The sequence below is a fragment of the Pleurodeles waltl genome, chromosome 6 (genome assembly GCF_031143425.1).
Source record: "Pleurodeles waltl isolate 20211129_DDA chromosome 6, aPleWal1.hap1.20221129, whole genome shotgun sequence".
NCBI classification, from domain to species: domain Eukaryota; kingdom Metazoa; phylum Chordata; class Amphibia; order Caudata; family Salamandridae; genus Pleurodeles; species Pleurodeles waltl.
The window spans coordinates 300,644,320-300,716,408 of record NC_090445.1 but is presented as its reverse complement, the minus strand read 5'-3'; the positions used below and the strand labels follow the sequence as shown (position 1 = coordinate 300,716,408).

Below are 72,089 nucleotides of genomic sequence, written 5' to 3'. Positions count from 1 at the left end.
ATGGCCATCAACATCGTCTGCCCTATGGTAAAGCTCACGTAGCTGCAGGTTCAGAACATTGGTGGTCAAGATGCACTTATCAGTGTTATCCAATGAAAGGACTACATTTCCCATGTTTTTAGAGGCAGTGGCCATCTTGGGGTGTGGCAGGCCTGTAAAGCCCAGCCACACCCAAGCACGTTGCTGACTATTTTGAAGACTTTGATGCAGCCAGACCTCGTGGAGGTTTTGCTGGAAAAGTCCAGAGTTTCTGAATGGCAGAGTACTGTCTAACCAAAGTCCATGGTGCATCCAAAAACAAGTAGGTCGTACTCATAGTGGTAAGGCTTTGCTGAATCCAAGTTTGGAGGAAGTTAATTCTTTTGCTCAGTGATTCAAAGCGTTTCACTTCACAGAGATAACATGCTTAGTGCACATGTAATTCATGGTGTGTCAGTTCGCAGATATAAAGCGCTCTTTTGGCTGTGTGATTCAAAGCGTTTCAGTTCACAGAGATAACGCGCTTAGTGCACATGTAATTCATGGTGTTTCAGTTCACAGATGTAAAGCGCTCTTTTGGCTCGGTGACTCAAAGTGTTTCAGTTCACAGAGATAACACGCTCAGTGCACATGTAATTCATGGTGTTTCCGTTCACAGATATAAAGCGCTCTTTTGGCTCAGTGATTCAAAGCATTTCAGTTCACAGAGATAACGCGCTTAGTGCACATGTAATTCATGGTGTTTCCGTTCACAGATGTAAAGCGCTCTTTTGGCTCAGTGATTCAAAGCATTTCAGTTCACAGAGAGAACGTGCTTAGAGCACATGTAATTCATGGTGTTTCCGTTCACAGACTTAAAGCGCTCTTTTGGCTCAAGTGATTCAAAGCGTTTCAGTTCCCAGAGATAACACACTTAGTGCACGTGTAATTCATCAAGCAAGGAAAAAATGGGGAAAAACTAATTGGCGAAAGGAAAGATCCAGATACTTTCAATTGTCTTCAGATTCTATGATAGAACCGATGGATATCAGAACTGTTCGCCCACCACTAAAAAAGAGGAGAAAGACTTGCGACAAAAAAATGGTCAGTGTTTGTATTGTGGAAAAAAGGGTCATTTTATAAGAGAGTGCCAAAAGAAACCCAAAGGCAAGATTGATCCAACAGTTGTGACAAAGAAAAAGATAGCAGTTGCTTTAGAAAATTCACAGGAAAACTAAAGTGCCCAAGAAATAATTAAGGGGACCTCTTGGGCAAATTGACTATCCCTTCAGTGTGCTCTTGCACAAATCGTTATGTCAAATATTTCTGAATCCTAGTACAAATGACCGTACGGGGAAAAAGACATAGGCCCTCATTACAACCCTGGTGGTCGGTGTTAAAGCAGCGGTAATACCGCCAACAGGCTGGCGAAAAAAAAAATGGAATCACGACCATGGCGGAAACCGCCAACATAGATAGCCACTTTAACACTCCGACCGCCACGGCGGTACAAACAAACAGCGTGGCGGTCACTGCCAACAGACAGGCAGAAGACAAATACCGCCCAACCTATCACAACCCGGCAATCCGCCACCTTCTCCGGGGCGGAACCAACGCGAACAAAAACACGGCGGAAACAGGACTTGGAAGGGAAAACACTCACCTCTCCACATCCCACGAGGAACCAGGAAGCCATGAAGCCAGAACTCCAGATACTCTCTGCAATGGTCTTCCTGCTCCTCTATCAGGAGCACCAAAGACGGTGGCGATGACCAGTGAGTACTGCACCTACAACACAGGGGAGGGGGGAGGGAAAAGAGAGTGACAGACACACAAAACACGCAACACCCCCACCCTCACCCACAACACTATCAATAAAAATCAGATAGTGAAATTTCAAAATTCAGTAAATACAAATATGTACACCAACTACACAAGTCCGGATATTACTCAAACATCGTCTGTGGATCAGAGTCCCAAAAGGCATGGGCGAGGCCCACACATGACACCAGACTTCAAACGGAGAGAACACTGCAGGGGCATCAGATCGAAATGAAACAGGCACCTCAGTGGGATGGGGGGCACCTCAGCCTGATGTATGCACAACGCCACTGCTCCACTAGGAGGCTCCATGGCCACTGCTGTATCCTGGGGAGTGCAAAGCCACAGTCTCTCAAGTGTCTCCAGTGGGTGATTTGCCCACTGCTTTATCCTGGGGAGTGCAAAGCCACAGTCTCTCAAGTCTCTCCAATGGGTGGTTTGCCCACTGCTGCATCCTGGGGAGTGCAAAGCCACAGTCTCTCAAGTGGATAACAGACTCCACTGGTTCTGGAGGGGGCATGGGGCCCAGAGAGCTTCATCCTGCCAAGGACTGAGGTAGTGGATGCCTTTCTCCACTGGTTCTGGAGGGGGCTTTGTGCCCAGAGTGCTTCATCCTGCCAAGGACTGAGGTAGTGGATGCCTTTCTCCACTGGTTCTGGAGGGGGCTTTGTGCCCAGAGTGCTTCATCCTGCCAAGGACTGAGGTAGGGGATGCCTTTCTCCACTGGTTCTGGAGGGGGCTTTGTGCCCAGAGTTCCTCATCCTGCCAAGGACTGAGGTAGTGGATGGCTGTCTCCACTGAAAGTCGTGCATCATGGAAGCTGTCCAGGCTCCTGGAACTGACCAACAGCCTCAAACGACTGACCACTGGGGATGGCAGCCATGTCTGCGGTGGTGCCACAGGCTCAGGATGTCGCGGGCCGCTGGCGGTGCTTGCGGAGGGATCAGTCGCGGCAGTGCTGGGGGCGGCCTCTGTGGCATCAGTGCTGGCAGCGGGCTCTGTGGCGGCGGTGCTGGCGGCGGCCTCTGTGGCATCGGTGCTGGTGGCGAGCTCTGTGGCAGCGGTCCTAGCGGCCGCCTCTGTGGCATCGGTTCTGGCGGCGGGCTCTGTGGCGGCGGTGCTGGTGGCGGGCTCAGTGACTGCGGTGATGGTGGGGGGCTCAATGACAGCGGTGCTGGTGGCGGGCTCAATGACAGCGGTGCTGGTAGCGGTGTAGGTGGTGGTCTTCTCCGTGGACTGAAGGTGTGAAACTGGTCCAATTGTCGGTGCCACCATGCCCTCTACTGACCTGCCCTTTATTTTCTGGTCTTTCCCCACTTTGGATGGTGGCGCTGCTGTCTTGCCACCATCAACTTTCGTTTTCCCTGAACCCTTGGTGGCAGGTGTTTTCTGCTTCTCCCTCTGGGATGTGGGCAACTTTTTAACTTTTGCAGGTGGTGTAATGTCCTTGCCCTCGCTCCGTGGCACACTGGCAGCCCTGTTGGTTGTCACACTCCAATAGCCCGCAGTTGCTGGCACCACTGTGCCTGGTGACGTGGTGGCTGAGGTGCTGGGTTGGGACCTGGAGAGCCTGGCCCTAGGGTAAGGACGGGGGGGGAGGTGTAGGGAAGAGGTCAATATTAGCCAGGAAAAGTTTTTTAGACACACTGGGATGAGTAGATGGAGGGGGTTTGGGAGTGGAGGAAGAGGTAGTGGTTGTAGGAGGTGTACGGTTGCTGAATTTAGGTGAAGGTGCATGGGCTGTAGGCTGTTGTGAGGTGGATGGTTGTTGGGTGGATGTGTGCCTGAGTTTGTGTACTTTAGGAGGAGGGCTCACAGACACACTGGGAGAGGACACAGGGGATGTGTGAATGGTAGTAGAGGTGGTGAGTGCGCGTGATTGCTGTGTGGTGATGGGCGTGCTCGTGATGGAGGTAGTGGCTAAAGATGTAGTGCATGCAGATGTGAGAGATGAGACAGGGAGGGAGGAGGAGGACGTGGAGGAGGGAGACACAGTGGAGGCAGTGGATGTTGGTATATCTGCATGGGTATGATGCTTGTGTGAGTGCCTGTGGGATGTGTGGTGCTTATGTTTGCCTGACCCACCCTTGTGTGTTGAGGTGTGTGCATCCTGGTCTGATGGTGTGCCTGAGATAAGCTGAGGTACAGGGGATTGGGTCTGGGTGGAGGAGGTTGGAGGGGGGAGGCTGGGCACAGGGACAATGGCTGCCATCAGTGCTGAGGCCAGAGCATGAAATGCTCTCTGCTGGACTGCCACGCCAGAATTAATGTCTTCCAGGTATGCATTTGTTTGTTGCATATGCTTCTCGACACCCTGGATGGCATTCAGAATGGTTGATTGCCCAACAGTGAGGGACCTCAGGAGGTCAATAGCCTCCTCACTGAGGGCAGCAGGGCTGTCTGGGGCAGGGCCTGAGGTGCCTGGGGTGAAGGAGATGCCCACCCTTCTGGGTGAGCAGCCATGGGACACACGCTGAGGGGCTGCTGGGAGGGTGGTGCTGGTAGGGGGGTGGCAGCTGTACCTGTTGATATGGGGGGAACAGAGGGGCCTGCCACCGCAAGGGAGCTCCCACCAGAGGAGGAGTCCCTGTCGCTGCTGTCACCTCCTGTCCCCGCCGTGGAGCTCCCCTCGCCCTCCGTCCCACCGGTGGCTTCAGACTTTGTTGTCTCGCCGTCCAGGGCCAAGTGGGATGCAGCTCCCTCTTGCTCTGGTGCCACTACTCCTCCGCCTGATGATGCTATTTCATACAAGAACAGGGAGATCACAAAAAGGGGGGGAGACAGAAGAAAGGCATGTTCAGTGCATGCAATACCACTACCGTTGGCAGACACTACAGACACAGCAGCCCTCTGCACTACGCTATGCACTTATTGTTCCTAGATTATTCACATGCCCATAGGGTACATGGCCTGTGCCTGATTGCTGCACACATGGAAGTCACAGGAGCCTGACTAGGTGTAGGTGGCTCTTACCACTGGTGGGGTTGGGGTGCCATATAGCCTGCCTCACAAAGCGACTTTGCCTACAAAGCTTGCCCTGGCCTAGGGGAACCCACTGCCCCCCTCCCCCACCCAGACACCTCGTAATGCGTGCAGAGTCAGATGGATGTGATAGTACTCACCCCCTTGTGGCTGCTGTGATGCCCTCAAGCGCCCATCCAACTCTGGATACGCCACCGCCAGGATCCGGAACATCAGGGGGGTCATGGTGCGACAGGCACACCTCCGACGTTAGGAGGCCATCCCCAGCTGGGCCTCCGCCGTCTTCTTGCTCCAGCGGCAAATGTCCTCCCATCTTTTCCGGCAGTGGGTGCTCAGTCTGTGGTGGACCCCCAGGGTCCGGACGTCCTTGCGATGGCAGACGAAATATCCTTCTTCTGGTGGGCACTGACCTAGAGGAATAGTACAGGGGAAAAGGAAAAACTTTAACCGTCCGGACCGTCACAGTCATTGGCCCACGTTCCCACCCTTGCACTGACACACATACGCTCACCATCCGCTCATGCAGGGCTCAGTCCCCCCCATGTATCTTCCATCCACACCTCTCTAAACAGGCATTGCCCATGCAGCATGCTCACAGTGTATTCACCTGTTTGTCTGGAGGACCATAGAGTAGCGTGTTATGGGGGAGGACCCCATCCACTAACTTTTCCAACTCCTCCGAAGTGAAGGCAGGGGCCCTTTCCCCAGACATATGAGCCATCGTCGCTTACAGACTGAGGTCACAGCAGCACTTGCAGTGTAGGTCCTCTCCTGTCAAAGGTCAGGTATCAAGTAGTGAACAGACAGAAAATGGCAGTGACGTCTGCGCCGGTGCGTGCCATCACTGCCGGCGTACATCGTCATTGGCTCCTCAGACCCATAGGGTCCAATGTTATCCAATGCAGGATTGCCCCGCAGTCTTTGACCGTCTACCGCGACGGTGTAGAATGCCAGCGCAATTACATCATATCCCCTTGTCCCACCTTACAGGTCAGGTAGCCGCTATTTCAGGGGGCCACATGACATTAATAATAACTGCGTCACACCTATCTAGGCCTTGCATACACACAGTAACAGGCACATTGCGGATTGACAAATGTGTGCTACTGACTTTTTGTAATACCTCAGTGATGGCAGACTCGCTGCTCGCTGTTCTCGTCCATAGGGCACATCCGCTGGGGCAGGTGATGAGATGGCGGCATCCTCAGGTGTACAGACCGTTGGTGGACCTGTCGACAATGGAAGAGAGACACGTAATAGTCACCTACAGACTTGATCGTGCAAAAATCCTGGAACTGTGTGCCCAGTTGGAGCCAGACCTGATGTCAGCAATCCGCCATCCCACAGGGATTCCCCCTCTAGTGCAGGTCCTATCAGTACTCCATTTCCTGGCAAGTGGGTCTTTTCAAACTACAGTGGCCATTGCATCAGGGATGTCCCAGCCTATGTTCTCAAACGTGTTGTCCACAGTGTTGTCTGCCCTGCTGAAACACATGCGCAGCTACATCGTGTTGCCTCAGGTGGAGGATTTACCTACAGTGAAGGGTGACTGCTATGCCCTGGGACATATCCCCAACATCATTGGTGCCATTGATGGGACATATGTGGCCTTGGTACCCCCCACAGGAGTGAAGAGGTGTACAGAAACCGGAAGAGCTACCATTCTATGAATGTGCAGATGGTGTGTTTGGCCGATCAGTACATCTCCCATGTGAATGCCAAGTTTCCTGGATCAGTGCATGAGGCTTACATTCTGAGAAATAGCAGCATCCCTTATATCATGGGGAAACTCCAGAGGCACTGTGTGTGGCTAATAGGTGAGGACAAGGGCCCTATACCCTGTGAATAGTTGTCTGGGTCTGGGGTTGTCCCTAAGGGTTAGTGTGTTTCTAACAGTTGTCCCTCGACATTTGCAGGTGACTCTGGGTACCCCAACCTGTCATGGCTACTGACCCCAGTGAGAAATCCCAGGACAAGGGTAGAGTAACACTACAATGAGGCACATGGGCGAACTACGAGAGTGATTGAAAGGACCTTCGGCCTCCTGAAGGCCAGGTTCAGGTGCCTCCATATGACAGGTGGTTCTCTCTACTACTCAACAAAGAAGGTGTGCCAGATCATCGTGGCCTGCTGTATGCTGCACAACCTGGATTGTGACGACAGGTGTCTTTTCTACAGGAGGATGGTCCAGCTGGAGGTCTGTGGCAGCTGTGGAGCCTGTGGACAGTGAAGAAGAGGAGGCAGAAGAAGAGGATTTCGACAACAGAAACAACGTTATCCAGCAGTACTTCCAGTGAGACACAGGTAAGAAGATGTCACTGCCTCACACATCTCATACGATTGTTTGAGCTAGCATAAGTCTGTCACTTTCACCCACTGTATGGACCCTGACTTGTCACTTTTCCTTTCCATTTCACAGATGTGGGTCCCACTGTGTGACCTCTGCTATATTACATCATGGACTAGAGCTGTGTCACAACGGTATATTGACAATACAATTGACATTGCTATATTCCATAGTTATTGCAAATACACATTTGTAAAAGCACAGACTGACTCTGAAAGGGTGTTTATTTTTGTACAAATAAGTGGAGGGACTTGTAAAATGGGCTGGGGTGATGGTGGAGTAATGTCCATGGCAGAGCCCAGTCTATTTGTTTCACAGGTGCATTGTCCAAATGGGCACAGGAAGTGGAGCAATGGCAGTTTAAGGATGGACAGGGTGACAAAGTGGGACAGAAGGATGACATTCAGGGAAGTCTCATTTCCTGGCGGGGGTCTTGGCATTGCTCTCTGTCTCTGTCCTGGATCTCAGGGACCGTTTGCGGGGTGGTTCTCCATCTGGAGGGGGTGGGGTGCTGGTGTTGTGATCCTGTGGCAGTGCCTCCTGTCCACTAGCGCCGGCGGAGGTGGTGGACTGTTCATCATCCAGGCTATTGTCAGGGGCCCTTTGTTGTGCCACAGTATCCCTCCTGGTGTTCACAAAGTCGTTCAGCACCCCTACAATGGTGACCAGGGTGGTGTTGATGGACTTAAGTTCCTCCCTGATCCCCAGATACTGTTCCTCCTGCAGCTGCTGGGTCTCCTGAAAGTTGGGCAGTACCGTTGCCATCGTCTCCTGGGAATGATGGTACGATCCCATGATGTCGGAGAGGGCCTCGTGGAGAGTGGGTTTCCTGGGCCTGCCCTCCCCCTGTCGCACAGCAGTCCTCCAAGTGGCCCACTGCCACTACCCCCAGTTCCCTGATTTCCTTGGGGTGGTGGGTTTGCCTGGGTTCCCTGTAGTGGTGGACACACTGCTGGTTGACATGTCCTGGGGACAGAGCGATGGGCCCAATGGGTGGGTGCTGTGCTGGTGTTTCCTGAGGGGGGAGGCTCTGTGGTGGCATGTGCCAGTGTCAGGGGAACCGACTGTCCCAAGGTATCAGATGTGCCGGGCTGGTCATCTTATCCAGTTGTCAGAGCTGCTGTCATCACTGTTGGCCTCTTCTGTGGGGGGAGTGGACATGTCTGGAACCTCCTGTCCGGTGACGTTGGGTAGGGGTCCTGCAGGAGTGTACAGGCATGATTATTGCATCTGTGTGTGCCATCGTGTACAATGGGTGGGTGACCCTGTACTCCAGTGCTTGCATTCTTGTTCAGGACCTTGTGTAATAATTGGTTTGGGGTCTGTGTGGGTATCTGTAGTGGGTATGCTTTGGTGATGGGTGTCCATGCTTTAGTGTTGCATGCAGGGCTTGGTGGTGGGATGGGTGGGTTGTGATAGTGTAACATTTGTGAGGTGTTGGAGTGATGGGGTGAGGGTGAGGGTGGGGTATGTGATAGCATGCAGGTAGGGTGGGGAATGTAATAGTTACAATCTGACTTACCAGAGTCCATTCCTCCTGCTACTCCTGCGAGGCCCTCATGATGCAGTATAGCCAAGACTTGCTCCTCCCATGTTGTTAGTTGTGGGGGAGGAGGTGGGGGCCCGCCGCCAGTCCTCTGTACTGCAATCTGGTGTCTTGAGACCACGGAACGCACCTTCCCCCATAGGTCGTTTCACCTCTTCCTGATGTCCTCCTGTGTTCTTGGATGCTGTCCCACTGCGTTGACCTTGTGTACGATTCAGCGCCATAGCTCCATCTTCCTAGCAATGGAGGTGTGCTGCACCTGTGATCCGAATAGCTGTGGCTCTACCCGGACGATTTCCTCCACCATGACCCTGAGCTCCTCCTCAGAGAACCTGGGGTGTCGTTGAGGTGCCATGATGTGGTTTGGGTAATGTGTGAGGTGGTGTCTGTTGTGATGTGTGAGGGGATGTGTTTGTGTGTGTTGTCTGAGGTGCGTGGATGCTGTGTGTGTGATGGTGTTGTGTGCCTGTGGATGCTAGTGTTGTTTCTGGTGGTGTCTCTCTCTGTGCTTCTTTCTCAATTTTGGTTGTAAGGGTTTGTGGGTGATGTGGGTGTGTGTTTCATATTGGATTGTGTGTGTGGGAGTGGTGTGTGTATGTGTATCAGGTGTGTGCATTTCGATTTGTCCAATATGGTTGTGTTTTGTAAATGTGTGTGTATTTTGAGCGCTGCGGTGTGTACCGCCAATGGAATACCGCGGTTGAAAGACCGCCACATGGATTCGTGGGTCATGATAGTATGGGCGTATTCCTGTTGGCATGATGGTTGAGGTTTTGTTATCGCCAGTTTATCACTGACCTTTGGTGTGGCAGACTTGTGGGTGTCTGGATTTTGGTGGATTCCGGGCTGTGGGTCGTAATAGCTGTAGCGGAATTCCGCTGCCGCAGCGGTGTGTTGGCGGTCTTCTGCATGGCGGTAAGCTGGATTTACCGCCAATGTTGTTATGAGGGCCATAATGTTCAAGTCCTAATTGATTCAGGGGCAACAGGAAATTTTGTGGACCAACAGACTGCATTAGACCTGCATATACCCAGTGTCAAGAAAAAGGTTCCAGAAGTCATGTATGCAGTTGACGGAAGTGAGTTGTCAGGAGGCCCCGTTACTAACAAAACCTCACGAATACAAATGATTTGCAAAGATGAGAAAATTCAGAGTCACAATGAGATCATTTGTTTTGATATAATCCAAGCACCTCAATATGGTTTCATCCCAGGAATGCTGTGGTTAATGTTACATAATCCATGCATAGACTGGCGCAACCAGGGTTTGAGTTTTTCCTCTTCTTGTACCAAGAAATGTTTTCAATCAAAACGAAACAAAGAAGGAAATCTTCAACACTCCATAGCTACTGCAGTTGAGAAGGTAATCGAGATACCATCACAGTATGCTGAACATACCGATGTTTTCAGTGAAAAGAAAGCAAGCTCATTACCACCTCACAGGCCTTACGATTGTCAGATCAATCTTGTACCTAATGCCAATATACCAAATTGTAGGATCTATGCACTATCAGAGAAAGAAAATCAAGTCCTACGAGAATACCTGGATCAATGTTTAGTCAATAATCCGGCCAACACGATCTCCAGCCGCTTTTCCACTATTTTTTGTACCTAAAGCAAATGGAGATTTGAGACCTTGTATTGACTTTAGAGCAATTAATAAGATCACAGTAAAGAATAAATATCCACTACCTCTCATACCAGTCTTGTTAGACCAGGTAAAATCTGCCATCATCTATAGTAAACTGGATTTACGAGGTGCTTATCACCTAGTTCTCATTTGAGAGGGAGATGAGTGGAAAATGGCTTTTAAGACTCGATATGGCCTTTTTGAGTACTTAGTAATGCTGTTTGGTCAGTGTGTAATGCCCCAGCAGCCTTTCAATATTTCTTAAATGATGTTCTAAGAGAATATCTAAACATCTTTGTCATCATTTACATTGATGATATCCTGATTTATTCAAACTCAGAAGATATATATGAAGAACATGTTAAAAATGTGTTAAAAACTCTGCAAAAACATAATTTGTTTTGTAAACTAAGTAAATGTGAATTCCATACCAAAGAAGTTGAATTTCTAGGAGTCATTCTAACACCTGACAGCATGCAAATGACTGAAAGAAAAATTCAAGCTGTATCCGAATGGCCCACACCAAAATCAGCGCGTGATATTCAATGTTTTTTGGGTTTTGTGAATTTTTATCGACGTTTCATCCATCGCTTCTCTCAAAAAGTGGCCCCAATGACCAAGTTGTTAAGAAAAAAGGCTGTCTTCAACTGGTCCCAAGAGACAAAAAAAGCATTTCAAGATTTTAAAAAGGCCTTTACTAATGCTCCCATTCTAGCTCACCCTAATGTGGAAGAACCATTCATCGTGGAAGCCAATGCATTATCTAGACAAGAATCTTCATTCACACCTACTGAACAAAAACCCATGACTGTTTTTCAAAAGTGTTGTGTTTGGTAGCTGCCGAGAAATTTTTCTATCTCATTCGTAATCATTTTCACATCACAAAGTGGCAACAGTGGTTACAACAAGACACCAGGAGGTCTATTCAACAAGGCTTACCTCTACATGAATCTGGAGTATTTCGGCCTACTGAAGAGTTAAGAGAGTCAGCTTTTCATTGGTTACACAAGCATCCTCTGGCAGGTCACTGAGGTCCTCAAAAAACAATAGAACTCATGAAAAGGTGTTTTTGGTAGCTTACCTTCGTTCAAGACCTTAAGCAAATGCTATAATCATGTGAAGTATGTGCAAGATGCAGAAGCGAACATAGGAAGCCCAAAGGTCTATTGATACCTCTATCCGTTCCCAATCATCCTTAGGAACATTTCTCTATGGATGTTATCACTGATCTTCTGCAGATAAAACAATTTACAACTAGTCTAGTGGTAATAGACAGTCTTACCAAATATGCACATTTCATTGCCTGTAAAGGACTCCCAACTTCTGACGCCTTAGCGACTATCATCTTAAAAAATATAGTTAGGCTTCACGGACTTCCAAGAATTATCCTCTCTGATAGAGAAACACAATTTTCGGCACATTTTTGGCAACAATGGTGCAAGGCTCTACAAATTGATTCAACTTTATTTACTAGTTATCATCCACAAACGGATGGTCAAACAGAGAGACTAAACCAAACTCTGAAACAATATTTACGATGTTATGCAGCAAAGTCTCTGACAACCTGGCTGGATCTTTTATGGCTTTCAGAATTGGCTTACAATAATTCTCACCACTCTTCAATAAACTCAACTCCTTTCTTTGGTTTATATGGACGTCATCCGCATTATTTTGCCAGTTACGTTACCTACATTTACTCAAACCACTCCAGCAGTCAAGGACATGCTAACACACATGCAAAAGATACACCCACAATTACAAGAAAATCTTTGTCAAGCAAAGAAAAAATATAAAATGCAATGTGACAAAAAACACCAGCCCCGTCCTCAGTATACAACCAAAGATAGAGTTTGGTTGTCCAGAAAAAACTTTGTATTCAAAAACAAAAACGTGTTTCATCCAAAATTCTTAGGGCCCTATGAAGTAATATGACAAGTGAACCCAGTAACCTATAAGCTAAAATTACTGTCATCTTTGAAAATTCATCCAGTGTTTCACACTTCACTTCTTAAACCAGCGTCGCCCTCAAGCGTCACACAACCTGCTCCACTATTAGTTCAGGGTCATTGGGAGTATGAGGTGCGAGCTATTCTAGACTCTAAATTTGGGGGTTCTTCCCTTTGGTACTTGGTGTCCTGGAAAGGATACGGACTGGAACATGACTCTTGGGAACCTGCAATACATGTCCATGCACCACATTTGGTGCGACGATTTCACCTCCTCCATCCTAATAAACCGGGCCCTGGACCACGCTTGGGAGAGGGGTGTAATATCAGGATTAAGGCCAGGCACGGTCCAGGTCTCACCCAAAATTCCGCTGCACAACTCTGCAGCACTTTATGCGCACCACTGGTCATCCCTGCTTGTTCCAAGAATGGCCATCAGCATCATCTGCCCTGTGGTAAAGCTTACGTAGCTGCAGGTTCAGGGCATTGGTGGTCAGGATGCACCCATCAGTGTTATCCTCTAAAAGGGATACATTTTCCATGTTTTTAGAGGCAGCGGCCATCTTGGGGTGTGGCAGGCCTGTAAAGCCCAGCCACACCCAAGCACGTTGCTCACTATTTTGAAGACTTCGATGCAGCCAGACCTCGTGGAGGTTTCGCTGGAAAAGTCCAGAGTTTCTGAATGGCAGAGTACCGTTTAACCAAAGTCCATGGTGCATCCAAAAAGAAGTAGATCGTACTCTTAGTGGTAGGGCCTTGCTGAATCCAAGTTTGGAGGAAGTTAATACTTCCAAGAGGTAAAGCGCTTTGTGCGCACGTGATTCATGGTGTTTCCGTTTATAGATGTAAAGCGCTCTTTTGGCTCAGTGATTCAAAGCGTTTCAGTTCACAGAGATAACGTGCTTAGTGCACATGTAATTCATGGTGTTTCCGTTCACAGATGTAAGGCGCTCTTTTGGCTCAGTGATTCAAAGCATTTCAGTGCACAGAGATAACGCACTTAGTGCACATATAATTCATGGTGTTTCCGTTCACAGATATAAAGTGCTCTTTTGGCTCAGTGATTCAAAGCGTTTCAGTTCACAGAGATAACGCGCTTAGTGCACATGTAATTCATGGTGTTTCCGTTCACAGATGTAAAGCGCTCTTTTGGCTCAGTGATTCAAAGCGTTTCAGTGCACAGAGATAACGCGCTTAGTGCACGTGTAATTCATGGTGTTTCCGTTCACAGATGTAAAGCGCTCTTTTGGCTCAGTGATTCAAAGCGTTTCAGTGCACAGAGATAACGCGCTTAGTGCACGTGTAATTCATGGTGTTTCCGTTCACAGATGTAAAGCGCTCTTTTGGCTCAGTGATTCAAAGCGTTTCAGTGCACAGAGATAACGCGCTTAGTGCACGTGTAATTCATGGTGTTTCCGTTCACAGATGTAAAGCGCTCTTTTGGCTCAGTGATTCAAAGCGTTTCAGTGCACAGAGATAACGCGCTTAGTGCACGTGTAATTCATGGTGTTTCCGTTCACAGATGTAAAGCGCTCTTTTGGCTCAGTGATTCAAAGCGTTTCAGTGCACAGAGATAACGCGCTTAGTGCACGTGTAATTCATGGTGTTTCCGTTCACAGATGTAAAGCGCTCTTTTGGCTCAAGTGATTCAAAGTGTTTCAGTTCCCAGAGATAACGCGCTTATTGCACATGTAATTCATGGTGTTTCCGTTCACAGGTGTAAAGCGCTCTTTTGGCTCAGTGATTCAAAGCGTTTCAGTTCACAGAGATAACGTGCTTTCTGCACATGTCATTCATAGTGTTTTCCGTTCACAGATGTAAAACGCTCTTTTGGCTTCGTAATTCAAAGCGTTTCAGTTCACAGAGATAACGCGTTATGTGCACATGTAATTCAAGGTGTTTCAGTTCCCAAATATAAAGCGCTTCAATTCACAGAAGGAAAAGGTTCTTGGCACAATGATCTAAGTGATTTAGATTACTTAAGTAAAAGCACTTCCTGGTGTTATTAAGTAAGGCACTTTAGGTTTTAATTAGTAAAACCTTTTTGACATTTATTATTATGAATGTGAAAGTACTTTGGAGATAAAACTAATCAAAGTTTTCATTGTTCTTTGAATAACTTAAGATATGAAAAAACATTTAAGTCATGATCAAAGGTTTATGATGTGAATACATAAATGTTACAAGATTTTATGTTCTGTGTAAAATCATAGTTCAACGTTCTTGCCATCTCTTGAATCTGAGGTCGTGTTTTTACAAGGGGCTTTGCCCGCATTTCAGAAGAAGTCTCCACCTGATATGTCGGAGACACATTTAGTCAAGAGTCTACATGTATAAACGATTTACGTTTCTATGAATGAGTAAATGCATATTGTTCTAACCTTTCATTTTCAGATCTCTCTCCCTGCTGTTCCCTTCCCTAAATTCCCTTCCCCCGACTGGCTTCACAATAACTCTGTGCTATAATAGCTTTCTGAGTTGGTGATTCCGGGAGGTGGACCTTTTTTTCAGCAACGTGTAGATCCCAAGGAAAGGACCCTGTGACAGTAGGGAACTATTGCAACAGCATATAATATGGTGACGTTAAATGCACAAAGTATGGACATACCTACCAAGCAACACATACTTGAAACTCAGACATGTGTATATAGCGTACATCCAGGAAATATACATGAACAATTCAGAGTTGCAAAAGCTTTTCAAGAGGTAAAGGTTTCAAGTGATGGATACTATATACTCTACGTATGCCAGGGGGTAACCTTTTGTGGATATCTCCAAGCATGCCATTTCTGAGTCACTCCATGTGGGGGGGAACCGATGGGAAAGATATATTGTGATTGATGGCTTGCTATAGAGGGAGCAGCTGGTCCTGGTCACAATTTATGCTTGTAAGACTGTAACCACACTGATTTTCTGGACTCCCTAACCCTACCCCTGAATGATATCTTATACATCCATTGACTCTAGGATGGGGACTTTCCCTGTGTTGGGGATCTAGATGTGGTAAGGTCATCTCCTGTCTGAAACTCAAACACACAGGTATTATTACACTTTCAGTGATGGGTGTAATATTTGCAGATATTAGGGAGATCAGGCAACTCCATGTTAAACTTGTAACATGGAGTTCTGGCCAAATTCTGCCAATTCACGAGTGGTGGCACTTTTTTCCAGTGATGCTCTTGAAATTTGAGCTGGTGAGCATGAGTGAGATTTGGCATCCCTTTGTGTGGTTTCCCATCACAGGTGGTCCTGAAGGGTCAGAGGACTGCTTCTTGAGTAGATTTGCTTCCACTTGAGTAGATTTTCTCCTAGAGCTGCACCAAAATCAAATTGAATGGCTTTGTGCTCTTGAGCACCGCATGGTGCCATTCAGGCTGATTTTTCAGGGCTGCAGCATGATGTGCATATTTTCGCCACGTTGGTGGAACTTAGCTGAATCTTGCGATGTTTTTATGTAACTTATCATAATTCTGCACAGTTAAACTCTGCAAGTTTGTCTCACCCTAGTGTTGTGGCCTCTGTGTAGTCTGGAAAAATGCATACTTTCATAGTAGGCAACATTCCTATTGCTTGACAACAAATAAACTCCACAAGTGCCTGGATTTCTTCTTATACTGCTGATTGATATGTGATAGTATGTTGGACACTGAATATCTTAGCTACACATGATCAGACCACAATCCCTTCTAACTGGTGTTAGTGATAGACAGACCTTGACCTCTTGGACTTGTGCACCGCCCTCCTGTTGCCTCTGCCGCCTAGCTCCTCCTTACAGTGCGGCTATTCCACAGCCCCCAAAACTGCTGGGATAGTCCTGCTGCCAGTTGACCACCAGGTATTTTGGGCTAGAACTCACCTTAATTGGACTTATTGGATCTAGTTGGCTCATTGGGTCTATTGTAGTATTTTGGGCTTAGTTTGGGTTTACGTTTGGGGTTGTGTTTTTACTTTTGACCTCTTGGTTGTTTGGCACCTTGTTTTCCTCAGTAATTTCTGCTTCCTGATCTACTTGTAATCCCACCCACTCCTACCATTCCCCCGCTCCATGCCCTCCTGTCTCCCTGCCTAACCCTCTCACCTCCCAGGAATACTTAAGGAGGCTGCTGCTTCTTCCACTATAAGATCTCGCCAATTGAATGCCAACCCTCTGAAACCAACAGCATCAACCTGCTCACACTCATGAACACAAACCCTGAACACCTGCTGACCCACTGAGAACTCCTTACCATCACTCTGTTTACTCGGGGGCAACCATGGATCCCAGCCCCCACCATGTTTTCAATCTCGGAAGCAAGACAATAGTTGATTAGCTCAGGAAGGTCCTGAAAATCTCCATTACCACAGCTTCCTTCTCTGAGGACTGGAAACATGCAGAAGTGAGTCCCCTCCTGAAAAAAAAACATCTGCCGACCCAGCCATACCAAAGAACTACCAGCCCATCTATCTGCTGCTCTATTCAGCTAAGGTCAACCAGCAACTCACTCAACACCGAGAAGGCTACACAATCCTGGACCTCTCCAAATCCAGATTTCGAGCTAACCACAGCACAGAGACTACCCTAATCACAGCCACCGATGTCATCAGAGCCCTCCAGGACCATGGAGAAATGGCAGCGTTCATCCTCCTGGACCTGTGGGCCACATTTAACACTGTCACCCATCACATCCTGATCAACAGACTCCACCATATTGGGATCCTAGGAAATGACTTCAAATAGACTGATTCATACCTCACTGGTGAAAACTAAAGGATTGTGTTCCACCATTCGCCTCTGAGCACAAGAAGATCATCTTCAGAGTCCCCCAAGGATTGCCCCTGCTCCTCACCCTCTTTAACACCTCTTTAACACCTATATGACCTCTCTGGCTGACACGAGTTAGCTCACACGGTCTCAACATCTATGCCAATGTTACCCAGCTCACCCTCTCACTATCCAAAGACTCCTAAACCACCAAAGCCAACTTACACAGATGCATGGTTAATGTTGCAGATTAAATGAAGGATAAATGTCTCAAATTCAACACAGGAAGTCCTCATCTTGAGGAACAACACCGTGCTATGGAATGGCGCATGGTGGCCCACAGAATTGGGCCCACCTTCTGCCCCAATAGACCATGCCTGCAACCTCAGCATCATCCTGGATAGAAAGCTATACATGAAGAAGCAAGTCAATGCAGTCTCATCTTCCCGCTTGCACACCCTTTGCATGCTCCACAAGATTTTAAGGTGGTTCCTAATCAACATCAAAAGGACTGTCAAGTGGGTCCTCGTCACCAGCAAACTGCACTATGGAAAAACATACTATATAGGAATCACAGCATGCCTCCTGACGAGACTCAGTGGCAAGACTCCCCAGAAGGACCCACATCACACCCCATCTCAAGAAACAACCCAGGCTCCTGATTCAGAAGAGATGCCAATTCAAATTACCTCACGCTTAGAAGGCCCTACACAACGAATTGCCAAGCATACATCAACAAATGCCTGGCCTTCCACCAACTGACCAGACACCTTTGATCTACTTCTCTCTCCCTTGCAGATACCCCATGGATCTGTCGAACCAACAGCGGAGAACGCTCCTTCTGACTCCTGGCAGCTAAGGCATGTAACAACCTCCCCCTGCATCTCAGGACCTCACCGTTGCTCCAGCAATTCAGGAAAAAACTAAAGACATGGTTGTTTGAATGATCACATCACCATGCAGCAGCCAGCATCTCCAACACCTGAAGACCCTCGTGGGTGATTTGCCACCTTTTATTAATGATTGATTGATTGACAGACCCAGATTGTTGATTCCTACATGGAGATTATGGGGGTCATTCCAACCCTGGCGGTCGGTGTTAAAGCGGCGGCCAAACCGCAAACAGTCTGGCGGGGAAAAAAATGGAATTCCGACCCTGGCGGAAACCGCCAACAGCGACCGCCACATCAACACACCGCCCGCCACGGCGGTACAAACAAACAGCGCGGCGGTCACCGCCAACAGACAGGCGGGAGACAATGTACCGCCCACTGTATCACAACCTACCAATCTGCCACCTTTTCCGGGGCGGTAGCCCCGCCGATAAAAACACGGCGGAAACAGCCATTTCGAAGGTAAAACGCTCACCTCCATACAGCCCACGAGGAATCAGGACAGCATGGAACCCGAACTCCACATACTCCCAGCGATAGTGTTCCTGCTCCTCTACCAGGAGCACGAACGCCGGCGCAGAAGACAACGGTGAGTACTGCACCTACGACACAGGGGAGGGGAAAATCTTACGGGTACACACATACGCGACACACCCACCCTCACCCTCATCCACTACAACACACACATCAATGCATAGCAACACATCAGAGTGACACCTCCCAAACCCCCGGAAGAATGCAAATACAAAAGGAAATGATTCTAAACATTGTAATATATTGTATTACTGCCCAAAAAATATATATACCCATCAAAAACTCTTATATACATAAATGTACAAGTCCGAGTATTGTAGCAGGCATTGTTCGTGGACCACTGGGCCCAAATCACATGGGTAAAGCCCACACAGGATACCTGACTCCAACGGAGAGAACACTGCAGGAGCATCAGATAGCAAAACTACAGGCACCTCAGGGGGAAGGGAGGGCACCTCAGCCAGATGAGTGCACGACGCCAGATCCACGAGGGGCCTCCATGGCCACTGTTCAATCCTGGGGAGTGCAAAGCCACAGTCTCACAAGTCCAGACAGTGGGTGGGCTGCCCACTGTTACATCCTGGGGAGTGCAAAGCCACAGTCTCACAAGTCCAGACAGTGGGTGGGCTGCCCACTGTTACATCCTGGGGAGTGCAAAGCCACAGTCTCACAAGTGGATAACAGTCTCCACTGGTTCTGGAGGGGGCATGGTGCCAGAGTGCCTCGTGCAGCCCTGCCCGACACAGATGCGGGCCAGCCCCTGCCGCTCATGGGCCAGCGGTACTTGAGATGAAGGGCTCAGTGCAGCGGTGCATGAGATGAAGGGCCCAGTTCAGCGGTACTTGAGATGAAGGGCCCAGTGCAGCGGTGCTTGAGACGGCGGTGCCCAGTGCAGCGGTGCTTGAGACGGCGGTGCCCAGTTCAGCGGTACTTGAGATGAAGGGCCCAGTGCAGCGGTACTTGAGACGGCGGTGCCCAGTAGAGCGGTACTTGAGATGAAGGGCCCAGTTCAGCGGTACTTGAGATGAAGGGCCCAGTGCAGCGGTACTTGAGATGAAGGGCCCAGTTCAGCGGTGCTTGAGACGGCGGTGCCCAGTACAGTGGTGCTTGAGATGAAGGGCCCAGTTCAGCTGATCCGGCCATGGCGGGGAGGTCATTTGCCACCTGTCCTGTGGCTGGCGGGGCCCTCCTGCCCATCTATCCTGTGGCTGGTGGGGCCCTCCTGCCCATCTGTCCTGTGGCTGGCGGGGCTCTCCTCGGCAGCTGTGCCGGGCCTGTTGGTGGCCTCCTGCCCACCTGGGATGGGGCTGGCGGGGCCCTCCTGGCCAGCTGGGCTGATGTCGGTGTTGTCGGGTGTGCTGCCCTTCCCAGCCTTCCCTGATCGCCTGTGGCCCTTCCCCACCTTGGGCGGTGTGCCAGCTGTCTCCACACTTCCTGCCGGAGCCATGGTAGGCGTTTTAGTCCCTGGTGTTTTCACCCTCTCGCGCCGGCCACTGCCTATCTTGGGATGTTTCTCTGGGGGTGGGCTGCCCGTGCCTTGGCTTCGTACCGAACTGGCTGCCCTGGAGGGTGGGGCACTCCACAGTCCATCGCAGACTGTGATGACAGGGGCCGGTTTTGTCATGGCCGAGGTGCTGACTGTAGTCCTATGACATGGACGGGGTGGGGGAGTTGGTGGAAAGAGGTTGAGTTTGGACAGGAAAAGCTTTTTACGAGCAGTGGGACGGGTAGGTGTAGTGGGTATGGGAGTGGAGGAAGAGGTTGTGGTTGTAGGAGTTGTAAGTCTGGTGTCTTTGGGTGCAGGTGCTTGGGCTGGAGGCTGTCGTGAGGTGGATGGCTGTTGGGTGGGTGGCTGCCTGCGTTTGTGTATCTTGGAAGAGGGGGTCACAGACACACTGGGAGAGGACACAGGGGACCTGTAAATGGCAGTGGGGGTGGTGACTGCACATGTGCAGAGGGTTCTGGTGTGTGTGCTGCTGAGGGAAGTAGTGGCTGAAGATGTTGTGCATGCAGGTGTGAGTGGAGACGTGACAGGGAGGGAGGAGGGAGACGAGGAGGAGGGGGACACAGTGGAGGCAGTGGGTGTTGGTATGTCTGTATGTGGATGTTGCTTGTGTGAATGCCTGTGTGATGTGTGGTGCCTATGTCTGGCTGAGCTTCCCTTGGGTGTTGAGGTGTGTGCAGGCTGGTCTGATGGTGTGTCTGGGATAGGCAGAGGTACAGGTGATAGGGTATAGGCGGAGGACGTTGGAGGGGGGAGGCTAGAGACAGGGACAATGGCTGCCATCAGTGCTGAGGCCAGAGTCTGGAACGATCGCTGAAGGGCAGCCTGACCAGAATGAATGCCCTCCAGGTATGCATTACTCTGGTGCACCTCCCTTTCTACACCCTGGATGGCATTCAAAATGGTAGACTGCCCAACAGTGAGCGTCCTCAGGAGGTCAATGACCTCCTCACTGAGGGCAGCAGGGGTGACTGGGGCAGGGCCTGAGGTGCCTGGGGAGAAGGAGATGCCCACCTTCCTGGGTGAGCGGGCACGGGCCAAACGCTGAGGGGCTGCTGGGAGGGTGGTGCTGGTGCGGTGGGTGGCGGCTGTACCTGTTGTTGCCGGGGGCACAGATGTTGCCGCCACCACAAGGGAACTCCCTTCAGAGGACGAGTCGGTGTCACTGATGTCTGCCCGAGTCCCCGCTGTGGAGCTCCCCTCGCCCTCTGTCCCACTGGTGAATTCGGAGTCCGTTGCATGGCCCTCCATGGCCATGTGGGATGCAGCTCCCCCGTGCTCCGATGCCACTTCTCCTCTGCCTGATGATGCTAATGCACACATGAACAGGAAGACCACAAAAAAGGTGGGGGGGGGGAATAAAGACATGTTGAGTGCATGCATTGGCGACACTGTTGGCGGACAGGACAGACACAGAAGCCCCCTGCACTACGTCGTGCACTTGGGGTCGACTACTCAATCCGTGGGACATGGCCTACAGGCCTATGGACGACATCTGCACACATAGATGACACAGGGCCATGAATAGCTGTACTTGGCACCCTACAGAGGTGAGGGGGCGGGGGCACAGGGCCATGCCTTACGGAGGGGCCTAGCCTACAGAAATCGCCCTGGCCTAGGGATACCCACAGCCCTCCTCCCCACCCAGACACCTCCACTGCGCGCAAAGTCAGCAGAATGAGAGTGTACTCACCCCCTTGTGTCTGCTGTGATGTCCTCACGCGCCCATCCAAATCGGGGTAGGCCACCGCCAGGATCCGGGACATCAGGGGGGTCAAAGTCCGACTGGCACCCCTCCCACGTTGGGAGGCCATCCCCAGCTGAGCCTCCGCCGTCTTGCTACTCCAGCGGCGGATATCCTCCCATCTCTTCCGGCAGTGGGTGCCCCTACTGTGGTGGACCCCCAGGGTCCGAACGTCCTTGGAGATGGCACGACAAATATCGATCTTCTGGTGGGCGCTGACCTATGTGAAATGTACAGGGGGAGAAGAATAATCATCACCTTCTGCATGCTCAGTGTGAGTGGCCCCCCATCCCTACCCTTGCCATGTGGCACATGCTCTCACCGTCGTTTGATGCATGCCTCAATCGCTCCCCTCCCCACCATCTTTCATCCACCCCACTCAACACAGGCATAGCCCATAAAGCATGCTCCCAGTGTATTTACCTGTTTGTCTGGAGGACCGTAGAGTAGCGCGTACTGGGGGAGGACCCCATCCACAAGTTTCTCCAACTCCTGAGCAGTAAAGGCAGGGGCCCTTTCCCCAGTCGCATGAGCCATTGTCTCTTCCAGACCGAGGTCACAGCAGCACTTGCAGTGTAGGTCCTCTCCTGTCGAAGATCAGGTATCGAGTGATTAAGCAGATAGAAAATGGCGGTCACGCCTGCGGCGGTGCGTACCGCGGCGGTGCATACCGTGACCGCCGGCACACATCGTCCTTGGCTCCTGAGACCCATAGGGTTCAATGTTAACCAATGCTGCTTTGCGCCGCGGTCTTCGACCGCCTACTGCCACGGTGTGCAACGCCAGCGCATTTACCTCACATCCCATTGTCGCACTTCACAGGTCAGGCAGCCGCCATTTCAGGGGCCCACATGGCTTACTTTTTACTGCGTCACACATACCTAGGCCTTGCATCAACACTCATACAAACCATTCAATGGATTGTGAATCGTGTTATGTGCAAACTGTGGTTACGTACCTGTGGGTTGATTGACTCTGTGCTCGCTGTTGTCCTTCATAGGCACCGTCCGCTGTCGACATGCGAGGAGATGGAGGAATCCTCCGGTGCACAGATCGCTGGTGGACCTGTCGACAATGGAGGAAAGACATTTCATACTGACATACAGGCTTGATCGAGCCACTATTCATTAACTGTGTGCCCAGCTGGAGCCAGACCTGATGTCACCAATCCGCCAACCCACAGGGATCCCCCCTCTAGTGCAGGTGCTGTCAGTGCTCCATTTCCTTGCAAGTGGGTCATTTCAAACAACAGCGGCCATATCATCAGGGATGTCCCAGCCTATGTTTTCCAAGGTTTTGTCCAGAGTGTTGTCTGCCCTGCTGAAACACATGCGGAGCTACATCGTTTTCCCTGAGGTGGGGGATTTGCCTACAGTGAAGGGTGATTTCTATGCCCTTGGACATATCCCCAACATCATAGGTGCCATTGATGGGACCCATGTGGCTTTGGTTCCCCCCCCACAGGAGTGAACAGATGTACAGAAACAGGAAGAGTTATAATTCGATGAATGTGCAGATGGTGTGTTTGGCAGACCAGTACATCTCCCATGTTAATGCCAAGTTCCCTGGCTCTGTGCATGACGCGTACATCATGCGGAATAGCAGCATCCCTTACGTGATGGGTCAACTCCAGAGGCAACGTGTGTGGCTAATTGGTGACTCTGGTTACCCCAACCTGTCATGGCTACTGACCCCAGTGAGGTATCCCAGGACAAGGGTAGAGGAACGCTACAATGAGGCCCATGGGAGAACTAGGAGGGTGATCCAGCGGACCTTCGGCCTCCTGAAGGCCAGGTTCTGCTGCCTCCATATGACAGGTGGATCCCTATTCTACTCACCAAAGAAGGTGTGCCAGATCATTGTGGCCTGCTGTATGCTTCACAACCTGGCTTTGTGACAACAGGTGCCTTTTCTGCAGGAGGATGGTCCAGATGGTGGTGTTGTAGCAGCTGTGGAGCCTGTGGAGAGTGAAGACGAGGAAGCCGAAGAGGACGACATAGACAACAGGAACACAGTAATACAGCAGTATTTCCAAAGACACACAGGTAAGAATACACACCGACATATTACATATACTTAAACACTACTACCTCTCTACTGTCTGCCCTTTTCCCCCAGTGTATGGTAACTGAGTTGTGACTTTCCCTTCCGATTTCAGAGATGTGGGCCCCACTGCGTGACATCTGCTTTGTTTCCCCATGGACTACAGCTGTGTGACATTGTGGTGTTGGCATCACAATGTAAATAAGCATTTTGGCACGGTAATGTCTAATACATTTGTTCAAAATCACAGCCAGACTCCTGATTGTTTTGTGCAATAACTGTGTTTATTACAGTGCTCTATATTGGTGGGTGGTTGCAAATCGGTGAGGGGTGATGGTGGAGGATTGTCCATGGCAGAGTCCAGACTATTTGTATCACAGGTGCATTGTCCAAATGCCTGTGGAAAGTGGAGCAGGGGCAGTTTAAGGATGGACAGGGTGACAATGTGGGACAGTGGGATGACAATCAGGGAGGTATCCTTTCCTGGCGGGGGTCTTGGCATCTTACTCTGTGTGACATAGGTATGTTAGCCTTACAATGGTACAGCCATTATGACACTGTCATTGATAATACAAAGTACCAAATCATAGACTGACTCCAGATTGTTTTGTGTTTCAAGGGTGTTTATTTAAGTGCTCAAAACAATGAAGGGGGATTGTAAAATGGTGATGGGGGATGGCAGAGGAATGTCCATGGCAGAGTCCAGTCTATTATTCTCACAGGTGCACTGCCCATCTGGGCATTGGAAGTGGAGCTGGCGCACTTCGACTATGGACAGGGTAACAAAGTGGGACAGTGGGAGGACAATCATGGTGGTCTTATTTCCTGGCGGGGGTCTTGCCATCTTGCTCTGTCCTGTTCCTGGATCTCAGGGCCCGCTTGCGGGGTGGTTCTCCTTCTGCAGGGGGTGGGGTGCTGGTGGCTTGTTGGTCCTGTGGCGGGGCCTCCTGTCCACTAGCGCCGGCAGAGGTGGTAGGCAGTTCTTGGTCCATGCTAGTGTCAGGGGCCCTTTGTGGTGCCACAGTGTCCCGCAATGTGGTGACTACCAGATTCAGAGCCCCTACAATGGTGCCCAGGGCGGAACTGATGGTTCGTAGTTCCTCCCTGAACCCCAAATACTGTTCCTCCTGCAGGAGCTGGATCTCCTGAAACCTGGCCAGTACCGTCGCCATCGTCTCCTGGGAATGATGGTAGGCTCCCATGATGGAGGAGAGGGCCTCGTGGAGAGTGGGTTCCCTGGGCCTGTCCCCCCCCGTCGCACAGCAGCCCTCCCAGTTCCCCTGGGCCTCTGTCCCCTGGACCGTGTGCCCACTACCACTGCCCCCAGGTCCCTGTTGTTGGGGTGGTGGGTTAACCTGGGTGCCCTGTAGTGGTGGACACACCGCTGATTGACGTGTCCTGGGGACAGAGGGATGGGCCTGCTGGGTGGGTGCCGTGCTGGTGTTCCCAGAGGGGGGAAGGTCTGCTGTGGCCTGTGGCTGTCTGAGGGGAACCGACTGTCCCGAGGTCCCCGATGGGCCGGGCTGGTCATCTAGATCCAGGTCGACAGAGGTGCTGTCATCACTGTGGGCCTCTTCTGGGGGTGGAGTGGACATTTGTGGATCCTCCTGCGCGGTGACGTGGCGTTCGGGTCCTGCAGGGGAATAAAAGGATGGTTATTGCATCTGTGTGTATCATAGTGTGCAATGGGTGGGTGCCCGTGTACCCCAGTGCTTGTATTCCTGTGTGGGGGCTTTTGTGACGGTGGTTTGGGGGATGGGGATGTGCAGTGGGCATGCTTTGGTGATGGGTGTCCATGCTTTGTGGTCGCATGCAGGGCTTGGGGTTGGGATGGGTGGGTTGTGATGGTGAGACATTTGCAAGGAGTAGGTGTGATCGGGGTGAGGGTGAGGGTGGGGGTATGAGTTGGCATGCTGGTGGGGTGGGGGAGATGAAGTAGTGAAGATGAGACTTACCAGAGTCCATTCCTCCAGATACTCCTGCAAGGCCCTCAGGATGCAGGATCGCCAAGACCTGCTCCTCCCATGTTGTAAATTCTGGGGGAGGAGGTGGTGGTCCGCCGCCAATCCGCTGAACCGCAATGTTGTGCCTGGATACCATTGAACGCACCTTCCCTCGGAGGTCGTTCCACCGCTTCCTGATGTCGTCCCTATTTCTTGGGTGCTGTCCCACAGCGTTGACCCTGTCGACTATTCTGCTCCATAGCTCCATCTTCCTGGCAATGGAGGTGTGCTGCACCTGTGTTCCGAAGAGCTGTGGCTCTACCCATACGATTTCCTCCACCATGACCCTGAGTTCATCCTCAGAAAACCTGGGGTGTCTTTGCGGTGCCATGGGGTGGTGTGGGTGATGTGTGGGGTGGATTGTGTGGTGCTAAGTGTGGTGATGTGTATTGGTGTGTTGTGTGAAGTGCGTGCTAATATTGCTGGGTGATGGTAATATGCGCGTCTGGGTGCTCGGATATCTATTTCTCTGTGCGTGGTACCGATTCTCTAGGAGTGGAGGTTTGTGGGTGATGTGGGTGTGTGTTTTATATTTAACTGGTTGTGTGGGAGTGGTGTGTGTATGTGTATCAGGTGTGTGTATTTTGAATTGTCCAATGTGGCTGTGTTTTGTAAGTGTGTGTGTATTTTCAGCGCGGCGGTGTGTACCGCCAATAGAATACCGCGGTTGAAAGACCGCCACGTGGATTCGTGTGTCGTGATAGTGTGGGTGTATTTCTGTTGGCGTGACGGTGGAGGTTTGGTCATCGCCAGTTTCTCGCTGGCCTTTGGTGTGGCGGAATTTTGTGAATGTCTGTATTTTGGCGGTTTGCGTGTTGTGGATCAGAATGACCGTGGCGGTTTACCGCGGCCGCGGCGGTATGTTGGCGGTCTTCTGACAGCGGTAAGCGGCTTTTACCGCCAAGGTTGGAATGACCACCTAAATGTCTGCACCCAAAGCAGACCCACCATTTACAGACCTATTGGATAAGGCAATAACCGAAAGGAGCAGCAGAGGATGTGTTGGTAGAATGAAATGCCTTAAAAGTGAGGATGCAAAGGATTTTACTACTTATGCGATTAAATTTTCCAAAGACATAGGCCCTGATCCAACCGTAACACAGCCAATTCCCTGTCACTACTGCCAGTGTGTTCTGACCACCGATGACGGCATTTGCCATCTCCATGATGGTGGAAACCAGGTCACCGTCCACCATATTACGAGCTAGCAGCCCGCCTGCTTTCCATGGTGGTCTGACCGCCACGAAAAGGCTGGCGGAAACGACCAGTATCTAGGGAGACACTCACCTCTAGAGACACAGAAGAGTCCACGGCCATCATGGAACTTGAACTGGAAGTCTTCCCAATGCCGTTCCTCGCCATTGACCTACAGGACCAGCAACGGTAAGTACAACCACCTAGCACACAATGGAGGGAAGGAGAGAATCATACACCCACACACAACACACACACCCGGCATGTACTGCAACGGTCACACATGCAAACCAACACCCTTACCGATAAACGCACAAACAGCCATAGACACACAAACTACACATATGCACAACCAAAACACACACATTAAACCCAACACACATGTCTCACATACACACACACATACCCTGATGCAAAACAAATCAATGATACCTCACATACACCCACCCACAGTGGGGGTAGAGGGAGTGCTTGTAGGACATGTAGTTGTGCTTGACTTGGATGCAGGTGTATGCAAAGTTTGTTTGTGTGAGGTGGATGAATGTTGAGTGTCTGAGTGGGGTCGTTTTTGTGCAATGGGAGGAGGGGGGAAGAGAGGATGGGAGAAGAAAGTTAGGTTGTGTGAGTGTATGTTGGAGTAGTGTCTGCAAGTAAGGTGGTGTGCTGCATGTGGTTGTGAGTGGTTGTGGTGAGTGCAGATGTGGTGTGTGGGGTGCATGTCTGCTGTTGTGGCGACTGTGGGCAAACCTGAGCAGGTAGGAGGATACAGTGCTGGCAGGTATGAGTGGTGATGTAACTGTGAGGCAGGAGGTAGTGGGGAGACATTGGAGGTAAGTGGCTGTTGTATTTGCTGATGTGTGTTGAGTGTGTGCATGCTTGTGGTGTGACTTGTGGTGCCTGTGTTTGTCTCTAGGTACCTTGTCTTTTTCACTGGGTGAATGATCGTCTGAATGTGTGCTTTGGATGGGTGAGGGGGGAGGGCTCTGTGGTTGGGCACAGGTAGCTGGAAGGGGGAAGGAAGAAGAAGGGACACTGGCTACCATCACAGAGGAGCCCAGAGCCTGAAATGATCTCTGTAGGTCAGCCAAGGCACCAGAATTCCTTTCAGGTAGGCATTGATTTTCTCCATCTGGGATGCCTGGCCCTGGATGGCATTCACAATGGTTGACTGCCCTACAGAGATGGATCTCAGGAGGTCAATAGACTCCTCAATGAGGGCAGCAGGGCTGACTGGGGCAGAGGCACAGGTGTCTGAGGCAAAGGAGACACCCACCCTCCTGGGTGAGAGGGCCCAGGCAACTGGGTGGGTAGCTACTGGGAGGGTTGTGCTGGTAAGGATGATGGCACACAAGGATGTTGCTGGGGTGGTCTGAGAAGGGTCCGCCCCCGCCAGGGAGCTGCCATCAGAGGACTAATCAGATTCAGATGTTGCAGTTCCTGTCCCCCTTGTGGTGCTCCTCTGGCCCTCCAACCCATTGGTCCCCTGGGTGTCGATGGACTCTGCCTCCTGGGTCCCTTGGGCTGCAGCCTCCCCACTCGCCGGTGCCCCTACTCCTTCACCTGCTGATGCTAATGCACACAAGGACAGAAGAGGACAAAGAGGGAGGGTGAGGGAGAAAGAAAGGGAGCATAGGGTCAATACTAACACATCTAGCACATATGATCATCACTTTACCCAATTTACAAAGGTTATTACTGAATGCAGAGCCTACTACCTGACCACACGATTGCCTACTCACAACATGAGACCCTGAAATATGAAAGCTCAACCATCATCTATCGACAACACAACGCAGGTTCTGCCTCAGACTGTCACCACTCAATAAACCATGGTTGGGAGTGTACTACGGGACACCTTCACTTACTCCATTACAGTGTCTGTACATACCACTTAGATATGGGAAACAGCTCTACATGAGTTTCACTATGGTATAGTTTAATCCTAGAGTGTAGCCCTCTACATATGCAGGCATGCATTGGAAACCACAGCTACCTATCTGACATATTAATAACCCTTAAAAATTGAGGTCAGCTGCATACCCTAGCATGGATTCCTTAGACATCCTCTATTGATTGGCAAATCTATCCAATCACTATAGAAGTCAATACAACATGAAGAACACTCTGAGTACTCACCCCCTTACGGCTGCTGTGCTGTCCTCAAGTGCCCATCCAACTCTGGGTGGGCCACTGCCAGTATGTGGGTCATTAGGAGGGGTCAGGGTCCGATGGGCACCCCTCCCTCATTGGGAGGATGTCCCCAGCTGGGCCTCCACGATCTTCCGGGCCCAGCATGTTAGGTCCACCCACCGCTTTCTGTAGTGGGTGCTTCACTGGCTATGGACCCCCAGGGTCCGCACTTCCTTGGCAATAGCACGTCATAGTTACTTCTTATGATGGGTGCTGACCTGAATGGGAGGCACAGAGAGAAGGGCAAATTTATGTAGACTTATCACGCAGCAACTGTACTCGATTACATACTGTACACAACTCACATTCAAGCTAGACATGACATGTACCTATTTGCTCATCATGCTTGTCCGATTCAACACTCTCCAATGGGCATGCAGCATGCACACACATACAACCATGTTGCATCAAATGTACCCAAACAGTACTCATCTGCTTATCTGAAGACCGATACAACTGTCCATACGGGGTAAGACCCCATCCATGAACTTTTTTAGTTCTTCTGGTGTGAAGGCTGAGGCCCTAGCCCTTGTAGAACTTGCCATTGTGGCTTCCAGATACAGAACACAGGAGCTTACTCAGTGAGGTCCTGATGGCTGGAGAGTCAGGAGTCAAGTGACATAGGCTGTAGAAAATGGTGGTCACGGCCGCGGAAGTCTGCACCATCACCGGCCTTACCCATAGACATCAAAGTTATCTAATGAGGAGTTGCACAGCGGTTCCAATCACCTACCGCCATGACAAATAACGCTGGCAGAATTAGGTCACTTCCATCAGTCTTCTGCATGCAGGACAGTAAGCTGCCATGTTACACATCTATTGCACATGGTACAGTATTTAATGTGCATCATTGCTCGATCTGGCAAAGTACATGCTAAGCATAAGACGTTGTGAATGTTGTTATTAGAAATTGTTGTGAGTTATACCATTTGTATCATAACCATTACTGTAGTCCAAACTGTCACAGCTTAGGAAGTATAAAAATCTATATGGTGTCAGTACATTGAAAAAAATTGTTTCCATGCATTATAAAACTATGATGTGGTCCATTATGATTAGTAAAGGGGGTTGTCGTAGTTGTCTGAATTGTATTTAGAGGTATTTCGTGGCAGAGAAGTCAAATAGGTAGCATGTGAAGTGGAAATAACAGCACTGATGTCACAATAGGGGGTTACAACGTGTATGCGTTATCACACTTGTGTAGATAGCGACCAATGTGGAGGCTGAAGAATGCACCGGTGTACCGGCCCCTAGTTGACCTTGTAACTATGGAAGAACAACATATTTTACTCACCTATCGTCTGAACCATTTGACAATCAGGGAACTCTGTACCCAGTTGGAGCCAGGTGTACTGCCTGCAATATGTAATCCTTCTGTTATTCCTTCAACTGTAGAGGTGCTTTCAGTGCTCCACTTGTTGGCCACTGGTTCTTTTCAGGTGACAGTGGGATTGGCAGCAGGTATGTCTCAGCCAATGTTCAGTAATATGTTGAAGGATATCCTGTCTGCCTTGCTAAAACATCTTGACATCTACATCAAATTCCCCCTAAATTCTCATTTGCGCACTATGTAAGCAGATTTCTATGCAATGGAATACATCCCTCATGTGTTAGGGGCCATTGATGGCACCCATATTGCATTGGTTCCTCCCAGGATGAATGAACAAGTGTATAGAAACAAGAAAAGCTTTCATTCTGTTAATGTGCAGGTAGTGTGTTTTGCAGACCAATACATCTCCCAAGTGACTGCCAAGTTTCCTAGATCTGTGCATGACTCCTACATTCTGAGGAACAGTGTCCCACATATGATGGCACAACTACAGAGAGAGAGACATCCTGGCTCACTTGTGAGTATGATTTGTGTGTTCAGTCACTGTCACTTCATCTATCCTCCCCCTTCTCCTCTGAGTATAGCAAAACCGTTATGTATGTTTCCATTATTCTGGCTACCCTTCCCTATCCAGGTTGTTTACACCAGTGAGATATCCTAGGACAGATGGTGAAAATCGCTACAATGAGGCACATGGCCAGACAAGAAGAGTTATAGAGAGGACTTTCGGTCTTCTGAAAGCAAGATTTCGGTGTCTGCACATCTCTGGTGGTTCCCTTGTCTATCCCCCTCAAAAGGTCTGCCAGATAGTTGTGGCCTGCTGCATACTGCACAATTTGGCCCTGAGAAGGCATGTTCCGTTACATGAGGAGGAAGGTGTATCCAAGCACTAGTGGCAGAAGAAGGAACACTAGATAGTGATGAAGATGGGGAGGATGATGTGAACTCAAGAACTCAGCTGATTCAGCAGTACTTCCAATGACAGTCAGGTAGGTTTGTGGCTTAATTGTGCTAATATTATCGTGAAGTGAAGTGTGGCTGCTGGTAGTAACCTTTCTGTAGTGTGAGCACTGTTCAGTCTCAGTTACTTTCATCAGTACTCTTTGCTGTACAGGTAGGACATATTGAGCTAAAGTACTCCTGCCTTTGCTATGTTTCTTCTGTATGAGTGCTTTCTAAAGTTGTCCCAAACCTTTTTTAACTCTGATTTTGTGGTAGTTACGGAGTGATGTTTGTAATGTACCTTTATGACTGATGTCCTAACACATCCCCTCAGTGAACTGACTCTCCCTGACTGTTCCCCCTGCGCTGGATGTCATTCAGGAGAGGGAAGCATCTCGACAAACGAGCAAGGCTGTAATCCTAGGTTGTGTGATGAGGACAATACTGAGGTTGTGTGATGTGTGTGATCCTGTTCATTTTTGCAATGTGTTGTATTTTGTGCAAATGATAACTGTACTTGTAAATTGTTATAATAGACAGGATCATGGAGTATAGCATTTATTTGGTAGAACTGTGTATGTCTTGTCTGTTTTATGCAGGTGTTGTAGTGATGACTACTTAGTTCCTATGCCTTTCTGCTCCCTGATTTCCCAAAGATTTGTGAATGGGGAATGATGACAAGCAAATACACAGAGCATGAAAACCCCAACCTGACAGTACAATGGATGACATCTGATGTTTACTATCATTTCCAGTGTCTCATTGTAGTGCAAATATTGCATTGCCAGAGAATAAATTCACATACACAGTAGCTGTGTTCAATTATATTTATTGTGAATACAAAAAGGAAAGGATGGTACAAAAGATTGGGGTCATGGTAGTAGAAATCATCAGTGTAGTGGCCCAAGCAGTTGGTAGCACAGGTCCAGTATCCAGGGGCCACAGGAACATTGAGCTGTGGCAGTAGAAAGTCAAGAAGGTATCTCAGTGGTCCACAAGGGAGACAGTTCAGGAGAGGCTCATTTCCTTTCAGTGGGGTTGGTCTTGGCTTCAGTCACTGCAGGATGTCTGGCTTGCTGGCCACATTTGTGTGGGGATACCTCAGCTACAGGTGAAGGGGTGCTAGTGTCCTGTTTGTCCTCTGGCAGGGCCTCCATTCCACTATCTGCAGCAGATGTAGAGACACGGCAGGACTGCGGCTAGTGGAAGGGGCCTGCTGTTGGGTGGAGGACTCATGCAGGATGGAGGTCAGTTCCTGTAGCACCCCTTTAATGGAGGCCATGGTTGCCTCCTGGTTGTATTTCCTCTGCAGCCTCTGGTTCTCCGACAACATGGGCAGAATCTGGCCCATTGTGTCCCGGGATTGGTGGCATGCTCCCAGGACTTGTGGCATTGTCATCTCCTGGTTTGTTGTTAACACCTGCTTAATCAGTGCTATATTGCATGCTTCAGAATGCAGGGCTACCTATGTGAAGGGGAGTGTGCTTGGTTAGGTTTGTAAAGAGTGATGCATTGTGGGATTCATAGTGCTTCATGTTCAACATGCTTTATGTGTACTTGTGAGTGCATACATTGAGATGGTGTTAGTGGGGGGTGTGGGCATGCATGGGAATGGTTATAGGTGGTTAGGGGGTGGGGATCATTGTGGAATGGGGTGATTTGGGGAGTGATAGGGGGATGGGGATGCATGTGAAATAGGTACACTTAGTGCTAGGGGAGTATAGGTGACTTGCCAGTCTCCAGTCCTCCGGTGATTCCACTGAGGCCGTCAGGGTGCAGAATAGCCAAAACCTTCTCGTCCATGATGTAAGCTCCGGGGGAGGAGGTGAGGGCCTACCACCAGTCTTCTGAATGGCAATCTGATGATGTGAGGCCATGGAACGCACCTTTGCCCATAGGCCTGATATCCTCCCTTGTGCATGGAAGCCTTCCCACTGAATTCACCTTGTCAATGATCCTCTGCCATAACGCCATTTTCCTGGCAATGGATGTCTGCTGGACCTATGCACCGAACAGCTGTGGCTCTACCCTGACAATTTCGTCCACCATGGCCCGCAACTCATCTGTGAAACGGGGGTGCTTTTGTGGGGACATGGTGATGGTGATGTGTGGTGTGTAGGTTGTGCAAAGGGTGGTGTGTTTTGTGGGAGGTGGAGGGTGTGTAGATATGTGCAGTTGTGATGGAGTGCAGTGTAATGTGTGTGATGCATGAGGGGTGTATAGGAGGCTGTGGTGAGTATGTGCAGTGCATTCTCCAGAGCGGCTGAGAGATGTGTAGTAATTGTTTGTCATTGCAAAGGATTGTAGGTTGTGCGGGTGTGTGTTTTATAGTGGTGTTTGTGGTTTGTGTGTGGTATGTGTATGTGTATCAGGTGTGTTGTACTCAAATTTCCCAATGTGGTTTGTGTTGTGGTTGAAGTGCCATTTCGACTGCGAATGTCTGCACCGCTAATAGATTACCACTGTTGATAGACCACTGTGCTGATTTGTGGGTCATAATGTGGAGGACAAAATGTTGTTGGCATGGCAGTGAGGGTGGTGGGACCGCCTCTCTCCCGCCTTCGTTCAGTCTGGCGGTGCCGGATTTGTGGGTGTTTTCTGGCAGATTTGTTTTTGGTGACTCGTAATACGGCAGTCAGATTACCGCCTATGCGGTGGTCTTTTGGTGGCCGCCGGCACGGCGGTCTTCAGAAAAGACCGCCAAACTTGTAATGACCACCATAGTATCCACAGAAGATGTGATATATAGTGAGGATCTCGGGCTAACCCATAGTTATACAGACCATCAGTTCGTTGGAGATCTTAGAAAGAAACATATAGACTTGATCGACTACAAGAAGTATGCAACATGGAAATATTCTGAGGGGGAAAGGTCCAGGAGGCTGTAAGCCCTGCTCCAGACAGCAGAGTCAGGAAAAAAAAAACAATCAGAGCTATCAGATCCCCAGGTGGCATAATAGTTAACACCAACGCCTAAATAAACTCTGCAGTTACAGACTATTATCATTCATTTTTATGGTGCCACCAAATCATGACAATTGGAAATGACAATCTTCTGCTTGTCTTCACGCATATTTTATCTTTCTTTTTTTTGGCTGTAGGATGCTGTACACTTTACTCCTGCTCTCCCTTTTAGTCATGGTAAGATCAGCTTATCCCTAGTAGGCACATTTCATTTACTGAGTCTCTAGAAAATGGTACTGCATGTACCCAAGCCCTGTAATTTAAATGCTGCAAGTGAGATGCAGCACTCAATGTTCCAGCCACTAAAGTATTGCTGTATAACATGTCTTTAGGTCTCCCATCACCATCTCTGTAGGCAGTTTTAAAACTGCCATTTCGTCCTGGCAAAACAAACATTTTGCCAGGCCTAAACCTTTTTTTAAAGATTTTTAAGTCACCCCTAAGGTCAGCCCTAAATGCCCATATGGCATGGTGTATGGTATTGAAAAAGTAGGACCATATGACTTTCATTTTATATGTCCTGTCAGCATTTTTCACTGTGGCAAATTTGTCACTCCTATAGGCTAACACTGGTTTACACTATTACATTAAATAAGTGCTAAAATCAGTGTTGGAGTGAGTAGAAATATTGGTCAAAGACTCATGTTAATAATAGTTTTAAATCCAACTCAGTGGTCAAGTTGAATTTTATACTACTATTTCAGAATTAAGGCTTTTAGAAATTTGTCATTTCCCTGCATAAAACTAAAAGATGTTCCTGCCAGTGTTCAGCTGTCCCTGGATCCCTGATGGCTCCCATGTGAAAAGATGTGAATTGCTCTCAGACAGAAGGCAAAGAGTCCTGGGAATAGAGAGTGTGACTTCTTTCTTGACAGGATAACCCGGGGGGCTGTGTGGAACACCGCTTCCTGAGCTTCAAATGATGCCTTCCTTATCATTGGTGGATGAGGCTCACACCTAGGCCTGCCATTCCTTTGTCCCTCTAGGCAGACAGGCACCAAATCCTGTGAGAGTAGAGGAACTGACCAGACCTGGTTCAGGGAGTGGATCAAGGCTTGCGGTCCACCCACAGACTGGCACTGACCATACATGTTCACTCTACAAACCCCCTCCTCAGAACCCCCCTGGACCTGTGAAGAATCAGAAGAAGGAGTACCCTGCCAAATTAAGACTTGGCCTTCTTGCCTTGAACCCAGGACCCTAGAAGTTACTACAAGGGTCAGTTTGGGGACCTCCTGTTTGATCAAAAGAGACACAAAAACTTCAAGAGGCCTCCCTCCCTGCAACTGTTCTGACTGGACCTACCTTGGGGCTTTCTGCTGGCATCTGTTAGATTTAGTTGATATCCCCGAGTAGTGCCCACTACATTTTGGATCATTAATTAGTGTTAGAGTGTACTCCTTCTGTCCAAACCTGCATAAGCTGGGACCTAGAAACCTTTTACAATATTTCTGGCTAGAGAGACAACAGAGAACAACATTGCCATCAATGCTGCAGCCATCAATGCTGGATCACCAGTCGGCGAAAGCTTTCTGTCCAAACCTAGAAGGGTTCATCTGGAATGATACAAAGCAGCATCCCCTCTACCTCGAGGCATTCCTAATACAGACTTTGGACCTCACCCCACTCTCAGCTTTCCCACCTTCATCAACAACTGCACCAGGACCCTGTTCTTCACAATCCACTGTCACCAAGCCCTGCTTCAGTTTCTGCTTGCCCTGATGATGCCTCATCGACGACCCCCTTTTCTCCATAAAAGTTTGTTAGTTCAAAGTTAGATTTTCTACCGTGACAAACCTGGACTCTTTATCAGACCTGCTCTCCAACCAGATCAGCCTTAACTCTTGATTTTGAATGTGCGGAGTGTGACCAGATAAAAGCAGTTGATGCTTTTTGCTTTTTTAAGCCATTTTAATTCAAATGTTCTAAATTCATAACTTTGGGACTACTATTTTGATTTGTTTTTGTTTTAGTGTCATTTTATTGAATACAATATTTCAATGTATCTATATTGGTTTGTGATTCTTTGTTTTGGTGTCATTTTATTGAATAAAATATAGTCAATTTTTCTAAACTAGTTTGGGATTTTTTTGTGTTGTTTTCTTTTTATTGCTGTTTCATTGTTGTGTAAATTCTGGGGCTGGGCAAACCTTTAATTTTACTAGGGTACTCGTGTAATTTTTGTAATTTCCATTACTTTTTTGATGCAAAAATACCAAGTCTTACATTTGTGTAATTATGAGAAAAATGGCACAAAACTTCTACTACAGGAACAACAAATTACTATTTGTGTTATTATTATATTTAGTACAAAAATAAACCATAGGTTCATTTTGGATGTGAGGGTTCATTTTTTCCTAGGAACATGGCTCCTTTCTTAACCCTGTGTAATCTTGTGCAATTTTGCTGTCATTTTGTGTGATTATGCTACAGAACATTACATGAGTTATTCCCACCCTTAATAAATACTTATCACGTTTCCTCTAAGCCTGACTGCTTTGTGCCACGCTGCCAGAGGGTTAAGCACAGCTTTTTTATTGACTTTAGATGTTCACCCTGACAAGGATTATGATTATTATTTGAAGTGGGTTGTCACTCCTCAACTAATACCCAATTTTTTACAATGACCAAGGCAGGCTTTGTGCATATCTTGATAACATAAACACGTCATGCCAAGACTCCAGAGCACCTCACAATTGACCATGGATGATGTGAGGCAAGCAATAAACTAAATGGCATTTATCAAAACTCCTGGTGCAGTTTGTTTCCCATCTGAATTTAACGTACAGAGCTGCCTTTGCTCCTACCCACCTTTGCTCCTAGACTCTTCATATTATATGGAGCCTCCAAGCAGTTGGGTAGTTTGCTAGATTTCCTATAGGAGGCTCTCATATTGGTCCTTCCTAAACCAGGAGGAGACAATCTGGATGTACAATCATATCATCGTCTAGCAATATTGAACTTACACTATAAGAATTTAGTGACAGTACTTACAATTAGACTCCTCACAGCAGTAACCAATCAAAATACTTTGTACCATGGAGAAACACTGATCAGGGCTCCCTCACTATCCACCAGAAATTCTGCCTACATTTTGCTGTACTGCGACTGCTTGACTTGCATTGGCACTTTGTGTTTTAGGGTGCTTTTTTTACTTAAATCTTCTAAAATTCATATCTCTAGTTCCTCATATGGTTTTTGTTTTCATTTTATTCATTAAATTATTTTCTATTATTAGAAATTAGAGTGTTTTTTTTGTTCTATTGTGTTTTTGACTTAACTATTTTGGTGTGTCCAAATTCTTTACACAGTTAAGTAAAGCTTTCCTGTCATATGCCATAGCTACCAGAGCTTTCACTCATGTTTAAATAACTGAAAACATTTAATGCTATTACTAAGATACAACACTTATTACCTGTGGAGGGCTACCACCCTCTCCAATTATTATTCACTTTGCATGTCATGGCGAGAACAGTTTAGCAGGCCATCTAATCTAGACTAGTTATGTAGACTTGGATTTAGGAACGGACAGTGAACCAAAGGCAGCCCTTTAAAATTTTACAGGATTAATCCTCCTACTGCATGTGACAAGAGCAATGGAAGTGACTCCAACCAATCAAAGCATGATTGTCTCTCCCCTCTGAGAAAAGTTTGAAAAAACTGTAAGAATCAGTTTTTGTCAATATATTTTCCATTCAATATCAAGGGGGTCATTCTGACCCTGGCGGTCCATGACCGCCATGGCGGAGGGCGGCGGAAGCACCGCCAACAGGCTGGCGGTGCTTCCTGGGCTATTCTGACCGCAGCAGTAAAGCCGTGGTCAGAAAAGGGGAACCAGCAGTTTCCCGCCGGTTTTCCCCTGGCCCAGGGAATCCGCCATGGCGGCGCTGCTTGCAGCACCGCCATGGGGATTCCGACCCCCTTCCCGCCAGCCTGTTTCTGGCGGTGTCCACCGCCAGAACCAGGATGGCGGGAACGGGTGCCGTGGGGCCCCTGGGGGCCCCTGCACTGCCCATGCCAGTGGCATGGGCAGTGCAGGGGCCCCCTAACAGGGCCCCATAAAGATTTTCAGTGTCTGCTTTGCAGACACTGAAAATCGCGACGGGTACCACTGCACCCGTCGCACCCCTTCAACTCCACCGGCTCCATTCGGAGCCGGCATCATTGTTGAAGGGGCTTTCCCGCTGGGCCGGCCGGCGGTCTTCTGGCGGTCGCCCGCCTGCCCAGCGGGAAAGCCGGAAAGGCCGCCGCGGTCTTTTGACCGCGGAGCGGTCTTTCGGCGGGAACCGCTTGGCGGGCGGCGACCACCGACCGCCGCGGTCAGAATGAACGCCCAAATGTCATACCTTTTAAAATATAGTAAATTATGATGTTACAGTATATCATTATACCCAATCACAGATTTGCTTATGGTAAGCAAACAAAAAAGTATTGAGTATAAAACATGGACAACATTTAGAGATCACAAAGGACTGCAGCAGTGAACCCTGGAATGTCCCTTGCAACACCTGCCACTGCTTTTGCGACCACTGACGTAGGGGTGGCAAAATCAGTACAACAAACACTGGGGAAGTTTGCTCTATTAGGAGTGGTGCTCCACTCTCCTTTTAGCTCATTTTTAACCATTCTAATAGTGTATATTATTATTTTGTTAACTATTAGCATATTAAAAAATTAAGCAGAGGAGATGGAATTGGACTACTCTGGCAGCTGTGGCATGTAAATTAAAATGCTTTTAAATGTAGAATGTGCATGAGAGTTTGTATATATGTGTGGATGAGAGAGAGAGAGAGACCATGTGTATGTATGACTGTGTATCTGTATGTGTAAGTAGGTCTTTGTGTGTGTGTGTGTGTGCGCATGTGTAAGTGAGTGAGGCGGAGTGGCATGTAAAGAGAATATGAGAGAATGGCTGATATTGAGTGGCAAATTTATTAAGACTTAGGGACAAATGTATTGACATTAATGATTTCCTAATTCCAATTATATCCGAAACACAATAAGGAAATTGCTGTTCCTATTGTATAAACTGTCTATTTTCAAAATATCAGTTTGTAGTGGGTGGCATATCAACTTACCTCATGAATATTAATGATGTAGGTAACGGTTTACAACCCACTATGAATCCGTCCTAGGGATGGTGGCCTGCTGGGGTCATCAGACCACTGTGGGAACAATGCCTGCTCCTAAAAACTGTTCTTTTTAACATTCTAATAGTGAACGGGCCCCTTGGAGTCCCTTTCCAATTTGCGAATAGGTTACCACTAACTTTGAATTGATGGAAAAGTATTACTGTTTACCCACCATAATTTGATAGCAACATATTGATACGTAACACTGTCATTTGTTATTTGGAGGAATGCCCTATACAGACCCCATCCAAATTACGATTTGGAAATTGGTTTTCAAATGCTAATTACAATTCAAGAACAAGTTGCTGAATCACAGTTAGGTGGTTTCTATGATTAAAAATGCTTCTTTGTGGTCACAAATGGCCAAGTTCTAAGAATCAGACAATTTGCCACATCAAAAAAGCTTTGTTCATCTGGCCCCTTGTGTGGTGCAGAGTGATGCTAAGTGATGCAAACTGGTGCAACACTTAGGTAAATCACAAATAAAACAGTGTGCTGCTTTGCACTACTTTGCATGATGGTGGCATACAAGTTGGTGTTTTATGGGCAATGCACACTACAACTCAAGTTTTCTGATGGAACATCCTGTCTACTAAAAGTTTTCGGCAAGGCTTTACACAAATAAAAGAAAAACCTTCTTGAGGCAGGGTTAAGTTGGAGAAACGTTGCTGCACTATATGACACAAATCTAATGTTTGGCAAGTTTCAAAATGTTGTAAAGCATAGTGTTTTGCACTACCTTCTTAATCTTCAAGTGCAAACCAATGCTTGACATCTGTAGGAGGCTTGCCTGGTTTGTAGTGGGTACCAAAGATACTTATACCACATGCCAGGTCCAGTTATCCCTTATTAGTGAAATGTAGTCAGTGTCTGTAAGCCAGGCGTATCTAGGAGACATGCAAAGTTCTTCCAGTACCACTGTAGTCACACAGTACTCACACACATGAAAGAAAATACTGAGGCCCTCATTACAACCCTGGCGGTTGGTGGTAAAGTGGCGGTAGCACCGCCAACAGGTCGGCGGTAAAAAAAATGTAATCATGACCACGGTGGAAACTGCGAACACATAAATCCACTTTAACACTCCGATCGCCACGGCGGTAGCAATAAACACCGCGGCGATAACCGCCAACAGTCAGTCAGAAGACAAGGTTCCGCCCACTGTATTACAAGAGGCCTATCCGCCACCTTTTCTGGGGTGGTACCAACGCCATCAAAAGCATAGCAGAAACAGTTTTCTGAAGGGAAACGACTCACCTCTCGACACTCAAGGAAGAACCAGGACGCAATGGAGCCTGAGCTGCACGTCTTCCCCATGCTGGTGTTTCTGCTCATATACCAGGAGTACCAATGCCGCCGCCAACGACCATGGTGAGTACTGCACCTAGCACACAGGAGAGGGGAGGAGGAAAAAGAGAATGACACACACATGCACCACGCAACACCCTCACCCACACTACCAAAACCATACACACAAACACATGCAACAAAATTACATATACACCCCGTAACCCTCAGGAATAGACAAGGACAAAAGGAATGGAGTCAAATTAGTGTTATATTAGAAATAATTATAAATACGTTTAGAATTCAAAAACAGTATTTACAAAATATACAATATTTACAAAAGGCGGGACAATGTCCACTTAAAATGTCTGTGGCCCACTGGGCCAAAAAACATAGGCTAAGCCCACACTTGACTCCTGCCTCAATACGGAGAGAACACTGCAGGGGCATCAGGTCGAAAGCACACAGGCACCTCAGGGGGACGGGGATGGGGGCACCTCAGCCAGAAGATGGTACAACACCACTGCTCCTGGAGGGGGCTCCATGCCCACTGCTTGGTCCTGGGGAGTGCAAAGCCACAGTCTCTTAAGTGGGTGGTTTGCCCACTGCTTGGTCCTGAGGAGTGCAAAGCCAGTCTCTCAAGTCTCTCAAGTCGGTGGTATGCCCACTGCTTGGTCCTGGGGAGTGCAAAGCCACAGTCTCTCAAGTGGGTGGTTTGCCCACTGCTTGGTCCTAGGAAGTGCAAAGCCACAATCTCTCAAGTCTCTCAAGTGGGTGGTTTGCCCACTGCTTGGCCCTGGGGAGTGCAAAACCACAGTCTCTCAAGTCTTTCAAGTGGGTGGTTTGCCCACTGCTTGGTCTTGGGAGTACAAACCCACAGTCTCTGCGTGGTTTTCCCACTGCTTGGTCCTGGGGAGGGCAAAGCCACAGTCTCTCAAGTGGATGGCTTCTCCACTGGTTCTGGAGGTGGCTTTGTACCCAGTGTGCTTCATCCTGCCAAGGATAGAGTGAGTGGATGGATTCTTCCACTGGTTCTGGAGGGGGCTTTGTGCCCAGTGTGCTTCATCCTGCCAAGGATAGGGTGAGTGGATGCCTTCTTCCACTGGTTCTGGAGGGGGCTCTGTGCCCAGTGATGCAGCACACGGGGTGTGCAAGGTCGCAGTCACTCACCTGGGTGTCAGATCCACATGATTTTCTGTGGACAGGATGCACGATACACCATGGATGCAGAACTACAGACCACCCACAGACGGGGACGGCTATACAGTGGTTGCAGTGCAGGTGTCAGTGCTGCCAGTGTAGGGGGGAGTCTCCAGCCCTTCCCCTGTAGCCTCGGATGGCTGCCCACTGGAGCTGCTACTGACGGTGCTGCTTGCGGCGGTGTTTGCAGCAGTGCTTGTGGCGGTGCTTGCGGCGCTGATGGCCGCGGTGCAGGTGGCGTGCTATCCACGGTGCAGGTGGCGGTGCTGCCAGTGGAGGGGGGAAGCTCCACCCTTCCCCTGCAGCCTCGGACGGCTGCCCACTGGGCTGCTGGTGGCGCTGCTTACGGCAGTGCTTGGGGCACTGCTGGCCACAGTGCAGGTGGCGGAGCTGGCCGCTGTGCAGGTGGCGGGGCTGCCAGTAAAGGGGGGAGGCTTCAGCCCTTTCCCTGCAGCTTCGGATGGCTGAAGTGCGCTGGTTGGTGTTCTGTGCCCCTTCCTGCCCTTGGCAGATGGTGGTGCCTCCTTGCTTATGCCAGCTGGAGTCTTTGCCTTGGCCTTGCTGGCTGGTTGTGCCTCCTTTTCCTTGCTGGATGCTCTCTCCTTTTTGCCCTTTCCTGGTGGTGGACCCCTCTTGGCCTTGGCAGGTGTTGGTGGCACACTGGCTGGGCTGACGGGTGCCTCCTTAGAGCCTCTCAGAGCTGCAGAACCCACAGCGTACGTGGACTTGGTGGCTGAGGTGCTGGGCTGCACTCTGGCCACCCTAGCCCGAGGTGAAGGATGGAGGGAGGGGTAGGGAAGAGGTCAAGGGTGGCGAGGAAAAGCTTCTTAGGGACATTGGGGTGGGAAGAGGTTAAAGGTTTGGGAGTGGAGGAAGAGGGAGTGGTTGTAGGAGGGGTCAGTCTGCTGTGTTTGGGTGCAGGTGCATGAGCTGGATGCTGTTGTGAGGTGGATGGCTGTTGGGTGGGTGTGCGCTTTAATTTGTGTACTATGGGAGGAGGGGTCACAGACACAGTGGGAGATGACACAGGGGATGTGTGCATGGATGTGGGGGTGGTGACTGCCAGTGAGAGGCGTGTAGTGATAGGCATGCTGGTGATGGAGGTAGTGGATGAGGATGTAGTGCATGCAGGTGTGAGTGGAGATGCTACTGGGTGGGAGGTGGACGAGGAGGAGGAAGGGGACACAGTGGAGGCAGTGGATGTTGGTGTGTCTGCATCTGGATGGTGTCTGTGTGAGTGCCTGGGAGATGATCTGTGGTGCTTGTGTTTGCCTGAGCCACTTCTGTGTGTTGATTTGGGTGAATGCTGGTCTGAAGGTGTGCTAGGGATAGGTTGGGGCTGAGGGGATTGGGACTGGGCAGAGGAAGTTGGAGGGGGAGGCTAGAGACAGGGACAATGGTTGCCATCAGTGCAGAGGCCAGAGCCTGAAATGCTCTCTGTTGGGCCACCACACCAGAGTGAATGCCCTCCAGGTATGCATTTGTTTGTTGCAAATGCCTCTCGACACCCTGGATGGCATTCAGTATGGTTGACTGCCCAACAGTGAGGGATCTCAGGAGGTCAATAACCTCCTCACTGAGGACAGCAGGGCTGAATGGGGCAGGGCCTGAGGTGCCTGGGGCGAAGGGGATGCCCACCCTCCTGGGTGAGGGGGCACGGGAAACATGCTGAGGGGCTGCTGGGAGAGTGGTGCTGGTAAGGGGGTGTCGGCTGTACCTGTTTTGTGGGTGGGCACAGAGGTGTCCGACACCGCTAGGGAGCTTCCATCAGAGGAGGATTTGCTGTCTGTAGTGTCCCCTCCTGTCTTCGTCGTGGTGCTCCCCTTGCCCTCCTTACCACTGGTGCCCTCACCGTCCGTGGATTCGGCCTCTAGGTCCATGTGAGATTCAGCTCCCTCCATCGCCGGTGCCTCTGCTCCTCCACCAGATGATGCTAATGCACACAAGGACAGGGTGACAAAACAAAAAGGGGGGAAGAGACAGAGGATACCCTTGGTCAATGCCAGCAACAACACTACAGTTGGCGTACACAACACACAGCGATCAGCCCTATGCAATACGCCATGCACTACCAGTTACAATGCAAGTCACCAGCCCATGGGGTACATTGCCCAATGCCATTGGCTGCACACCTGAAACAAACAGGACCCTGCCCAGTAGTAGATGCCCACTAACACTATTGGGGTTAGAGTGCTTCAGAGCCTGACCAACAAGGGACCTAACCCTGCCAGTTCGCCCTGGCTTAGGGGCACCCATAGCTCACATCCCCCAACTAGGTACAACCTTAATGTGCGCAAAGTAATTAATCCGAATCTCTACTCACCCCCTTGTGGCTGCTGTGATGCCTTCAAGCGCCCATCCAACTCCGGATAGGCCACTGCCAGGATCCAGTACATCCGGGGGGTCAGGGTACAATGGGCACCCCTTCCTCGTTGGGAGGCCAGCCCCAGCTGGGCCTCCGCCGTCTTCCTTGCCTAGCGGTGCAGGTCCTCCCACCATTTGCGGCAGTGGGTGCTCTGCCTGTCAAAGACCCCCAGGGTCTGTATCTCCTTGGCGATGGCACTCCAAGTGCCCTTTTTCAGATGGGCGCTGACCTGCAGGAAAATATGCATAGAAAAAAGGGATTAGTTAAACCGTCCGGACAGTTATACTCATGTCCCACAATATCCTTCCCATCCCCTTATGCACATACATTGACCACTAGACATGCAGCACTCTGCCCAGGACCCCTCAGCCCCCCCCACACGAGGCTTACACACATATCAATCCATACATTCATGGCCCACGCATCATGCTCACAGTGTACTCACCTGTTTGTCTGGAGGACCATAGAGGAAAGTATACTGGGGTAGGACCCCATCCACGAGTCTCTCCAACTTCTCCGAAGGGAAGGCGGGGGCCCTTTCCCCAGAGACTTGATCCATTGTCGCTTCCAGACACAGGTCACAGCAGCACTTGCAGTATAGGTCCTCTACCGTCGAAGGTCAGGTAGCAAGTGATTGAACAGATAGAAAATGGCGGTCACGTCCATGGTGGTGTGTACCGTCACCGCCAGCATACATCGCCATTGGCTCCTGGAACCCACAGGACCCAATGATAACAAATCCGAAGTTGCACGGTGGACATCGACTGCCGACCGCAATGACACACAACGCCTGGAGAATTACCTCATTTCCGATTGTCTCTCGTCAGAGGTCAGGCAGCCGCCATTTCAAGGGGGGACAGGGCATGACACCTAACTGCGTCACAGCAGACATTGGCACATCAACTGACTTTCGACTTCACATACTGTTTCTATAAAGGAAGAAAATCATTTTTATTGTCAATGTGTGAATATGACCCTCTGCTCACCGTTGTACACCGTAGTGTTCAACCGCTGAGGATGAATAGGAGATGGAGACATCACCCAGTGTACAGACCCGTGGTGGACCTAGCGACTTTGGAGGACAGGCACATTATCTACAGACTTGATCGGGCCACAATACAAGAACTGTGTGCCCAATTGGAGCCAGTCCTTCCAAACAACAGTGGCCATAGCATCAGGGATGTCTCAGCCAATGCTCTCCAACGTGTTGACTGGAGTGTTGTCTGCCCTGCTGAAACACATGCGCAGCTACATCATATTCCCCCAGGTGGAGGATTTGGCCACAGTGATGGCTGGCTTTTATGCCCTGGGACACATCCCTAACATCATTGGTGCCATTGATGGTACACATGTAGCATTTGTCCCACCCCGGGGAAATGAACAAGTGTTCAGGAATAGCTTTTACTCCTTGAATGTGCAGATGGTGTGTTTGGTGAACCAGTACATCTCCCATGTGAATGCCAAGTATCCTGGCTCTGTGCATGATGCGTTCATCTTGAGGAATAGCAGCATTCCATATGTGATGTCTCAATTCCAAAGGCACTGGGTGTGGCTAATAGGTGAGCCCATGGTCCCCACCCAGTATATGTTGGTGTATGGGTATGAGGTTGTTCCTAAGGGTGAGTGTGTTGCTAACAGGTATCCCTCGATATTTGCAGGTGACTCTGGTTACCCTAACCTCTCATGGCTACTGACCCTAGTGAGGAATTCCAGGAAAAGGGCAGAGGAACGTTACAATGAGGCACATGGGTGAACAAGGAGGATAATTGAAAGAACGTTTGACCTCCTGAAGGCCATGTTCAGGTGCCTCCATCTGACAGGTGGATCCCTGTACTACTCACCCAAGAAGGTCTGCCAGATCATCGTTGCATGTTTTACAACCTGGCCTTAAGACACCAGGTGCCTTTTCTGCAGGAGGATGAGCCTGGAGATGGTCTTGTGGCAGCGGTGGAGCCTGTGGACAGTGACGAAGAGGAGGCAGAGGATGAAGATGTGGACAACAGATGTTCTCTCATTCAATAGTACTTCCAGTGACACACAGGTAAAGACACTGTAACTTCACTTTACATTGCAGTTTTGTGTTAGACATTGGACATGTCAGCCTTATTTCCCTATGTATATGGCCACTTACCGTACCCTTTGGCTTCTCTATTTTCAGTTCTCTGGGGCGCACTCTTGCTCCTGGTGTGTTTACTGCTTCCCACTACAGGTCATACCAGTGTATATATAACTGTACTTATGGATTGAAATGCTAACAGCTTGTTAAACTAATATATATTGCAAACATTGACAGACTCCATACTTGTATTTGTTCAAGGGTGTTTATTTAAGTGCTAAGGAGGGAGATGTGCAATGGGCTGGGGTGGTGATGGTGGAGGAATGTCCAGATAGAGTCCAGTCTCTTTGTATCACAGGTGCATTGTCCAAGGGGGCATAGGAAGGGAGCAATGGCAGTTCAAGGTAGACAGGGTGACATAGTGGGACACAAGGGTGACATTCAGGAGAGTTTTATTTTCTGGCGGAGGTCTTGGAAATGTTCTCTGTCTTCTGCCTGGATCGCAGGGACCGTTTGCGGGGTGGTCCTCCTTCTGTAGGGGGTGGGGTGCTGTGGCCTGTTTGTCCTGTGGCGGGGCCTCCTGTCCACTAGTGCCGGCGGAGGTGGAGGGCTAATCTTTGGTGTGGCTAGTGTCAGGGGCCTGTTGGTGTGCCACTGCCTCCCTCATGGTGTTGGCCATGTCAGCCAGCATCCCTGCAATGGTGACCAGGATGGTGTGGATGTGTTGGAGGTCCTCCCTGATTCACAGGTGCTGTCCCTCCTGCAGCCAGTGGGTCTCCTGCAACTTGCCCAGTATCTGGCCCAAGGTCTCCTGGGAATGGTGGCATGCTCCCAGGATCCCTGCAAGTGCCTCGTGGAGAGTGGGTTCCCTGGGCCTGTCGTCCCCCATTTGCACAGAAGTCCTCCTAGCTTCCCTGTTGTCCTGTGCCTCTGTCCCCTGAACGGTGTGCCCACTGCCACTGACCCCAGGTCCCTGATCGTTCTTTGTTTGTGGGGTTGCCTGGGGTCCCTGTAGTGGTGGACACACTGCTGATTGACGTGTCCTGGGGACAGTGGTATAAGCCCACTGGGTGGGTGCGTTGCTGGTGTTTCCTCAGGGGGGAGGCTCTGTGGTAGTATGGGACTGTGGCAGGGTAACCAAATGTCCAGAGGTCCCTGATGGGCCAGGTTGGTCATCGTGATCCAGGCGTGCAAAGCTGCTGTCATCACTGTGGGCCTCTTCTGGGGGGGAATGGATGTTGGTGCACCTCCTCTCCGGTGACCTTGAGTGGGGGTCCTGTGGGGATGTAAATGCAGTGTTAATGTATCTGCGTGTGCCATCTTGTGCATGGGTGTGTTTCCTTGTATGGGTGTGATTGCCCTGTCAGCTTGCCTTGTGTGAGTGGTGATTTTGTGGGCTAGGTGATTCTCTCTCATGTGCATGCTCTAGTGATGGGTGTCCATGCAGGTCTGTGATGGATGTCCATGCATTGGTGTGGCATGCATGCCTTGGTTTTGGGATGGGTGGGTTGTGATAGTGGGGTATATGTGAGGTGGTGGAGTGATGGGGGGAGGGTAGGTGTAGGAGTTTGTGATAGCATGCAAGTAGGGTGGGGGATATATTAGTAAAGATTTTACTTACCAGAGTCCAGTCCTCCTGCTGCTCCTGCGAGGCCCTCAGGATGCATGATTGCCAAGACTTGCTCCTCCCATGTTGTTAGTTGTGGGGGAGAAGGTGGGGGTCCACCGCCAGTCCTCTGTATGGATACCTAGGGGGTCATTCCGACTCAGGCGGGAAGCAGTTGCCGCCCGCCTGACGGGAACCGCCATTTGCCCGCTACGCTACGCGACCAAAATAGCGCTGCCCCCATTCTAACCTTCCCGCTGGGCCGGCGGGCGCTAACCATGTTAGCGCCCGCCGGCCCAGTGGGAAGGCGGCCTGCAACACAGAAGCCGGCTCCGAATGGAGCCGGCGGTGTTGCGGGCGTGCGACGGGTGCAGTTGCACCCGTCGCGCTTTTCACTGTCTGCTAAGCAGACAGTGAAAAGCTTCATGGGGCCCTGTTAGGGGGCCCCTGCACTGCCCATGCGGGAAACCGCCGGCCCCAATTTTCTGACCGCGGCTTTACCGCCGCGGTCAGAATGGGCTTGGGAGCACCGCCAGCCTGTTGGCGGTGCTTCTGTCATTCGCGACCCTGGCGGTCAAAGACCGCCAGGGTCAGAATGACCCCCCTAGTGTCTTGCAACCACGGAATGCACCTTCCCCCGTAGGTCATTCCACCTCTTCCTGATGTCATCACTTGTTCTGGGGTGCTGTCCCATGGCGTTGACACTGTCCATGACTCTCTGCCATAGCTCTAACTTCCTAGCAATGGATGTCTGCTGCACCTGTGATCCGAATAGCTGTGGCTCTACCCGGATGATTTCCTTCACCATGACCCTTAGCTCCTCCTCTGAAAACCTGGGGTGTCTTTGGGGTGCCATGGAAGTGGTGTGAGTGTATGTGGGAGGGTTTGTGGGGTGATGTGTTGTGGTGTGTGCTGTGAGGTGCGTGGATGGTGTATGGGTGATGGTGTTCTGTGGCTCAGATTGAGTGGATGCTCCTGGCTTGTCTCTCTCTGAGTTAGCAATCTTTTTTCTCGTTAAAAGGGTTGTGGGTAATGTGAGTGTGTGTTTTATAGTGGCCTGAGTGTGTGGGTGTGGTGTGTGTATGTGTGTCAGGTGTGTGTAGTTTGAATTGTCCAATGTGGTATAGTTTTGTTAGTGTGTGTGTATTTTGAGGGTGGAGGTGTGTACCGGCAATGGTTTACCACAGTTGAAAGACCGCTGCAGAGATATGTGGGTCCTGATACTGTGGGTGTATTTCTGTTGGCGTAACGGTGTGGGTTTTGGTACCGCCAGTTTATCACTGACCTTTGGTCAGGTGGACTTGTGTGGGTGTCTGTAAAGTGGCGGATTTCACTGTGTGGGTCACAATACCTGTAGGGATATACTGCCGCGGTCACGGTAAGTTGGCGGCTGTCAGCACGGCGGTAGGCGGCATTTACCGCCAATGTTGTAATGAGGGCCTTAGTGTTACAAAAAGAAAGGCACTTTATTTTTAGTGACACAATGCCAAAAATACCTTAGAGACTATACTCCCTTAGGAGATAAGTAATACACACAGTATATACACTACAATGCAGAAATGGCTGGAAAAACAGTTAGAAAACATAGAATACAGTGCAAATAGTGAAAGTCACAATAGATTGCAATGGGATAAAATAGTGGAATGCGAAAGTCGGTTTCCTACTTAGGCAAGAATACTGTGTAGAGACTGCAAGATATCAACAATGGATTCCTGGACCTGATGACCTGTGGAAGAAAAGGACCAAGTCCAAGAAGCACTGAAGAGCCCAGGTAGAGCAGGAGCCCCTGCTAACCCGGATGAAAGTGCAAAAGAAGAACCACTGGTGGGAAGACAAAGTCAGTTATGCACCCAAGAAGACAGATGCGGGTTCCTGGTTGGTGCAGAAGATGTCCCACGCTGGATGGATGATTGCAGTCTGATTTGCGTTGCTGGATTGCGCCAACACTCCTTGGCACACGCAAAGCTCGCACTTAGCAGAAAATGGTGCTGCCAAGGACCAGGAGGGACCTGGTGGCCTCTACCTAGGTGGAGAGACAGAGGGAGCTCTCAACAACACAGAGAGGCCTCAGAAGACCAGGCAGCATGCACAGAAGTCCCACAGCACAGGGACAAAGGAGGTAAAAGTGTAGGCCCATGCAGCATGACACAAAGGGATCCCACGCTGATGGAGAACCACTCAGGAAGCTGTGCGTCGCAGGATGAAGTACTGTGGGCCTAAGCTGTGCTCTGCATGGAGAACTTCTTTGATGGTCTCACACAAGCCTTGGCAACTGCAAGTCACACGGTGCAAGGGGAATTGGCTAGCTACACTGGTAAGCACCTATCAGGGGAGGGTTCTGTCGTCACCTGCTGGCACTGGCCACACAGATGCTCCCAAAGTGCCCTATCACATTGGAATCCAAGATGGCAAAACCCAGGGACACTCTGCAGGAGCGCTGGGCACCACCCATGGGGTGGTGATGAACAGGGGAGTGGTCACTACCCTTTCCTTGGTCCAGTGTCATGCCACAGCAGGGACTGGGGGTCCCTGAACCGGTGTAGACTAGATTATACAAGGAGGACACCATCTGTGCCCTTTAAAGCATTTTCAGAGGCTCTGGGAGGCTATCCCTCCCATTACTTTAACACATATTTCCAAAGGGAGAGAGTATAACACCCCTCTCCCAAAGGAAATGCTTTGTCTGCCTTCCTGGACTTGAGCTGCTCAAGCAACTGGAGGGCAGAAACCTGTCTGTGAGGTGGCAGCAGCTGGGGCTGCCTGGAAAACCTCAGAAGGCTGGAATCAGCAGTAATGGGGGTCCACTGTGGAGCGCACAGAGTGCATGGAATTTTTAAACCAATACTAGATTCAGTTTTGGGGTATCATTCCCAGATGTTAGACACCTTACATGGCCACGTTCAGAGTTACATTGTGAAGCTGGACATAGGTATTGCATCCCCGCATTCACGAAGTCCAGGAAAATTTCCCGGGACATCGTGGAGGCACCGCTGCTGGTGCAGGGTTGCCCTCACACACAGGTACTTTGCACCCAGCCTTCAGGGAAAGAAGGCTAGACATATACGTGACATCTAAGTGACCTAATTAGTGTGAATGGCTGTGAAATGGTGCATGCACCACTTCACACAGGCTGCTATGGCAGTCCTGTAGAAGCCTCTGCATGGGCTCCCTACACGTGGCAAAAGTAATGCTGCAGGGCATAGGGATCCACAGAAACCCTAATGCCCTGGGTAGCTAAGTACCACATACTGGGGACTTAAAAGCGGGAACCAGTATGCCAATTTGGGATAAAATACTGGGTTACCAGTATGTAGTGACAAATTTGGGAAAAAAGGGAGCATAAGCACTGGGGTACTGGTTAGCAGGATCCCAGTGACCCTCTTAAGCATACTGAAAACCAGTCAAACATACTGACAAACAGGCCAAAAAGCATAGGCACTGAGCTCCTGGCTAGCAGGATCCCAGTGACACAGTCAAATACACTGATAAACAGGCCAGAAATAAGGGCAACAATGTGAGAAAGAGGCTTCTTTCTCGCAACATCATGTGCCCAACTTTACACCATGGTGTACAGGAAATGTCTGCATAGTGGTAGGCAGCCTGTTTAGGCACCAGCACTGAGTACGAAAGCAGCCAAGCCATGACTTAGTAGATATTTCTCTGAAATGCTATCGCTCCCTCGTGTAACAGAGCATTGCAACTTCGAATGGCAAGTGAATGGGAATTAATGAATGAGAGTGTGAGTGTAAATACATGAATATAACTGAGCTTGAATGAGAACCTGGTAATAATTATTGCCTTAAAGAGGCACCCTAAGCCAAATTCTGGCACTGGAATACTGGAGGCATTTCTTTTTATAATGAGGGCACATCAGAGGTTATACTTGGCATTGAGTGACACGCATGACAAAAGGCTTGCACTGGCATTCTGGATGTAGGTCTTGGAATGCGGGCAACTCTAGAATGCTGCTTGCACTGTCATATTGGAGGAAACGCTTGCCATAAGGGGCACATGTGGCAAAACACTGGTCCTTGCACACTTTAGGTAACTTGTTGCATAAGTGAGGACAACAGTGGTATATGGAGGGGGTATACAAGAGAGGGACAAACATGGTAAAATACTGACTCTGACATACTAAAGATTTTTTTTTTTTTACTTCAAGGTCACTCATGTTCTATGAATGGTACTGTTTGTAAAATCATGGCAGTGGCATAATATATGTAATTATTGGACTAAATGGGTATTTGTGGCATACAGGGCTCTACCATGAACATATGCTGGACCAGGCACAATGGAGGTGTTGATCTATGGGGACGGCACCAACACATTTTGGAAATAAATGGGCGCAACTTGTGGGGATCATCAGGTTAAAGTGCCCTGGCACACCATGAAAGATTTGAATAATTGATTAATGATTTTCAAAGCTTGTGGCTTTTTTAAATGACCTTATGTGAAACATTGTATTAAAATGCAATATAATGTCCCATTTTTCAAAATTTGCTTTGGGGGACACACCCTCCCTTGGAGCCCTCCCTAGAAGATGTCATACTCACTTGTTTCACTCACTAAAATTCAGGATAAGCATTATGGACCACCCCTTTCAAAAATTCCTAGCCATCACTCCAAGAACTAAAGGTAAACAGTATCTTGATGAGCTTTGTTTACTTTCTGCAGCTTCCACTAGGATTATCATATTACACGTTAAGGTTTTGTAAAATTAAGAAATTCTACAGCACTATATGCTTTCTTCTGATGAAAATAAAAAAATGAACTAAAAAACAAACATATGTTTTATTATAATGAATGCATGAAAAATAAAGTGTTTGGATGAAACTTTCACCTCTGCGCTACATTGGAGTGATAGTGCATTGCAAGCCAAAATGCATTAACAGTAAGTAGCTACTTATGCCAAAAAATATAGTTCACATTCAAAATTCTACTATTGTGTTTTTTAATGCTTTGTCGCCCTATGATTTAACACATTTCTCATCACAGTATACATAGGGGAACTATTCAATCTTGACAGTTTGTGGTATGAAAAGTAGTGCGTTTTGTGGTATTGTACCCTCTTTAGAGGAACACACATTTTTTTCATGTAATACTAGTTGGAAGCACGTAATGACCCCCTGCAAAAGACATCAGCACCGTAAACACAGTAATGCAGGTGGTACCTAAAACAAACATTTTTCTCTCCTGTGTTATTATAATAACCTATCTCATTTATTATGGGGCCTCAGCAATGTAAATGATTGTGATATAATCATGGTTAAGGCCATATGACATCATTGCCTAAGAATATTGAAGGTCAAAGATCATTTGGTGTGTTATTAACGTTATGTGTGTGTAGGAGGCTGGCCTTGTTTGTAGTAGGTATCTTAGGTACATACACCTTATACCAGGTCCAGTTATCCCAAATTAGTGAAATGTAGTAGTGTTCTAGGAGCTTAGGCTGATAGAGGTAGCTGTAGCAGAGCAGCTTAGGCTGAACTAGGAGACATGCAAAGCTCCTGCAATACCACTATAGTTACAGAGTACTTATACACAATAAAAGACAATACTCAGTGTTACCAAAAATAAAGGTGCTTTATTTTAGTGACACAATACCAAAAATACCTCAGAGGCAATACTCCTTCTGGAGGTAAGTATTATACACAATATATCCACTAGACACCAAAATAGGTAAGTAAATAGTCATAGGATAGTGCAAACAATAGAAAATACCATAGAATGCAATAGGAAGAAATAGGTCTAGGGGCAACACAAACCATATACTAAGAAAGTGGAATGTCAATCACAAATTCCCCCCTACACAAGTGTAGTTTGTAGAGAATCACTGGGAGAGTAAGAAAACCACAAAGGTGAGTAAAATACCCCACCCCAAAGCCCAGGAAAGTACGAGTAAAGTACTGCAAGTTCCCTTAGGGAACACTACAAGTCGTGATTAGAGTTCTTGCAAGAACCAGCAAGACTGCAAGCAACAAATGGTGGATTCCTGGACCTGAAGACCTGTAAAAAGAGGAGAACAAGTCCAGAAGTCACAGAAGATTCCAGGAAGGACAGGAGCCCCTGCCAACCTGGAAGATGGTGCAAAAGAGGATTTTCCGGTTGGAAGAAATCTGCAGAAGAGCACCAATTAAGATGGCTGCGGGTTCCTGCATGATACAAAGGATGTCCCATGTGGAGATGTTGGATGCAGGCGAGTTGCAGTGCTTGATTCGTCAAACAAGCCTTCGTTCAAGCAATGTCACAGATTCCATCAAAATGGCACTGCCTGGACCCAGGAGGAATCTGGGGCCTCAACTCAGACTGAGGAGGCAGAGGGGGCTCCCAACACTGTAGGCAATCCACAGATGACCAGGCAGCACCCACAGAGGTCCCAGGACACCGGGACAAAAAAGGTGCAAATTGTGGTTTCTGCAGTCCTACAAAAGAAGGTCCCACACCGCCGGAGAACAGCACAGTGAGTTGAAGGTCGCAGGATAGAGTGCTGAGGACCTGGATCAGGGTGTGCAGGAAGGACTCTTGCAAATAGTGCACAGAGGCCTCAGGAGGTAAAGATGAAACAGTGCACAGGGGTATTGTCGCAAACGGGGAAGGCAAGCTCTTACCTGCTCCAAATTTGGACAGCAGGACCTTAGGACAGTCTGTGTCGAAGGGGTCCACCACCTGTGTTCCAAGGAGCATGCTCGTCACCAGGAGAGGAGTCCAAGAGAACCAAGGGTGACCTCACACTTAGTAACTTTGCACCTAGCCTTCAGTAAATGAAGGTTAGACATATAGGTGACTTATAAAGTTACTTAAGTGCAGTGAAAATGGCTGTGAAATAATGTGTGCACTATTTCACGCAGGCTGCAGTGGCAATCCTGTGAAAGGGTTTGCCTGAGCTCCATATGGGTGGCAAAAGAAATGGTACAGCCCATAAGGATCTCCTGGAACCTCAGCGCCCTGGGTCTCTAGGTACCATATACTAGGGACTTATAAGGGATGCCCAGTGTGCCAGCTGGAATTGGTAAATGAACTTACTAAACTATAGTGACTAATGTGATAGCAGAGAGAGCATAAGCACTGAGGTTCTGGTTAGCAGAGCCCCAGTGACACATTTAAGCACTACTGACAACACACACATAGGCCACAAACTATGAGCACTGGGGTCCCCGCAAGCAGGATCCCAGTGAGACAGGCAAAGCACACTGACCTATAGGGTTTTCACTATGAGCACTGGGGTCCTGGCTAGCAGGATCCCAGTGACACAGTAAAAACACACTGACACACACTCACAAACAGGCCAAACATGGGGTTAACCATGCTACAAAGAGGCTACTTTCTCACAGTGTGGGTGATGTCAATTCTGCTACCCTCAGCAGCCACCATGATAAAAACGTGAATTAGTTCAATATTCACAAAACAAAATACATGCAATGGAGAAGGATGAACTACTTGAATTTGTATTGCTGTATGTACTGGCGGCCTGACATGATGCTTCCAAGACTGTTAGCGAGTACCTGTTAAATTGAGGCATAGAGGTACCCATTTTCTTAACAATAATCAAGAGGTATGGGTGCCTACTGTTCATTTCCTAGGAACTTGTGGAACTTTCAAATGAACAGGTTCTTATGACAGTGTAAATAATATGGCACCAATGGAGTACTTTTTACTTTTATAATGTATAAATCACCCAAGAATGATTTTTAAGTCTTCTTTACTAACTATGCGTTTGACTGGTGCCTATTACTCGTTTCAAGATCAACATTTTTTTTATGGAGATTACTTAGAGATGAGGAGAGACCACCATTTTCGTTAAGTGTGACACATTGCTGGCAGCTTTAAAAGAAATTGCAAAAACAAATAGTTTTAAAGTGCACCCAGAGTGACTATGTTTACTTTAAAACTGTTTGTTTTGTACATTGTTCTTAAATTGTGACAGGCAGCAGGAAACACTGTAGGAGGACACCAGGCATCAGTCACTGTCTGGTGCTCCAGCAGCCTTTGAAACTACACCTCTGCTTCAGCATATGGACACTGCAATACCCTATATGCCCCTCCTTGCAGCACCCAAAAAACACCGTCCTGGGTGGGGCTTATGGGGGGCAGAAATGTGAGAAATGTTGCATACCCCTCACCCAACTCAGGATCCCACGTATGGGCAGGGAATTACGTATCACTCTCCAGGTCTGCATTCAACAAATTCCACTGGGCAGAATCAAAACTGGGCCCCAGCATCAAAACCAGCCCCAACCTTCTGAGAGACTACCAGGCGCCCTACACAATCAATCTGGGCCAATTTGGAGTCCTCTTCAATTTTCAATTCAGCATGCTGACCCAGAAACACTTGCACATGTCTTTGTGTTAGTTATGTGTATAGTCTTGATCCAGGACTTCAAGTTACTTCAAGTTGGTTTAAAGAGAAGTGGGCAAAACACAACATCCCAAATCAATTTAAAATATAAAGCAAATTGTAAGAAGAAAGAGAAACCAATACAATAAAAATCCAACATGTAGAACAAGAGTTGTTTTGTTTATTTGAGTTACAAATAGCACAAAAAATCACTAAGCATCAACAACGGGCACCTGGTTGAGTTACATCAGATTGAAGTCACAAGTTAAGACCAAACACAATGGGCCAAATGTAGGGTACATGAACTAGGTCGGTCCCGGTGGAAAGTGTATCTTCTAACTTAGAAAGTTTTCTAGAGACAAAGTGGTAGTCGATAAGGTATTGGCAGGGCAAGCTGCAAGCTGGATATATAGTGGGGCTTAACAACAATGGAGTGTTGGAAAGCAGGGTTCTGGTGGGGTCATCAACAAAGACGGGGAAGCTCAGAGCAGCCAAAGTCTGAAGTCAGTGCAAGGGAGGCCTAAACATCAGTCAGATGTAGCTCAGTTTCAGGAAAGCCATCTTTTTCTGAACGTAAAACTTTTTTCCGGAAATCAGGAGGGCAAGTTGGATCTGACTAGCAATTCGACACCCATGGTTTAGACTTGACAGCAGCGGCCCTGGTCTTCCACTGGTTCTTTGGAAAAAAGTTGGCTAAATGTATTTAAACCCTTCTTCTTGACCCTGGGGCGATAGGACTGGATTGTAACACCAGTTGAAGGTCTAGACCCCATTGGGACTCATTTCCACAGAGGCAAGCATCGGGGCTAAGGGCAGGTCCAGTTAGGACTGCTCAGCTGGGTAGTTGCAGGGAAGACGCCTCTAGAAGCTGTTTGTGTCCCTGAACCTCACAAAGGAGGTCAGTCAACTGACCCTTGGTGTCACTTCTGGAGTCCTAGGTTCAAGACAAGCAGATCCAGTATTCCTTCAGGACTCATACTGTAGGGCAGCCCTTCTGCTGATTGTTCACAGGTCCAGAAATGTTCTGAGGAGGGCACTATGGATGCCACATCTATGCTAATTACCTGCTTGTGGTTGGGGAAACGCCTAGCCAGTCACTACCCCATCGGGTAAAAGTTCCCATTTGTGACCCTATCCGCTTTTTAAGCACTTCCAGTTTGTTTTACTATAAACAATCTGTTAGAAATGGGGTCTTTGGTTGACAGTCAGGTTACCCCCTGTTCAAGCAAGGACCCTCACTCTAGTCAGGGTAAAAGAGAATCACCCTCAGCTAACCCCTGCTTACCCCCTTCGTAGCTTGGTAGAGCAGTAGGCTTAACTTCAGAGTGCTAGGTGTAAAGTATTTGTACCAACACACACAGTAACTTAATTAAAACACTACAAAATGACACAACACCAGTTTAGAAAAATAGTAAATATTTATATAAACAAAACAAGACCAAAACGACAAAAATCCAACATACACAAGTCAAGTTATGAATTTTTAAAGATTAAACTCAAAAATAGTGCTTAGAAGCAAAAATGCTTCGATGAGATGTTAATATGGCGTCGTGACGGAGTCGTTCCCAACAAGCCGACACCAGCGGCGCCGGACACAGAGTCGTGTAGACCCCCAAGTACAGTACCTTTGGTGAAGAGTGAAAACAAGCCGATGCGCGAAGTCGGGAATCGTGGCGTCTGTGCGAAACGTTGAATCCGTGCACTTCAAGCGGCGGTCACGACGTGGTGCGGCGACTTCCACGGAGTCGCGGACTTCAGTGGGGCAGCTGCGGCGTCGGGCCTTTGAAGAGCGTCGCGTTCCAGCGAAGGTCACGGCGTCAGGTGCAGGCGGCGTTACCGGATTCAGCAGCGGTGTCGGTCCTAAGTCGTCCGAAGTCGATTTCCTTGGATTCCACCAGCTTTTCTTTCAAGGGCCCAGGGACTGGATAGGGCACCACTTGTCAGAGCAGGAGTCTCTCCAGATACTCCAGGTGCTGGCAGAGAGAAGTCTTTGCTGTCCCTGAGACTTCAAACAACAGGAGGCAAGCTCTAAATCAAGCCCTTGGAGATTTCTTCACAAGATGGAAGGCACACAAAGTCCAGTCTTTGCCCTCTTACTCTGGCAGAAGCAGCACTGCAGGAAAGCTCCACAAAGCACAGTCACAGGCAGGGCAGCACTTCTTCCTCAGCTATCAGCTCTTCTCCAGGCAGAGGTTCCTCTTGGTTCCAGAAGTGTTTCTAAAGTCTGTAGATTTGGGTGCCCTTCTTATACCCATTTTAGTCTTTGAAGTCACCTTTCTTCAAAGGGGACTCACACCTACTTGTGAAATCCTGCCTTGCCCAGGCAAGGCATCAGACACACAGCAGGGGGTTGGAGCCGGCATTGTGAGAGGCAGGCACAGTCCTTTCAGATGAGAGTGACCACTCCACCCCTCCCTCCTAGCAGAGATGGCTAATCAGGAAATGCAGGTTACACCCCAGCCCCCTTTGTGTCACTGTCTAGTGCGAGGTGAAAAACAACCCAGCTGTCAAACTGACCCAGACAGGGAATCCACAAACAAGGCAGAGTCACAAAATGGTTTAAGCAAGAAAATGCTCACTTTCTAAAAGTGGCATTTTCAAACGCACAATCTCAAAATCAACTTTACTAAAAGATGTATTTTTAAATTGTGAGTTCAGGGACCCCAAACTCCACATGTCCATCTACTCTCTAGGGGAATCTACGCTTTAATCATATTTAAAGGTAGCCCCCATATTATCTTATGAGAGAGACAGTCCTTGCAACAGTGAAAAATGAATTTACCAATATTTCACTGTCAGGACATATAAACCACATTACTATATGTCCTACCTTAACCATACACTGCACCCTGCCAATGGGGCTACCTAGGGCCTACCTTAGGGGTGCCTTACATGTAAGAAAAGGGAAGGTTTAGGCCTGGCAAGTGGGTACACTTGCCAAAGTCGAATTTACAGAGTAAAAATACACACACAGACACTGCAGTGGCAAGTCTGAGACATGATTACAGGGTTACTTGTGTGGGTGGCACAACCAGTGCTGCAGGCCCACTAGTAACATTTGATTTACAGGCCCTGGGCACCTCTAGTGCACTTTACTAGGGACTTAACAGTAAAACAAATATGCCAATCACAGAGAACCAATTACGTACATATTTTAAACAGGAGCCCTTGCACTTTAGCACTTGTTAGCAGCGGTAAAGTGCCCAGAGTAACAAAAACAGTAAAATCAGAGTCCAGCACACATCAACAACCTGGGGAACAGAGGCAAAAAGTTAAGGGAGACCACGCCAAGGATGAAAAGTCTAACATGTGTCCCCTCCAGCTAAAAGTGGGGAGCAACTACCCAACCTCATGGGAGTTCTCATCACTAAGGCGGAAGAACCTGGACAGACCATCAGCATTGGCGTGCTCTGTACCAGGACGGTATTCCACCGTAAAGTCCATCCTCTGTAGGGAAATGGACCACCTCAACAGTTTTCGATTCTCACCCCACATCTGCATTAACCATCTGAGGGACCTGTGGTCGGTCTGAACTCGGAAGTGAGTCCCAAACAAGTAGGGTCTTAGCTTCTTCAGTGCCAGACCACAGCAAACGCTTCACGTTCTATGGCACTCCACCTACGTTCCCTGGGTAATAACCTCCTGCTAATGAAGGCTACAGGTTGATCTAGGCCCTCTTCATTAAGCTGTGAGAGTACTGCTTCAATACCATGCTCTGAAGCGTCTGTTTGCACAACAAACTCCTTGGAGTAGTCAGGTGCCTTCAGCACAGGTGCTGTGCACATGGCAGCCTTCAGGGCATCAAAAGCGCTCTGGCAAGCCTCTGTCCAGATCACTTTCTTGGGTTGCTTCTTAGAAGTCAACTCAGTTAAGGGGGTAACAATGGTACCATATCCCTTAACAAACCTCCTGTAATATCCTGTGAGACCTAAAAAGGCTCCCACTTCAGTCTGGGTCTTGGGAGGATTCCAAGCCAGAATCGTGTCAATCTTAGGCTGTAGGGGTGCCACCTGGCCACTCCCCACCTGGTGTCCTAAGAACACCACAGAACACTGCCCTAGTTGGCACTTGCTCGCCTTAATAGTGAGGCCTGCCTTCTGCAGGGCCTTTAACACTCTCCAGAGGTGTTGCAGGTGTTCCTCCCATGTGGAACTAAACACAGCAATGTCATCCAGGTAGGCGGCACTGAACTCATCCAGTCCTGCCAACACCTGGTTGACCAACCTCTGAAAGGTGGCAGGGGCATTCTTCATCCCAAAGGGCATCACGTTGAAGTGGAAGTGCCCATCTGGGGTAGAAAATGCTGACCTCTCCTTTGCCCCCACAGTTAAGGCAATCTGCCAGTACCCAGATGTTAAATCAAACGTACTGAGGTACTTGGCAGCTCCTAACCGATCAATGAGCTCATCAGCTCGGGGGATGGGGTGTGCGTCAGTCTTGCTGACCGCATTGAGACCCCGGTAGTCCACACAGAACCTAAGTTCTGGAGTGGCACCAGGAGCAGCAGCCTTTGGGACCAATACCACTGGGCTGGCCCAAGGACTGCTGGAGTGCTCAATAACCCCTAGGGTTAACATTTTGGAGACTTCCTCCTTAATGCAAGCCCTGACCCTGTCAGTCACTCTGTAAACCTTATGTTTAACAGGTGTACTGTCCCCAGTGTCCACATCATGTGTGCACAGGTGTGTGACTCCTGGGATCAGGGAAAACAGCTAGGCGAACTGTCCCAACACGTGGCGACAGTCCCTCTGCTGTTCCTCAGTCAGGGAGGGGGAGAGGATCACTCCCTCCACAGACCCATCTTTCTCTCCTGCAGACAGGAGGTCAGGAAGAGGCTCACTCTCTTCCTCCACCCCGTCATCTGTCACTAGGAGCATGGATAGCTCAGTTCGCTCAAAGTGTGGCTTGAGGCGGTTGACATGTAGGACCCCCAAAGGGTTCCTGGGGGATTGCAAGTCTACCAGATAGGTGACCTCGCTCTTTCTTTCCACCACCTCAAAAGGCCCAGTCCACTTATCTTGGAGAGCCCTAGGCTCCACTGATGCCATGACCCACACTTTTTGTCCAGGCTGAAACTCAACCAGAGTGGCATTCTGGTCGTACCACCGTTTTCATATCCTCCTGGCTTGCTTCCAGGTTCTCCTGAGCGAGACTCCTGAAGCGGGCAGTCTGGTTTCTTAGTGCCAGCATGTAGCTAAATACATCCTGGGGTGGTTTACTAGGAGCTTTCTCCAAAGCCTCCTTCACCAGACTGAGCGGTCCCCTCACAGGGTGGCCATAGATGAGCTCAAAGGGGCTAAAGCCAAGTCTCTTTTGAGGCACCTCCCTGTAAGCGAACAGAAGGCATGGCAAGAGGACGTCCCATTTACGCCTCAAGGGCTCTGACAGGTCCTGAATCATGCCTTTCAAGGTGCGGTGGAATCTCTCAACCAGACCATTACTTTGGGGGTGGTAAGGTGTGGTGAACTTGTACGTTACCCCACACACCTTCCACAGAGACTTCATATAAGTGGATATGAAGTTTGTACCTCTATCGGATACCACTTCCTTGGGGAACCCCATGCGGGTAAAAACTCCCATCAAGGCACGTCCCACCACGGGGGCAGTGACCGCCCTTAGAGGAATGGCTTCTGGGTACCGAGTGGCATGGTCCACCAAGACCAGGATGAACCTGTTGCCCATGGCTGTCTTGGGATCCAGAGGCCACACAATGTCAATTCCTACCCTTTCAAAGGGAGTACTGACTACAGGTAAAGGTTGGAGGGGAGCTTTGCATTTCCCCCCACTCTTGCCACTTGCCTGACAAGTCTGACAAGACCTACAATAAGCAGCTGACTGCTTGTGCATCAAGGGCCAGTAAAAGTGGGATACAAGCCTCTTATAGGTCTTGTCCTGCCCTAGATGTCCTGCCAAAGGCACATCATGAGCCAAACCCAGTAGGAAGGCCCTGAAGCACTGGGGTACCACCAGCATACGAGCTGACCCAGGCTCAGGAACCTTAGGCTCACTATACAGGAGGCCATCCTCCCAATATATCAGGTGAGTACCTGGCGCCTCGCCAGCCGCCTGGTCTGCAGCCTGCTGCCGCAGCCCATCAAGAGTAGGGCACTCCTTCTGCGCTGTGAAGAATGCTTCCTTGGTGGGTCCCCCTTCCTGCTGCCACTGTGACAGCTCAGGGACCTCCCCCAGTTCAGCCACCTGCTCCCCTGTAGGTTCCGGGGCGTCACCCTCAGGCTCCGCCTCCTCCCGGACCGTGGGAACCTCGGGGGCCGGTTTCCCACTATTTCAGGCTCCAGGGGCTCTTGACTACCCTGATTGGCTGCCATAGACCGGGTGGATACACATACCCACCCAGGCAGACCCAACATCTCCAAGTGAGACCTGTGTTCCACCTCCTTCCAAGGGGAATCCTCCAGGTCGTTACCTAGCAAACAATCAACAGGCATGGTTGGACTCACAGCTACTTTCCAGGAACCTGAGAACCCCCCCATTCAAAGGGAACCTGCGTCACTCTGCAGAGGCGCTCAGAGTTGTCTACCGCAACTACTTGGTGAAGTACCCGGGGATCAATCTGCTCTTCAGACACCAGGTGACTCCTCACTGTAGTCACACTGGCTCCTGTGTCTCTCAGAGCCTCCACCCTCTGTCCATTGATGGTCACCCATTGCCTGAACTTCTTAGTGTTATCAGGCACTAGGTTTCTCTGGACCATCTCACTGTCCCCTAGTGAGACAAGGGTCATTTCTGCTGGTTCCCACCCACCTGAAACCAACTCCTCCCCAAGCGCTACACTGGCCAAACCCTGGGACGGTGCACCAGTGGGTGCCGGTGTACTTTTGGGGCATTAGGGGTCCCCCCTCACATGACCTACCTGGTCACATGCATAGCACTTACGTGGGGGACCACCTGCCATTGGCTTCCCTTTGGACAACCATGGCTTCTTTTCACTGGGGGGTTGGGAATCCTTACCCTGGGAATCAGTTTGGGGCCCTTTAGAGAACTCCCCCTGTTTGCCCTTACTCCCCCCTTTCTTCTGAGAGGGACCCTGCCCACCCTTGGCGTGGTCTCTCCCATACCTCTTTTGGACCCTGGTGTTCTCCCAGCGGTCCGCTTCCTGTGCAAGCTTCCTGGGGTCAGTCAGCTTGCTGTCAATGAGGTGCTGGCGCAGCTCTGGAAAACATAAACTGTACAAGTGCTCCCAAGCAATTAAATTGTAAAGCCCCTCATACGTGTTTACCTTACTGCCCTTCACCCAACCATCCAGTGACCTGCAAAAAGAATCAACACATTCCAACCATGTTTGGGATTCCTTTCTCTTGTAGGATCTAAACTTCTCCTTGTACTGCTCAGGGGTGAGACCATACCGGGTGAGTAAGGCCACCTTCATGACAGGGTAGGTGAGATCCTGAGCATCCCCTAAGGCTGTCAGTGTGTCCCTACCCTCTGCCTCAAAATGCTTCCACAGGGCTGCCCCCCAATGAGCTTCAGGGACCAGGTTCATGTGGAGAGCTGACTCATAACCCTTGAACCACAAGTAGATATCATCCTCCCTCTTATAATCCCTCACAAGGTCTTTTGGGATGTGTACCCTTCTCTCAGGCTGCACTGTAGGATTGCTGCCACCATCTCTACTGGACTGGCTTCTATGATCCATCTCTCTCAAGCTAAGCTCATGAGCCATTGCTAACTTCCTCTCCTCAAGGGCTAGCCTCCTCTGCTCCAATTGGTACTCCCTTTCTGCCTGTCTGTCCTGTAACTCCTCAGGTGTCAGACCCTTGGATGAGACACTGCTACCTGCCCTGGATACCTTCTCCCTGGACATAACAGGCCCACCCACAATACCATTGTGTACTGAACACTCTTCCTCATCCTCCTCATCTCCCTCATCCTCTGTGTGCCCTTCAGTGCTCTTGGCTGTCACCCAGGCCCTCAGCGCCTTTTGCAGCTCCTCCTTCCTGGATGAGCTCTTAATGGGACAGTCAAAACTTTTACAGAACTTCTTCAACTGAGCTTTGGTATAACTCTCCAATTTCTCAAGGTCAAAGTCAGCTCCAACTGATGCATCTCCAAGTATAGACATGATGAAAGGTAAAAAGAGTGCAAAGTTCCAAATGCAGAAACAAGTTCCCAAATGAAGTTCCAGAAAAGTCAACCACAGGATCAGCGAAAAAAGAAACTGAATGCAGAGCAAAAACAGTCCAAATAGAAAAAAACTAAAATCACCAGACTAGTAGTATGTGGTCACGTAGTGGTCTGAATTCAAACAGTAGTGTACACTTAATTACTGTATGTCAAGTACAAATACAAGTCCAAATCCCAACCGCTGATCACCATTGTTAGAAATGGGGTCTTTGGTTGACAGTCAGGTTACCCCCTGTTCAAGCAAGGACCCTCACTCTAGTCAGGGTAAAAGAGAATCACCCTCAGCTAACCCCTGCTTACCCCCTTGGTAGCTTGGCAGAGCAGTAGGCTTAACTTCAGAGTGCTAGGTGTAAAGTATTTGTACCAACACACACAGTAACTTAATGAAAACACTACAAAATGACACAACACCAGTTTAGAAAAATAGGAAATATTTATATAAACAAAACAAGACCAGAACGACAAAAATCCAACACAAGATGGAAGGCACACAAAGTCCAGTCTTTGCCCTCTTACTCTGGCAGAAGCAGCACTGCAGGAAAGCTCCACAAAGCACAGTCACAGGCAGGGCAGCACTTCTTCCTCAGCTATCAGCTCTTCTCCAGGCAGAGGTTCCTCTTGGTTCCAGAAGTGTTTCTAAAGTCTGTAGATTTGGGTGCCCTTCTTATACCCATTTTAGTCTTTGAAGTCACCTTTCTTCAAAGGGGACTCACACCTACTTGTGAAATCCTGCCTTGCCCAGGCAAGGCATCAGACACACTGCAGGGGGTTGGAGCCGGCATTGTCAGCGGCAGGCACAGTCCTTTCAGATGAGAGTGACCACTCCACCCCTCTCTCCTAGCAGAGATGGCTAATCAGGAAATGCAGGTTACACCCCAGCCCCCTTTGTGTCACTGTCTAGTGCGAGGTGAAAAACAACCCAACTGTCAAACTGACCCAGACAGGGAATCGACAAACAAGGCAGAGTCACAAAATGGTTTAAGCAAGAAAATGCTCACTTTCTAAAAGTGGCATTTTCAAACGCACAATCTCAAAATCAACTTTACTAAAAGATGTATTTTTAAATTGTGAGTTCAGGGACCCCAAACTCCACATGTCCATCTACTCTCTAGGGGAATCTACGCTTTAATCATATTTAAAGGTAGCCCCCATATTATCCTATGAGAGAGACAGTCCTTGCAACAGTGAAAAACGAATTTAACAATATTTCACTGTCAGGACATATAAACCACATTACTATATGTCCTACCTTAACCATACACTGCACCCTGCCCTTGGGGCTACCTAGGGCCTACCTTAGGGGTGCCTTACATGTAAGAAAAGGGAAGGTTTAGGCCTGGCAAGTGGGTACACTTGCCAAGTCGAATTTACAGAGTAAAAATACACACACAGACACTGCAGTGGCAGGTCTGAGACATAATTACAGGGTTACTAGTGTGGGTGGCACAACCAGTGCTGCAAGCCCACTAGTAACATTTGATTTACAGGCCCTGGGCACCTCTAGTGCACTTTACTAGGGACTTAACAGTAAAACAAATATGCCAATCATGGAGAACCAATTACGTACATATTTTAAACAGGAGCCCTTGCACTTTAGCACTGGTTAGCAGCGGTAAAGTGCCCAGAGTAACAAAAACAGTAAAATCAGAGTCCAGCACACATCAACAACCTGGGGAACAGAGGCAAAAAGTTAAGGGAGACCACGCCAAGGATGAAAAGTCTAACACAATCCCACAGTGCTATTCTGCTCAACATGGTAGGATCATTTTTCCTCTGTTCAGAGCTCCTTTGCTTATCTTAGAGTTGTGAGCAGGAAACTTAGCAAAACTTGCTCTGTGGTCACCCTAAACTGGTTCAGTAAGAAGCTCCACTTCCACTGGGCTTCTGGTTAAGTGGACAAAGGAAGGGGCAGATCCAGGTGATAGCTACATCTCCATGTGACAGGGTAGGCTCTTTGAGGTTAATTGAGTTCTTGGACACAGCCCAATTGGTCATCCTGCCAGAGGAACAGAACACCTCCCAAACCCTTTATCTCAGCTCTGGGAACACGCTCACACCTCATCAGGAAGCTACTCAGCTTCTGGGTGACAGTTGGTATTTCTTGCCAATAGGCTTCTAGAGGCTTCAGTCAGCAGCAGATAACCTTTTTAAAAGTACTTGTTCACAAATATTGATTACAAATTCAACTGTACCAATGAATTGGGCTTCCAATACGTAATTTATTAAGTCTAAGTATGAACACTGCAGCTGCTTCATAAGTGTAAATAGTGAATATTAAATGTAACATTGCAGCCCAATGATTTCCTGTGTAACAGCTACCCATGTTACAGTGAAAATAGCTCTGAAAGCTTTTTCACTGAAAAGACATATTAAACATTAAACATGTATATGCTCAACTTTAAAATACCATGCATCCTGCCTTATGGGCACGTAAGGTCAACTTAGGGGTGACAATGATATTTAGAAGGAGGGTTTAGGTCTGACAAAAGGGGGTATTTTGACAGGTTGAATATGCAGAGTGAACCTGCACTGCTAGGCTTCTGGTGGCAAACTTGCCGTCATGTGTACATTTGTCCACTATAGTGAGTGGCACATTTAGTGCTGCAGTAAACTTGTGACATTTAAATACAGGCCCTTGATACACTGTGGTATCATATAATAGGGGATCTTAGATAAGTTAAATATGACAGTCGTCGGGTGCCAATTTCATCATGTTGAAAGAGGGAGCACAGCCAGCAAAAACAGTCAAGTCAATATTCCTGGGTGAACCACTCAAACGATGGTGTTTTCCAACAAGCACACACCACGGACTGTGGCTGCACATTCCTAAGTGTTAAGTGCTTTTAACTACAAACCATCCATTCTCCATTTTCTTCATCAGATGTTTCTAAGATCCAGAAATAAATTCCAAATTTGCTGTGATGCCAAGCACAGCAAAGGACTACTGATCCGTAAGTACTTAACAACCAATGTGTTTTCCCAAATATCTTTAAGGTATGTCTTTCGAGCATACCCCTTCACTTAGTGCCAGAAATATAGGGTAGTGGTTATGATTAATAATTATTTTCATCACCTTGAGCCTGGCTTTTTACCCCACTGCATGTCTAGCAGCTTCTATACATTTCTTCAGTATCGACTTTGAAGATGTTGAAATCATTATTTCAGTTAAACACAGGCTTATGTTCTGTTGCTTTCTTTATTCCCTCAGACAAATGATCATAAATGCCAGTGAAGAAGGAAATGAGCTTGAGCTTGTCCAAGACTTTATTATCATGGGATTTAAAGGGCTTTCAGGAAGGCAGAGCATCTTCTTTGTCATTTTTCTGCTCATCTACCTCCTTACAGTGGCAGCTAATGGTACCATAATTGGATTGGCGTGGATCGACCAGCGTCTTCACACACCTATGTACTTCTTCTTGGGCAACTATTCATTTCTAGAGATGGTGTATGTAACAACAACTGTTCCTAAACTTTTGGAGATATTTTTGTCTGATAACCATGCCATTTCATTTTCAGCCTGCGTTACTCAGTTATTCATGTTCAGCATTCTTGGTATTGCTGAATGTTTCTTCTTAGCGATCATGTCATTTGATAGGTATTTAGCCATCTGTTACCCTCTTCATTATGTCACCATCATGAATTTCAAATTAGGCATCTACCTGGTATTAGGTTGCTGGATGCTTGGTGTCCTTTTTGCATTTTTCCCCATATTTATGATTGCATCTTTGCCATTTTGTGGCCCCAAGAAAGTTGATCATTTTCTATGTGAAGCAACCCCCGTGTTAAAACTCTCATGTTCTGATACAACTGTCTTAAAAACAGTCTTGTCTATCTTTGCATGCATCGTGATATTCACGTCATTTACCTTCATCATGGTTTCTTATACTTATGTCATAATCGCCATCTACAAGATGCCCTCTAGAAGAGGCAAGCAGAAGGCCTTTTCCACGTGTTCCTCGCACCTCACGGTGGTCGTCATTTTTTTTCTAACTGCCAGTGTGATGTATGTCAGTCCCTCCGAAAAGGATATTCTTCGGAACCAAGTAGCAGCTGTGTGTTACAGCATCATAACTCCATGCCTCAATCCTTTCATCTACAGCCTGCGGAACAAGGACATGAAAGAAGCCCTGAGGAGCGTGGTGAACAGGACTAGAGGTTGGCCTATGCATGCGAGCATTGTTAAAGTAGTGTTCCGAGAAGAGAAAGCAACGAAGTGACTACCAGATGGACATGAACATGTGCCTCTTCAAATGATAATGGATTCATAAAAGAGGATTTAGTATCGTTTCAATTTTCCAAGGAAAAGTCTGCCATGGAAAATGCCCTGTAAAGATTCAAGAAATCACTCCCCACTGAGATGAAGGAAAACATTGGAATAAACAATTATGTTTTTTACTGTTGTTTCTAAGTCAGTACAGCTAGTCTATCAAAAGAAAATATGCTCCTCACAATTATTGGCGTAGATTCATTGTAAATGCTTTGTAATAGGCATTTTGAAAGGCAGTGATTACAAACCTTGAAAATTTACTGAGCTGTACACATGCTCTCCTAACTCTAAAACAGCTTATCCCTTTGCCTCTATGGTGCTGGGATTCAGTTAAGCTCAAACAGAGAGAACATCTTTAGGCAATGAAGTTTTAGTTTCCTGGAACGGATACAAAATTTTACGAATACTTCACGCCACCTGTACAACTGCAAACTTACATTTCTGCAGTGTTTCAGTGAGTGGAAAAATGAAGGTTGTTCACTTGGCTTATCATGTGATTAAACACGTTTTTCAGTATTTTTAATTTGTTGATAAAGTGTTTTAATACTCAATTGAATGGGGCAATTTGAATGTACTATTAAAGTAATGGCGTTGATATATCACAGCAATAAAAATAACATGTAAAATAATTTTTAAAAACCGATCATTTAAATGTGTAATGCCTTAAATTTTTTAAAGTTCATGTGTAATGACAGTTAATCAAACAGCTTCAAATATGTTTTTATGACTGACAGTTCTTCTTCTTTAATACTTTATTCGGTTCACAAAAACCATAAAAGACACACAATAAATACATAAGTACAAAATTCTTGGCACTGGATTGGCAAAGTAACATTATTAGTGCAGCTTTCGAATTCTAAAAGCACCATATATATAATTTAACACAGCCTGTATCATCTTTACATCACCCAGATTATGTAAGTGCAAAAAAGCAAGGCGGCTAGTTCTAATGCTTATAGACAGAAAAATAAGCCGTAGAAACCTTTTTCTTGAGGTGTCATAAAAAGTGCAAAAGAGTATAAAGTGAATAGTGCTTTGAGATGTTTTTCCATCACAGCTACAAGGTGGAAGATTCTTAAACCAGGTCCCGCCAATAGGAAATGCTACCAGATGGTGTATTAAATTCAAACGTGACCTGGTAAGTAGGAACCTTTGTAGTTAGTAATGCCCAAATATAACTTTGGATGTAATTGCAGGGACTGTATCCTCTCCTGATCTTTATCTGTCCCTGTATTTTGCTTTGAGTCATATATTTGGTTCCAATACATTTCCTTTACCCTTTTAATGTCCAGCTTTGACAAATAATTCCGGTTTAAGGAAAAACTCCCCCAATCCAAGGGAAAAGAGAAAAGATTGGACATATCTGAGCCAGGGTATGTCGAGTGATCGAGATAGTAAGAGACAATCCTGGATCACCGTTCTACATAAGTGGGCTTCAGGTTTTAACCAGATTTTTAACCATAGCCATACAGGTTGAAGCTTTATGTAATCAGATATACCTCTAAAGCCCACTTCTTCATGACAAAATGCTACTGAAGTTGATTGCGGGACTGCCAGTAACCTCCTTAGGAACTTATTTTCCACAGCCTGGAGGCTCGAGCATTCAGCATGACCTTAGACCCCTGCTCCAAATGTCACAATGGAAAGACATTTGCTAATAAAAACAGTCACCATCTCTTTTACAAGTTTCTGTCCCAACTTTTAAAAAAATCTAAAAACGACATCTATAGCTCTTTGGAATTGTGTTGAGCGTATATTTACAAAAAAATTCCAATTAAAATCAACATCAATGGGGATCCCCAAGTACGTTAAAAATGGGATCTTGAGTATTTCTTCCCCTTCCATTATATATTTTTTAGTTTTTGCTAACTTTGGCCCACTCTTCATCACAAATGACTTTGATCTATTGGTTTTAAGGCCGAGGTTTCCCATAAATGTATTAAAAGCATTCAGTAAAATTTGAAGACCATTCGCTGTCCTTGAAATAAGTACGGCATCATCCGCATACAAAAGTACTGGGATCGGTGAATTGTTAAGAATTGGCAAATCCTTCCCCATTTCACATAAGAACTTCTCTAGCCCATTTATATAAAGAATGAAAAGAAAGGGGGCCAGCACACAACCCTGCCTAACCCCCTTTATTGAGGGGAAATTCTCTGTCAAATCCCCCTCCTGAGAGTATTGTACTCGCGCAGAAGTACAGATGTGAAGTTTACTGAGTAAGACTATTATATCTTTATCCACCCCATATTTAACATAGCCATCCACAATTGCTCTCTATTGACTCTATCGAAGGCACTAGACAAGTCTATAAATGCTAAGTGTACACATCCCCTTTTAACTTTTGTATATTTTTGGACAATCAAAGTCAGGTTGAGTGTTTGTTCGACTGTACCCAGCTCTGGTTGAAACCCAAATTGCACCTCTGATAAGCAATTTGTCTCCATTGCCCAGTTTTCCAGTTTATTTAAAAGCACTCGCCCTAAACTTTTAACTGAGCTATCCAAGAGGGAAATTGGGCGATAACATACAGGGTCTGCCCTATCCCCCTTCTTAAAAATCGGGACAATGATCGCCTCTCTCCAAGTGTCTACTAATGGGCCAGTCATGGCAGATCTCCGGACATTGGTAAGCAGTGGTCCCCAAAAATCTGGGAACGCTTTACATAAATCAGATGGGATCCTATCCGGGCCCGGGGCTTTGTCAGAGGGGCAATCTTGGATAGCCTGTTTTACGTCAGTTACACTAATTTTATTAGTAAAAGCCACACTAATCGGAACATCTATCATTGTCATGAAACAGCTCGCATTATCTTGAGGGGCATTATTCTCTAGAGTAAACATTTTTGAAAAATGATCCACCCAGGTTTGTGCTGGAATAACAGTGTCCATACTCATTTTGGTCTAATCATTCAATAGAGGATAATTGACCACTCGCCAAAAATCGGTTGTATCAATATTTTTACTCGCTTTAATCAATTCACCCTAAACAGACTCTCTCAGACCGGCCTTTCTAGTAGCAAGTACATCCTTATATCTCTTTCTTGCAATTTTATTAGCATGTCGGTCTTGGGGAAAATAATTGGTAGTTCTCTTTAAAAGTTTTAGAGCGGAGGTACATGCATGATTAAACCATTGAGGTCCTCTTTTCCTATTAGTACCAGGACACTGCAGCTTTTCGGCCATATACCTCGTTAGTGCAGAAAAGGCATAAATAATTTCATGGGGGAGGCGTATCTTCGCCGAAAACTGTCATAACATCTGTCCATTTATTCAGCATTAGATCTTAACAAAAACTGTTGCTATCTATTTTTCCCCATTTAATAGTCAAGCCTTTCCGCACTGAAAGCTTCATATCTGGGTGTCGTTCCTCTACTCTTAGATCACTA

General features: G+C 48.2%; 1 protein-coding gene across 1 annotated transcript; it reads left to right on the top strand.

Moving 5' to 3' along the window:
- Window positions 1–27,009: 27,009 nt before the first annotated feature.
- Window positions 27,010–68,651, top strand: LOC138301537 (olfactory receptor 6M1-like). Its single transcript, XM_069242053.1, has 2 exons — window positions 27,010–27,074; window positions 67,643–68,651. The coding sequence occupies exons 1-2, from the start codon at window positions 27,010–27,012 to the stop codon at window positions 68,649–68,651; spliced, it is 1,074 nt and encodes a 357-aa protein (XP_069098154.1).
- Window positions 68,652–72,089: the final 3,438 nt, after the last annotated feature.

Bases quoted from the DNA above. Each gene is read 5' to 3' on its own strand.
- LOC138301537 (XM_069242053.1), top strand. From the start codon at position 27,010: ATGGAACTTGAACTGGAAGTCTTCCCAATGCCGTTCCTCGCCATTGAC. The intron at 27,075-67,642 runs GTAAGTACAACC...TTATTCCCTCAG, and splicing joins GACCTACAGGACCAGCAACG to ACAAATGATCATAAATGCCA.